The sequence below is a fragment of the Microtus oregoni genome, unplaced genomic scaffold, assembly GCF_018167655.1.
Source record: "Microtus oregoni isolate MIOR12 unplaced genomic scaffold, Mior012 000001F_ref0000356, whole genome shotgun sequence".
Taxonomy (NCBI): Eukaryota; Metazoa; Chordata; class Mammalia; order Rodentia; family Cricetidae; genus Microtus; species Microtus oregoni.
The window spans coordinates 41,945,986-42,018,074 of record NW_024543060.1 but is presented as its reverse complement, the minus strand read 5'-3'; positions in this window follow the sequence as shown (position 1 = coordinate 42,018,074).

Sequence of the window (72,089 nt, the reverse complement as noted above, 5' to 3'; positions counted from 1 at the left end):
CTGGAAGAAGGGGACAGGAAAAAAAGTAAAGGAAAAATTATCTCAGTTTTCTCATTTTTTTTCACATATATGCAGTACATTCACGCTGTGGACTATTTCTAATTTTTATATATAAAGACATTCTAAAAATAATATTATACCAAAAGTTAACATAGGATTTTATATTAGATCAGAAAAAAAATTATCACAAAACACGCTAGTATACTTGGGAAGGAGGCTTTTAGACAATGTTTACATTTTCAAATAAGTAGTGTTCTTGAAACAAAGACATCTGAAGCAGAAGACAGGCCGATTGAAATATTTATATCTCTCCATCACCCATTATTATCAACAGGGGTTTAGTTCAAGGTAGTTTTGTGGTAAACAGAAAGAAGATTTATGTCTCAGTTGAATGAACTGCTGCTCCTCACCTGGCAAAGCAGCGCACAGAGACACTGCTCAGAACGGCTGCATTTGTTACAAACATGATTCATGCTATCAAGCACAGAAATCACAAACAATGTGACTTTCACCTTGACAGGACATTAATCAAGAGATAAAACAATATTACAGCTAAGTCCAGTTAGGTAGGAATAGAATTGTAAAAGCGGCTTTCCATTAGGCAATTTCAGATCCAGCCTATACTGACCACAGAAACTGTGAAGTACATGGGAGGACATCACAAGTAATAATCTCAGGAAAAAGCATGATACAACTTTATAAAAAAAATTCAGAGTGATTTTGAGATTTTTCTGAGATAAACAGTATAGAACCAGGCCTGAATGTGATAGCTTTCATTGTTTGTAAATTATTACTGGTACAGTAAAGATAAGAATGACTTTCTTCCTTTACTGGAGCAAAACCAAGGTTTTCACTATAACCAAGCCTGAATGTGGTAGCTTTCATTGTTTGTAAATTATTACTGGTACAGTAAAGATAAGAATGACTTTCTTCCTTTACCAGAGTAAAGCCAAGGTTTTTATTATAACATCATACTGGTGCAAAACAAATTTTCTTTGACAATATCAGTGGGAGCTTTTTCTTCCTTGAAGTTGTTTATCACACAATAGGTCATATCTATATCTTCCTCATGGTAATTCCCTTTGAAATTCTTTATTTTATTAGGAATTTTTAATGTGATGACATTGGTTATGTGTGGGGTGGCTATAGAAATAAGGTATTTTTTTTTCAAAGTAGTCAGGGATAATTTTAAAGTGGCCTCCAGGGAGCAAAAGTATCTAAAGGAGAAAAACTAACATACTAAAATATAAATTAGAATAAATAAAAAACACTGGACAAAGGGAGGGAAAGAATAAATGAGTATTATGTCAAAATACAATATCATTGTTCTTTAAGATTAAATTCACAGTTCCTTTGTTATTTCAATATGTTTCACAACACACTATTTTCTTTTAGATTGTTTTCAGTTCTGCCAAAATAATCATGACTTAGGCTTTGGATGACTGACCCTGGTCTTCTGTAAGAGCCACATTCAATACAACCCTGAGATTCCATCTTACACCTGTAATAATGGTCAAGACAAAAAGCACTGATGAAAACTGGAGAGGATGTGGAGTAAAGAGAATATTTCACATTGCTGGTGGAAGTGAAAACTGGGACCTCCTCTTTAGATATCAGTATGGTGATTTTTCAGAAAATTAGGAAACAACCTTCCTCAAGACCCAGTAATACCACTTTTGGGAATATACCCAAAAGATGCTCAATTATACTATAAGAATATGTGGTCAGTTTTGTTCATAGCAGCATTGTTTGTCATAGGCAGAATCCAGAAACAACCTAAATGTCCCTCGACAGAAGAATGGATAAGGAAAATGTTGTATATTTACACAATGGAGTACTAAACAGCAGAAAAAAAAACATAACATTTTGAGATTTGCAGGCAAATGGATGGATATAGTGACATCATACTTTGTGAGGAAACTCAAACCCACAAAGACAAATATTATATGCACATACTCATAAGTGGCTTTTAGACAGGTCCTGCTGTGTATGTGTTGCTTTTATTGGTTAATGAATAAAGACACTGCTTTTGCCTATAGCAAGGCAGAAATTAGCTAGGCAGGGAATACTAAAGTGAATCCTGGGAGAAAGAAGGCAGAGTCAAAAAGAAGCCATGTAGCTCTGCCAGAGATAGATGCTGGATGAAACCTTGCCAGTATGCCATAGCCATGTGGCAATACACAGAATTATAGATATGTGTTAAATTAAGATGTCAGAATAAGCCAATAAGAAAAGCTAGAGCTAGTGGCCAAGCAGTGATTTAATTAATACAGTTTCCATGTGGTTATTTCAGGACTGAGAAGCAGGAAACAAACGACCTCATACAACACCTGCCATCACCAAGAACTTGCTGCTAGAACACCATTTAAGTATTTGGTGGCAGTGCCTCTTAATAGATCTGTGAGTTTTTGCAGTTAAGCTGAATCAGGAAGCCTGTGTTAAAGGAGTCTAGCCTCTGTTTGCATCTAACAAACAGGCCTACTAACAACAGTTACCAAGAAATGCAAATATAAATGATTTTTTTTTTTTTTCGAGACAGGGATTTTCCGTAGTTTTTGGTTCCTCTCCTGGAACTAGCTCTTCTAGACCAGGCTAGCCTCAAACTCCCAGAGATCCGCCTGCCTCTGCCTCCCGAGTGCTGGGATTAAAGGTGTGCACTGCCATTGCCCGGCCTTATAAATGACTTTTGATGGTCTTAGGCAACCCCTGTGCAAAGGTTTTCAGTATGAAAGGCCGTTATGACCCACAGGTTGATAACCTCTGCTCCAAGAGAATGGTGTAAGAATCAGCCCTACTAGGCCTTAGGTTTCTCATATGAAGAGTTTTTACAGTCTAAACTATCCTATAGGTTTAATATTAAGGTGTGCACTCTTTCTTGGCCCTGTCCCGGGTATCATATGTACACACTTATATGTTGTACTATTTGCTGATAGCAGCCAAATAGATGGTAGTAGCATCCATATGAATTAAATATCCACCATAAATGTTAGAACCAACCTACAGATATGGCTTGATAAAATATCTTAGTTTATTGTTTGCTTGTTTGGGTGCTTGGGGTTAGTTGCATATAACTTCCTTCTTTTGAAGTTCAGTTAAAGATTTATGCAAAGTATTTTTCATTTGTTCCTCTGTCACACTTTTTGCCTATAAGGCACAACAAATACAGATTAAAGCTCTTCATTTTTGAGAGACAGGCATACAAACAGACAGTAGATAGTGTGGGTATAGGCACAGATGTATACAATAGATGAACCATAGATAGTCCACAACCATAAACTAGAGATACATAAGAGAATCAAGAGAAAAATGGAGAACTAAAAATTGTGTTTGCTCTTGGTCAGTTTACTCTAAGAGGAAGTACTTTATTATCATTCCTGAAAACATTAAGTGTCGACAATAAAAGGATATTAGAAAATTGCTTATGGAGTTAAGAAAATAGGCAGAGAAATATCCACAGTGATTCTAATCAGAAGACATGAAGATAATTAGAATAGACAAAACCCAGGATTATAGATAATGTGTTATATAAGAAAAATTTAGTAATTCTACTTTTCTCCTTAATAAAATAATTGATCATTTTAAGCACCAGTTACTTTTGAATATCCCAGACCTTAGGCAGTTTTATTAATTCCATAATTTTAGTTTTGGGAGCCTAGCAAATAAGTATATTTATCTATAAACATAAAATGAAAAATAAAGTATCTTCAAATTATGGGAAATGAATACTGAGAAGACAAATATCAAGGGTATTCATGAACAAATCAAGTCTGTGAAAAGGTTAGATGCTTCAGGAAGTTAATTCCTTGAATAATAAGTGTTGCTGGTCTACTTCACTGAATTTTGAATTACCTAGCAGACACATTCAGGAGGGAGTTTTCTAATTGGAATAACTGAAATAGGAACTCTCATGCTAAATGGATGAAATACCATTCTATACACTGATGTTCCAAACTAGATACAATTAAATGAAACTGACCACCATATCAACCTTTCTATGTTTTGGATTGCAGATGCACTGTGACCAGCATCTTCTGCTCAACTCTTCCTGATTTTTTTTTACCATGGTAGAGTATATTACATTTTCAAGTAAAATAAATCCTGTCTTCTTGTGTTGCTTTTCTCAGGTTCTTCTTCTCTGTGATGAGAACAATACTCAAGGAATTTACATAACTGGTGCTCCCTTTTAAAATTGCAGGCACTTTTGGGGGCAGATAATATCTCATTTTTTTTCAATTTTATTTTTTATTTTTAAATAATATTTTCCATTCCCTTTCTTCCTCCAGTTACCACCAGCTTTCTACAAGCCACACATTCTACTCCTCATAGAGAGTAAGGCTTCCATGGGGAGCCAACAAAGGCTAGCACATCGCTTTGAGAACTGATGACTACCTTAACTGTCATCATAGAACCTCCATCCAGTTACTTATAGAATCAGATGCACAGATCCACAGTAAAGCATTGGATGGAGTTCCTAGAACCTTACTGAAGAGAGGAACAATAATATGAGCAAAGGGGTCAAGACCATGATGGGGATACCCATAAAAACAGCTGACCTAAGCTAGTGGAAGTTCACAGATCGTCTCTTCTTTGTTTTTTTTTTTTTTTTAACTTTTTTTTTAACTTTTTTTTTAATTGAGAAAAGAAAAAAAAAAAACAAATTTCCTCCTCCTCCCAGCCTCCCATTTCCCTCCCCCTCCTCCCACCCTTCTCCCCCTCCCCCCACTCCTCTCCCCCTCCCTCTCCAGCCCAAAGAGCAGTCAGATTTCCCTGCCCTGTGGTAAGTCCTAGGTCCTCCCCCCTCCGTGCATTTCTTGGAAGGTGAACATCCAAACTGGCTAGGCTCCCACAAAGCCAGCACATTACGTAGGTTCAAAACCCCGTGCCATTGTCCTTGGGTTCTCATCAGCCCTCATTGTTCGCCATGCTCAGAGAGTCCAGTTTTATCGCATGCTTTTTCAGTCACAGTTCAGCTGGCCTTGGTGAGCTCCCAATAGATCAGCTCCACTGTCTCAGTGGGTGGGTGCTCCCCTCGTGGTCCCGACTTCTTTGCTCATGTTCTCCCTCCTTCTGCTCCTCATCGGGACCTTGGGAGCTCAGTCAAGTGCTCCAGTGTGGGTCTCTGTCTCTGTCTCCATCCATCACCAGATGAAGGTTCTATGATGATTTGCAAGATATTCGTCAGTATTGCTCTAGGATAGGGTCATTTCAGGTTCCCCATCCTCAGCTGCCCAAGGAACTAACTGGGGACCTCGGCTTGGGTATCTGGGAGCCACTCTAGGTTCAAGTCTCTTGCCATTAGGAAGTTACTTAATACTTACATAACCTTAGGAGGGTTCTTAGTAAATTTTAGGAACTTCTTGAGGAGTGTGAGTCATTTACTTCTAGATATGCGTCATTTTTATATACTTTCTGAACTGTAAAGTGCTTCCCTCTAGAGTGGAATCATTTATTTTGGAGGAAATTGTTATACAACAACAAAAACTTAGAACACAAAATGGAGACTTGTGAACTGAAGCTTGCCTAATTAATGGATCAAGCACATTACACAAAAAACAAAAACAAACAAATCATCATGAGCCTGTGAACCTATGTCTCTCTGCTGAGACACTGAGAGGCAGCCCAGCTAATAATACATACTGTGCTTCCTAATCAGACAATTTTCAATTTGTTTGAATAAATTGGTTAAGTAAGCTTTATGTTAACTTGTACAAAAAGTTTCTTAAATTCCTAATCTAGTTCAAAACTTATGAAATATATGTAGCTCATTTTGACCCAAAACCAGTGGTCTCTGGGCTAATTGGCAACTGCCCCATGATCTATAATGCTGTTTATTATGTGTTACATTGTTTCACAGTCAAGTTATAAAGCAGTGGTGAAAAGTATGTTTATTCAACTGTTACAACTAAAATAAAAGGTATTTAACCCATAATATTGAAAAAAGACATGATTTGTGAATAATAATACACAACCAACTGTTAATAAAATAATGTGTGACTGAAATGTCTCAACAACCCATCACATAAATGTATTACAACCTATCTCAATTTTAAAAATTAAATTAAAAAGACTTCTATATGAGTCTATGATTTAGAGTTCGGCTAGAGGAGTTTGAATACCATCAGAGAGAAAGGCATGAATGAGAGCAGGAGTGAAAGCAAATTCAGTGTACAGAAATAGGAAGCCAGAGAATGAAAGACCCATGGGTGGAAAGTGGTATTGAAAATTCGTAGAAGAACAGTACTGTCTGATGCTAGAGATGAATTGACTGCCAGAACTGCTCATAGAGGTTTTTTTCTTTTAAAACAAGAGATAATTTAATGAGTTTACATTCTCCTTACCAAGTCAACTCTGTCAGCGTCTTTCTTAATGAACATGACTATGCACCCTAAATCTCTATCTTTATTTTTATAATTATTAACATAAAACTGATTCATAATGTATCTTTGATGTGTCAGATATATATGTGTGTGTGTGTGTGTGTGTGTGTGTGTGTGTGTGTCCCTCCCACCTAACCCTTATTCCACCTGAAGGCATTTTAGGGGGATTAAATAAAGTCTGGCATATCAAGGTGAAGCAAGACCAAGCCCCCTGCCCCCTGGATCTAGGCTGAGCAAGGCATCCAACCATAGGGAATGGGCTCCAAAAAGTAAGTTAATGCACTAGCGATAAGTCCTGGTCCTGCTGCCAGGGTCCCCCCCTCAACAGATCTAGCCAAATAGCTGACACTCACATTCAGAGGGATTAGTTCAATCTCATGCAGATTCCCAAGCTGTTAGCTATATATTAATAGATATCTAAATGAAATTACAGTAATATATAAAACGATAGAGGTTTCAATAATATATAATTTGTAATTTAATTATTTACTGCTAAAATTATGAAAAAACAAAACAATAAATTTCTAAAGTTTTGTTTATTTTTATGTGTGCTTTTGAAAAATATAATTTTTGATTTAAATACGTAAACTCATGTAGTTATTTAAAACAATACCAGTTGTCATAACTTTCCTAGAAATTCAATCAGAAAATTTCAAAAATTGAAGTGACTTTTTCTAATTCAATGCATATGTAAACTTCAGAATGTTTCATTGTTTGTTAAATAAAATATTACAAAGATTAATCTTACTTGAAAAAAATTATGAAAACTTGTCCAACTTAAAAAAGGTTCAAGAACACATGTAATCATTTCCACTGTAAGGTTTTACTAAGTGTAGGGTTGTTGCAGATTCTTGATTTACTCTAACGCAGCAAATACTTTAATAGTTTTTTTTTTTTTTTAATGGGGCTGCTGGGATCCCTTAAGTTGTTCTGGGTTATTGGAAACAAGAGTTGCAAAAGCCTGGAATAACAGATGGAACACAGTTGGCCAAGCCTTCTGCTGAAGCTAACACAGTTGCCAACATCCTTGAAAGTAAGTCTAGTTTGTGAGCAGTGTCGGGAAGAGCAAATGTTTGCTACTGAAACAAACATTTGAAATAAGGAAATACTCAAATTAAACATTTTCTTTCGCAAAAATAAATATTTTACTCCATGAATTCTTGATGAAATAAATATGCCATTTCAAAATTAAAGTACAACAGAATACTAATAGAGGCCTCCATAAAAGACTAAACATGGAGTTTCATTTTACAGTATGTACCTATATGAATTTTGCTATGACTCTTCACATGGTTGACATTGATAGTATAGTTTAACTGGGAAAATTAATTTAAAGAATTAATTATAATATTTGTGTTATATTATTTAACTCACTCAAATAAAATCAGGTGAATACTGCTACAGTATATTGTAATGTCCTAGTTTCCTTACATTTTACATTTACATAATATTTGGGTGATTGACTTTGTGCTCTATTAAAGTAACTCTTGCATAAGCTCTGTGTGATTCTCTTTTGAGGAGTGTAATTATTCGGAATTTTAAAGGTGTTTTTTTGAAGGGATTTTAAATCAATCTAGATTAATCTATGCACTAATTACAGATAGGCAAATTGAGTTCTAGAAAGGTTAAGCTGTTTTCTCAAATCATATATCAAATTAGTCACAAAGCCAAGATAAGACTCTCAGTCTCTTAATTATTGCCACAGTTTTTAAACTAAAACTGTAATTTCTTATTTAGACTGCTCCATGCCATTTTCTCTACAACATAAGAGTTTGGAGTAAAATGTTATAGGACAGAACATTAAAATTGATGTGTACAGTTGAAAGAGTGTTTTGTATGCTCATCTTTATTTTTAAGCTAATGGTAGAAAAATAAACTTAAATGTAACAGTGAAATAGCTTTTATTAAAGTTTAGCAGTCTTAAAGAAAGATAAAAATGTTTTGGTTTAATAAACATGTGTAAATATCTATCTTTCTTCACAAGCTCTTGTATATACAGCTCATTCAACTTGTAGCTACTGGCAGTAAAATTAATCATGGCAAAAATAGGACTTGGGTTTTCTTTTAGATGGTGAGGTAATCTCAGATCACATGGAGTTTAACTTTGAGACTTTCTGCATCATGACTGCTACAAGCTAACTTTATATTATGGTGTACATTTGTGGCCTTATGATACCACTGGCCTCTAGAAACACTGAAGACTATAATCACTCTTACAAGATATCTCTCAAAATTCTGCAATTCTTCACCAATTAGAACAGTGCTTTCGTTGGACAGATGGCTCAGTCGTGGACCTGAGTTCATTTTACCCATGTAAAAGCTGCTGGTACCCAACACTGAGGATTCAGAGACAGGCCAACCACGTGACCACACTAGCCAGACACTTTAGCTGAATCTCTTAAACTTAGGTTCCAGCGCCTCCCCTGACTCTGCAAATATGGTAGAGTGTGACTGTGGAAAGGTAAACTGCTATATGTGTCCTACTGGTCTGCACACACCTGTATGTGCACCTGCATACACCACCCACCCTCAGTCTCCGTATTCACTTCCCTCACACACACAAAAAAGTATCTTGGCTGCAATTTTTTTGGATTTTTTATTTTTTGGCACTGTAATGTGATTTTACCAAAATTAATGAGGTGAACTGAAATTCTTGATTTGGTGGGAATGATTTTTCTATATAACTTGAAGTTGTCCTACAGCAAGAGAACACATGTCCACGCTTGACAAAGACTTGTGCTTTGCCCTGTGCCCCATTATTCCATTTTGATTTTATTGTCTTTACTAACATAAGTTTAGTTGCAAACTGTCACAGTAAATATTATAGCTTATGAGATCTCTGGAAGAAGGTACAGTGAGTTATCCAACATGATTAAAATTTGGGATTCTGTGAACATAATTTCTATCCAAAGTAAAGGAGATCTGAAGTCATTCAAACTGCATGTATACTTAACAGAATTTTAGTTTTCATAAATTAAAAAAGTTCCTATAATAAAAAGGGACATAATATCAAATTAGAATAATTACATTGAATTTAGAAGATTGTTAGTTTCTAGACTACACCTCTGCTTAAGGGGAAAACAGAGACAAAGAAGCATGAAATGTAGTCGGCAAAAATTCTTTTAACTACATGGAGCTTCATTTTGAGAGGTTTGAGCTTCTGGTGTCAAGAAATACATAAATATAAGTGTGTACACACGAAAGAAAACATTAAGCGTTTAATAGCATTAAATGAAATCTCTAAGATGCATGCAATATTAAAGGACAGTAAATCCTCATGAAGTTGCATTTTAATGTTTCTACTATCAACTCCATGACCAAGTCATACATGGTTTTCCTTCATCCACTGTGCTGAGACTTAAACTGTGTGTGTCAGTGTTGGGAGTTAATTTCATACTCCTGAAATAATTTGAAATTATCTCATGTCAAACAGGCAACAGTATAAAATATTTTAATATATATTCACTGTCAGTGCAATATATTTGAACATTAGCAACAATGTAAAAATATACTAAACATTCTGAAATTTTCCATAAAGAAATTTCTTTAAAATATTTAATACGTATCACTGTATTTTGAAATAAATAACTCAAATTAGTTTGTTGAATTAAAGATCAAAACTTAATTTTTTAAGCTTTTGAATGTTTTATTGTTACTGTTTTTTTTTGTTTGTTTTACATCCTGACCGTCTTTTTTTCTCTCCCCTGTCCTCCTAGTTCTTTACACTCAATTCCGCCACCGCTTCCACTCCTCTGTTTGTCTTCAGCCCTAGAATACCAAGTTTCAGTGAGACTAGGCAGCTATGCTTCTATTAAGGACAGAGGAGGCAATTCAGTACCAGATGTGCTGGAGTAGGTGGCATAGAAATTGTGGGAGTGGCCATCCAATCACTGGCCTAGCTTGAGACATATACTGTAAGGGAGAGCTTACCCCTGAGGGCCAGGTCCAAGGGAGGAATAGGCCAAAGACTCAGGATAGAACCAAACACACACCATGAATTAATTATCCGCTTTGTTTTAAATTGAGTGATCCATTTATATCTATTCTCTTCTTTAAAACCAAAAATACACTTTTTACAAGTGCTGATATCTAAAAAAAAAGTATTATTTAAGGAAGAATATTCATCTTAAATTTTCCCAAATACATGAACAAACTGAAATTAAAACTAATGGCAACTGACATTTCAATGCAAAATGCAAAACTGACTTGTATAGTGATGTTAGAAGGCCCTTCTGAGTAATTTTCTTGTATTTGTTGTTTTACCACTTATGAAACTATACTTGCCTTGGTCTTTTATTGTCTTTCTTACTTTCTTCAAGTCAGATTCTGAAATGAAAAATTACCATGGAAACAAATGGGAAGTGACATAATACTTGAATGTTTATTCTTGAGACAAGAGCTATTATATAAAATGTGCCTCAAATTCTTTCAACAAACTTTAGTTTATTCTTTCTTTGTGCTATGCATGGCATGTATGTTGTGTAATATGATTATGTGTCCACATACATTTGTTAAAACACACATGCAGTTCAGTGTAGGAGATTAACATCTCTATTACTCTTAGTGTTGTTTTTGTGTTTATAGCAGAAAGTAGAAGAGGGATTAATTTACTGGCATCACATCAGGTAGAGAGAAAAATAGCTCCAATGACAACCATAAGGCTCTCTTTATGGTCCTGACATAAGATAATTTTGAGTAGTGGACCAATGACGTAATGTCTGGTCCCTGACTGAACCAGATCTCTAAACCAGCCATTGATTTCTTGGGACTTTTTTGTCTCTATTTCCAAAGTATGGGATTTAGGAACCAGTGGTCATTTCATGCTTTTATATGGATGTTAGAATATCAGCTTAGGTCCTCTTGCTTTTCAAGAAAGAGATTTATTCATTGAACATTCCAATTAATCTGTTGTGTTTATTCTTGAAGTTGACATTGTGTATTTGTCCAATCCTCTTACTCTAATTGCGCAACGGCTTCATTAGGTTGAAATCTCCCTGACTACAGTGACGTAAAGAATTAATTAATAGTGGATCACGTGAAAGCTAGCATGTGAAAGTAGTTGTTGAGCTTGTTGAGAAGGATTCCAGAAGGAGGTTGAGAGGATAGAGAGAAAGAAATTGATGATGAAAGTAACTATAATTTGTCAAACAATTAGACATTTTAATGAATGAATTCACAAATATAAGTGAAGTACCTATGTTCATTTTCTAGAATACATTAAATGGTGCATTTTTCTCCAAAATACTTGTTTTGAAGTTAATATGCTGTTTATTTTACTTTTAATATTTTGTCTTGAGAATAAATTTGAGTATTGGTTTGCTGTTCTGCTAATTTGTCCCTCTTCTCCAGTCCTTACCACTTCTAAAATTCATATTTTCTAATCTTTAATCGTGATTGTGATACATATGCCTATAAATACATTCTGTTTATATCATTTCTTCTTGCTCATATTTTTAAAAATATTTTATCTTTGCAGAACACATTATGTTCAAGTTACAAATAGTGGTATGTATGATGTAAACCCCACATTTAGAATTTCTTCATATTAAGAGAATAGCTTTTATGAAAATCAAAGGCAATTTCTCTTGATTAACAATGAACTATCTATTCTAAATGTGTTTTCCCATGGGAAAACATGGATAATTGGCTCTGAACTGATGTGAACTTTCAGATGAAGTATTTTAGAGGAAATTTAGTTCTCTGCAAAGAATTATATGATCTCAATTGATATATATTGCAATTTGAAGATTGTTGTAACATTCAGTTTCCCTATTTTTAGCAGCAATATCTTGGACCTCAATGAAAAGAATTGTTGAATACAGATTTACATGAAACTGGATTTAGTAAATTAACCCCATAAAATCAAATTTTGAAACAAGATGATGAAGTAGCCCTGCAGAACCATCTTGTTTTTGGCTTTGTGTACCAATCTGCATTATGAATGCATAAAATTAATAAGCACTATTAATAGTGGTTATTTACAAGTTTAATTCCAATACTAAATGTTAATACATGTCCTATAAGTTTGCTATTTTGTTGAGTGTTCTTAAATCACAATGTTTGAGTACATTGTGAACTTTAATCAAAAGTATACAAAGCAAGTAAATGTACATATACAAAGAAACTTTTATTTCTAGAAATTTTCTGTATTTTAAGATATGATATTAAACATGTTTACATATGCAATTTTCATGCAAAAAGTGTTTGATATCATATCACACTCATCTATAACATTTTATAATCATATATCTATAATCTATAATACTATAATTATATATAATTATAAAATAGAAAATCTATAATATCCACCTGTTTTTGTAAAATTAATAACATGCTTGTACTTTATATCACTAAATTTGAAGAGTCAGTCTGAAACCCTAAATATTTCTGTAATATATTAAATTTTACTCATCAAGAAAATTACTATTGTTTTATAAAACTGATAATCCATACTATATTATTGTAATTGGCTAGTGTTACTACTAAATATAAATGAAAGGAAATATCAGTTTTCATGTTCAGATTATGATAACCATATGCATCAGACAAATGGTGATCACTGCATCCCTTCCCTGTTCTTAGGTTCCCACAATCTTTTCACTCCCTCTTATCTTTGGACATCAGGAACAGTGATTTCTATATCCTGTTTGGAGCAAAGCTCTCTATAGTCAGTTTCTTTGAGCACTTTGATCTGTGGTGTGTCCCTCTTTTGACCATCACTTAATGCTAAAATGTTTTCTCTGACCAAAGGGGACAGCTGACTAGTCTATAATCATAAACATAAATATTTATAAGTCAATTTAACTAATATTTGTTTGACAAAAAATATAATCAGAAAAAGAATTCACTATAAGGCTTGTGACTTCCAGAGCCTTAGGGTTTTGAATACTGTTCAAAATGTCAGGCATGGATTCTTTCTCACGGAGTGTGCTTTAGATGTAACTCGGATAACTAGTGACCTCCAGAACACTCATGCTGATATGGACTAGTGGTCATAGCTTTCCAGAAAGTTTAGTTTCTGTAGCACGCAAGTTCTATCATTAGGTTTTTACTAATGATTTTTTTTTCTGCATAATAGCCCACACAGCACCTTTACTGCCAGTGAGTAATCGTCAACAGGAAGTTCCCATGTCAATTTCAGTTGGGTTTCCCTTTATCATATAGTAAGTATAAATGTGTCTTTTCTTCAGCAGTGTGCTCTTAGTACCAAGTTTATGGAGTACCTCAAGCAATGGTAATAGTTGTAAAGTCGTAGAAAAGTGAGATCTTTAAACATAAATACTAATTTTAAAAGTTTCAAAACAAAATGGTGCCACATTGATATGCATTTATGTATAGCACAATTTTGAAGAGAGGAAGTTTAAAAGGTAGAATTAGTGACTGTACACTTCTTTGCCATACTTTGGTTTAATTATTACCCAAATATAATTTTCTTTGTTGATTAACAAGTAAGTTTTGTCATTGGAAAACATAGCACATTTTTGTATTTTTCTCAAATCAAACCTAATTTGTATATAAAACTTAGATAAATGTCTATAAAATCTATTCAAGTTAATCAACTAACAAAGAAGAAAATAGCATTTTGATTCAAGATTTCCGATCATTATCACACTGTTTTGTGTTTCTAGATAATGCTATTATCCATAAAATAAATGGGGAGTTGGTCATCATATAGAAACTTGTAAAATAAAGAGCGAGACAGGAAAGAATGTGTGTGTGGAGGTCCATTATCCCAGCACTCCTGCATTTGCAAACCTATTATCACTGGAAGCCACTAACTCTCTATAGGGTTGTGGCCTATAAACCAAGTAGATAGAAACTTTAAGAACAAGGAAGATATGGCCCATAAAACATGTTTAAAGGTATATATATATATATATATATATATATATATATATATATATATATATAAAGGTATGTATAAGAGGAAAATGAAAGAAATTTGGAATATCACTCAAAAATCCGATGAAAATATGCTGGCACTCTATCATAAATTGTGCATAGGCACATATATACAAATACCAAACATACTATCATCACAATTTGTTTTCAAGGATAATTCACTGAAAACAATAATTAATAAGTACTCTAAATTGTTATAATAATACGTTGATTTCTTTCTGTCATGACATTCCTCTTTTTAATAAACCTCTATAAATTTATTTTAGTTAATTATTTTAATTTTTTTAGAAAATAATATTATTTTTATGTGCATTAGAGTTTTTCCTGCAAGTATGTCATATCCCCTTGAACTGGAGTTACAGACTGTTTTGACCTACCGTGTCACTGCTGGGAACTGAACCCAGGTCTTTTGGAAGAGCAGCCTGTGCTCTTAACCACAGAGTCACCTCTCCAGCTCAAGATTTGTATTTATCACACTTGAGTTTTATTTGTTGGGGATTAATATGGTATTATGGTAAGAAGATCTGACTTTAGATAGTATGCAATTTAGGATTGGATTTTTGTGGTGGAGAAGATGTCACATTTGTTCTATCTTTCACACTCATGTAAAATACAGTTTTTTTTTAATTGTACTTTGCAATGATCATCAGAGAACCATTTCATTTACCAAAGGTAGTCAATACATGCTTGCAAATTACAATTGTTTCTAAAGCTATTTAAAGTAAAAATAGAACATAAACTCTAGTCAGTGTTGTGCCTTTGAAATGTAAGATAGCTTAAATAGCTTACACAATAGGAAATGTGGACTTGATAAACCTACTCGTGGATCAGTAGGTTCTAAGTAACACACATGGACATGAATCAGATATGTTCCATTGAACTATCTAGACGGCAATGACAATAAGACTCTGGACTTTTAAAAAGTGCTTGAATGTTTGCTCCATGAGGAAACATACTAGTTTGGGTAGATGGATGTGCTTTGCACAATGTTAGCAATTATTTTAACCGATCACTAAAATGAAACGAAATAGATGCATACAAATGTAATAAATGAAATCAAACATCATGTTACTACATTAATATTCCTGGATTTCTTTTTTTTTCCTGGATTTCTTTTTATGAGAAAATTAAAATGAATGGCCTGGCGGTGGTGGCGCACGCCTTTAATCCCAGCACTTGGGAGGCAAAGGCAGGCGGATCTCTGTGAGTTCGAGGCCAGCCTGGTCTACAAGAGCTAGTTCCAGGACAGGAACCAAAAAGCTATGGAGAAACTCTGTCTCGAAAAATCCAAAAAAAGAAAAAATAATAAAATGAATTGTAGTGGTAGGAGCGGCGGGCTATGTCCCTGGCACCTGGCCACCCCCACAGTTAGCTTTACCTGAAATAATTACACGGACACTGTATTCTTTTAAACACTGCTTGGCCCTTTAGCTCTAGCCTTTACTGGCTAATTCTGATATCCCGATCAACCCATCTCTAATAATCTGTGAGCAACGGACTTAGTGAGCACCAGTCTTACCGGGAAGATTCTAGCCTACGTCCAACCTGGGTCAGAGCTTCATCGCTTGCATCTTCCCAGGAGTAGGGAGCATGGTGTCTCTCTGAGGCGTCTGCCCCTGAGAGGAGAGCTGTGGAGTCTGAGCTCACTTCCTCTTCCTCCCAGCATTCTGTTCTGTTTACTCCTCCCACCTATGTTCTAAGCTATGATTCCAAGCAGTTTTTTTTATTAACCAATGAAATCAACAGATTGATATATGACACTCCCACATCAATGAATGTTACAATCAAACTACAATGTATAAATCAAATCAGTACATACATCATGACCTCTCCATGTGGACATTGAGTCCTAACTGCCCAGACAGTAAACCTCCACTCCTCTTCTTTAAACTTACATAAACGTGGGTGACAGAAGATAGTTACTTAAATTACAATATAGTTGAGGGCTATGCTGTGACTAAGAACTCTCAACATTCCATGTTCAATTTATGTTATTAAATAGACATTCTTTGTATTCAAAGATAGCAGGAAAAACAATAGCTTTGGTATCTGTATTTTCTTTGTGATTCTAGTCTCTAAAGTATGCCAAAATCAGTTTTAAAGTCTCAAAAGTAGCAGCTGCCAACTATCACAAATGTAAAATAATATGCATGCAAGTATACTGGAAAAATACTCACCATTTCATACACTGTGGTTTAACCTCAGAGTCATGGGTTATGTATGTTTAATAAAAACTATTAGCATAGAAATATTAAAGCCACTTATATTAAGATTGTGACATTCTGCTTTGTTATCAGTAGCATCGTCATTACAGGGCATGGTTATCATGCAAGCCTGATAATATTTGACTGGAGGTAAAGTCCGTTAAAGTATCTCTCTATATGGATGTTTATACAAACACACATTGACATGTAATATGTAATTAAGTTTATGTGAAATGCATATCAGTGAGTTTTAAAACATTCATTTTACAACAAACAGACACTATTTTTAACTGTTCTTATCTCTGCAGTGGTTGGAACTCTAAAACAGAAGTTACTTCATAGATAATTTTGACTGTGAAAATTTTTACATCCTGATACTCTAAACTATAAAACTTCAGTGGGAACAAATTTCTTAAGAATGCAGCTGGGCAGGAAATATGAGATAGTAGTGAAAGGATTTTATCTTCCTGATGACTGAGATAGCATTGCTCTAATAGAGTCACAGTGTTTCATCAGCCTTTTGCCAAAAATAAGTCAGCATTTCTTCAGGAAACGGAAATCAGAGAAGTGGGATTTGATAGAGATCTCAATACTATAATAGGTTCCAGAAAAGATGAATTCTATTTCCATAATATGAGGATTTGTGGAATTGTGGAATGGAAAATGTAGCTTAGAAACCTGCTCTCTAGCATGTAGTAAATGAATTCATTTAATGAACTCATAAGGTTTTTTTCCAAGAAACATAAATTTTTGCCATTTTAGGCAATCATTTAGCTATTTAAATAACCTATTCAATACAAAATTCAACCATTAATCTGTAAGTTTTAAAATTAATCATATGTATTTCAACAAAACAGGTTATGAATTAAATTTTTTAATTTACAATAAAATTCTTAAAAAATAAAATGATTGTGTTTTAATTGTGTGTGATGATTTTTGAAATATGTATACTAGTTTAAGTTTTAAGTGAACTTGTTACATCTGACATATTATACACTATTTTAAAGTAATTAAACAAAAGAGTGTGCTACAATTTACAAATGTTAAATAGGTCTCCTAGGTAAGTTTAACAGATTTGTGAAAATAATAAAATCAAATAAATATCTATTTTTGTATATGTCTGTGTGTATAGTGTACAACCGTGTCTGTATGTATTTGGATGTACATGACTATACCTGTGTGTTCTCATGCATATAGGGGGTCCAAGACTGATGTTAGTACTCTTTCTCTATTCCTCCCCAACTTATATACTGAAAATGAATCCCTTGCTGAACCTAGAACTACTTGATTCAGATAGTTTATCCAGCTAGTGCATTCAGGGACATTCTAACTTCATGTATCCTCTCTCTGAGTTATTGGAAAAACAGTTGGGCTGCCACACTCATACAACACTGACGTAAGTTCGGGGTGTTTGAACAATAGTCTTCATGATTCCTACTTGTGTGACCAGTCAGCTGACAACTTTGTCATATCCATTTCTCTTCTTCTGTTTTGAAAAAAAAATAAAATGTTTATTTTTATTTATTTATTTTTCCATTAAAATATTTACACTTCCTCCCCTCCTCCCATTCCCCTCCCACTCTCCCACTCCCCCTCTTCCAGCCTCCTCCCTCCTTAAGAGAGGGCAGGGAACCCTGCCCTGTGGGAAGTCCAAGGCTCTCCTTCCTACATCCAGGCCTGGGAAGCTTTGCATCCAAATAGACTAGGGTCCCAAAAAGTCAGTACATGCAGTAGAAAAAAGTCCCAGTGCCTTTATCAATGGCTTCTCAGTCAGCCCCCATTGTCAGCCACATTCAGAGTCCGGTTTGATAGCATGCTCATTCAGTCCTGGTCCAGCTGGATTTGGTGAGCTCCCATTAGAACCAAGCATACTGTCTCTTCAAATGTTTATTTGTAATGCTCATGATATTTCACCAGAATGTATGTCAGCATCCCAGTTAAATGTCTGTTGTCCTCAAAGGCAAGAAGAGGACATCAGATACATTGCAAGAGGAGTTAACACACAAATGAAAGCTGCCAAGTGATTGCTGAGAATCGAACCGTCCTCCAATCAGCAGCCATCTTCCCATTTTCTCTTCTGACTTTATCATTTTAAAATAGTTGCTATTGACTTTTTGAACTTGGTTCACACCTTTAATCCTAACACTTGGGAGGCAGAGGCAGGCAGATCATTGTGAGTTTGAGTCCAGCCTGGTTTACAATAGCTAACTCCAGGACAGGCTTCAAACTACAGAGAAATCCTATCTCAGAAAACCAAAAAAGAAAAAAAAAAAAAAAAGTGAACTCAGTACCCTTTTTTAAATGTAAATATCCATTACTAGCTTTATATCATGGGACTTTTCATATAAATGTGATTTATGGATTTTTTTAGTTCCAATTTTCTAGGTCCTTAGATAGAATTATTAGCAACTAATTAAAATCAAAGTTAAAAGTATAAATATTTCTGTAACCTGACTTATTCATCACCTGTAGTTGGTCTCTTATAAGATAAATAAAGTACACAATTTTACATCCAGTTCTTACATTTTTAGACTCTCCATATTATCCGTTTACTAGGCCTTTGAAATGAAAGTAGCATCTTCCAGTTTTCTACATTGATTTGCATGCAATACTCTCATTTCCTTCAGACAAAAAACCCAAAGTAGAGAAAAAAACTTACACCAATTTGGCAGTACTAACTGGGTCAAAGATTTTCATTATTAGGTAATAATTTTCCTGACTCTGAAAAATATTATTCATTGTATTTAACATGTTATTGAAAACACAGTATTGGGAAAGTAAAAAAGAAAAAACATATTGATTAAACAATTCATCTAGTGGGAAGCCAGTTGACAATAGAGTATGACTTTAATTCTGTAGCGGCATCTCTGTTGCTACATTCTTCCAAATTAAGAACAGTAGAATTTTCACTCACAATTTTTAATAATATTACCACATCCTGTCAGTATTAAGGTGTCTTTACATTTACTAAATGAATTTAGAAACTACATTATTTTCTAAAATTGTTGTCACCTGGATGAACTTGGTGACATATATTAGTTGTTTTATTTACTTTTTTTGACAAAATGAAATACACCTTAGATTTTCCTTCTCAGTAGAGAATTGATTCAATCAGTTTCATCTTCTGTTGAGAAATTATGTAGTATCTACACATGGCCATTTAAAACACGGACAATTGTCTGTTTTCATTTTTTATAAACATGATTTTTCCATGTAATTAAGATAAGTCATCCTCTAAACAATAAGGATTATCTAAATTTTTCAAAAGTCAAGATTGATGAGAAATTTACAGTGCCATACACATTCAACACAATTTATAATCATTACTATATTTTATAATTTTAGTTTGCAAAAGTCTTGTCCATGAATATAAAACCAGAATATTGCAGAAAACCCACTGGAAACACTTTTTAACTATATTTTATTTTATTTTTGCTTCTAAAAGGCAAAATATTTTCAAGACACACTAAAACCAAACTGAATGCCTGTCTAAAAAAATCATTATCATTGTTACTTTAAGGAGACTAAGGACTGCTAGTATTAGCCACCAAATCAGAGATCTTAGTAAACTTTGCCCTTAGACTGAGATATTAAGGATGACACCATAGAAAACAATGCATTTTTATATTTTTAGCATGAACTTTTGGGTGACAAAATGCAGTTTTACTTCTTTATGTTAAAATGTTTATAGCCCATTGGTGTGGGAAGTCCTTCTGTATATGTGTTGCTTTTATTGGTAAATGAATAAAGAAACTTCTTTGGCCTGTGATAGGATAGAGTGGAGCTAGGTGGGAAAACTAAACTGATTACTGGGAGAAAGAAGGCCGAGTTGTAAGAGGTCATATAGCTGCCACCAGGAACAGATGCCTCTGCTGGAACCATCTGGAACTTTGCTGGTAGGCCATGATCTCGTGGTGATGTACAGACTAGTGGATATGGGCTAGATTGGGATATAAGAGCTAGCTAACAATAGCTTTAGTGATTGGCCAAGCAGTAATTTAAATAACATAGTTTCTGTGTCATTATTTTGTGGCTGACCAGCCGGAAATGAAATAACAGCCTTTCCACTTACATTCCACTTGTATTGATACAGTTGTCTGCTACTGTTTTCTTTTATTCTATATTCTATATTTCTTTCTTTATTACATCAGTACCTTGTTCTCATTTAAATATTTTTGTCAAATGTTTTGTATAAAAATCCCACTATAGAATTTCATTTTTAATCATCCCAAGTTTTACTTTATTAATCATAAACTTCCTTTTTATAAATGTTATTTTTCTACTTTTTGTGCTGGCATCTTATGAGGTAATGGGCCTTGGAAATTTATCCATTATCCTTCATTCAATAAATGTCCCATTTTCATCTTCAAAGAGACATAATGGCAATAATTACAGTACTGCTTTCACTCAGAAATTTTAAGATGTTTCCAAGTCATTGAGTACAATGTGATGTTCAATTGGGAATTCTTAAGGCATTTCATTTGCATTACAATGTTTTGAAAATTAACTTTTTCTTCTTTGAAGCATCTGTGGAATAGTATTATAATGAAATGTCTTTTGGGTCTTTGTAGTTATCATCCATTACAGAGGATGAGCTCCCATGCAGAACAGACAAGTTTTTTCAGTCTTCCTACAATATCTTCAATAAATCATTTTTTTATCCTCTGAATTCTCCAATTTGCTGTGTATATTTTTGATTAGAAGGTCTATAGCTTCTTGTAACCTAGATCACTTTCCAAAAGGATAGTTCCCATTTATACAAATAAACTTATTTCCTATATTTATGATTACACTAGATGATAACTTTCTATTTTAAAATGTATACATTGTTATTATATATCAAAGTGCCACTATATGTATTTTCTCTTAAAAGATAAATGCAAAGACTGTGCTTTTTCTTTTGAATTCTCAAAACTCTATGTAGTTTATCATGTACATTACTGGGTGGTGAGAATTGAAAAGTCTTTTGTCTGTTTCTAAGTATATATTTGTTTATGCAATAGATTTCATAAGTATGAATATAGGTGGTAAAGCTATCAAAATCTAGAGCCTGTATTAACTTGATTCCTGGATTTACCTAGTGTTATCAACTGACTGAATCTCCTTAAGGGGGTACTCAAAGGGCTACTATTCAAAGAATATATCATATCTAATGCTTATCATCTTCATTTTCTACAATTTTTATTATAATGTAACAGATATTCCAATAGTTCAAATTAAATGAGTGTAATCTCACTGGAGATCTATTACATTTATGTGAGTTTAGGCAAAGTTTTTACATTGTTCATGTATTTTTATAGATTTTTATGGTTGCTTATATATTTACTCCACCCTCATTCTTCAACCATTCCTAAATTCTAAAAAAAAAAAAAATCTTGTTTTTCGGACACATTGTAAATATTGTTTTTAACCTACTTTTGCCTATTTAAGAAAGATGGGATTTTAGAAGGACTGTTTAATAAGAAATCTCATTTCCTCTGTGTAATACCATTAAGTGAACAAGCTTTACACATGGGTAAAGTAGTAGGAATAAACCACACCTATCTCTCTGGGTGTGGCTTACTGTTGAAAGGATGACAACACATTCTATAGATAACATTTTTATGCAGTTTTGAAATAAACTACTGTTTGTAAATCATCTCCAAGGTTACTATTACCAGATTCTACTATAAAGCTTCATACTCAGAAGTGTTAGGTCAGTTATGACCTTGTTAGTGATTAGCTGCATTGATTAATCAGGTCATAGAGGAGAACTGTTCTAAAATTACAGTTTATTTCAATCTAAAATATTTATTAAAATTTTCAGTTTGTGATACGTAAAGTTCAGTTTCATTGGAATTCTTAAGAACTTTGGCTTTGTCTTAACTATGACATATATGGATGTACACATACATATATATATATATAATACATGTGTATGTAAACATATATGTGTATATATATATAACTCATGTGTCCTGCATAGTACATAAGTATACATTATTTTATTATGTACAAATGTTGTGGGAAACAGGTTAGAAAGCAGTCTAAACTTATTAATCCTTCTTTACTGTTATACACTTGTACGTCTGGTATTTAGGTCCAAAATTATTCTAACGAATTGTATGCATGACATATATCTGTGCATTTTGAATTATTTCTACACAATATGGTAAATAATTCTGGCTGTGTTTGTAGGTTTTATAACAGTAAATGGATCAGAGTAAGCAGAAGATTTATCTAATTAAGGCAGGTCCATCAAATTCTAGTAGCATCAACCTCTGTGACATGTTAGTTATGAAAATCATTCTATCAATGGTATATCAGATGCATACATTCTTTAATTCTTTTATTTATTTAAATGTACAATTTAAAACTATTTACTAATTTTACAAAGACTGCAAACATTGATGTTTTTCAAAATTGAAAAGTATCTTTTTGATAAAATAAAAGAATTACATAAAGAAATAATAATTTAACACCAATAAAAATCACCAAATGATAAGTTTCATATGATCAAATCAGTTCACATTGAAATAACATCTTTGGTAACACACAAATTAAAATATTGCAGTTGTTATTCAAAATAAAAGTACTACCTCACACATGAGGAAAATAAATGGCTATTTACAAGACAGTCATATAGAATGCTACAATGTAGCTACTGAAGATTTTTTTATTTTATTATTTTATATTTCAGCATCTTGCAGAGGATTACAACAATATTTCATACTAGACACTTTTTTTGAAAGGTTTACACACAGTATTCATGAATAAAATAATTTTGGCTTTGACATTTTACTTTAATAGTTAAGGATATTTAAATTACTGATGTATATTTTTCTTAACAATTTATTGATGTTTCCTGCATAGACAATGATTAAAAGCAGTTCATACCATCAAAGCTTTGGTATTTGTTTTGTTGAAAGTGGAGAGATAGTGTAATGAAATAAAGAAAAGAGAGATGCTTACAATGAATGTGAATGAAAGTCATCTGTCTTCTTTGGAAATGGCACGCTAATCATCCAACCATCTCTTCCTTTGACATTCAGAGTCCTCATTGTGAGCTTGTTGATGAATGCTTTGTTCAGGAGGAACACTTTAAGCTACTAAAAGTCATGGCATCTGCCAGGGTTATGCTTATATTCCCAGACATAAAACCTCCTCTGTTGTATGCCTGACAAAGCAGCACGGGTCTCCTGTTTCAATAGAAAGCCTTTTATAAAGAGCTTAAACTTCAAGTCTCTTTGCCAAACACTGTTCCCATTCCTAAACAAATTTAAACAGATATTTGACATTCAAGTTCATGTCCAACATATTTAGCAGATATTGACTGGGAAAATCTGTGCCAAGTATTTAATTATTAAGAAATATTTTGATAAGAAGCAGGAAGCTGACAATTTACCAGTGACATTGTAACTAAAATGACTAACAGTCTGACAAGCACAATGTGTTTTGACATGATTTTGATTACTTTCTACTCTTCCTTTTCCTTTTTCTTTTCCTTTTTTTTTTTTTTGGCTTACCAATAAACACACTGACTTTATGTTCTATGACATCACCTTTGAGACAACCTTATATCTATCTGCAGATTCCCTTAAGATTAATGTGGACTTATCTAATTTTTTATAACATTCTCAAATATTTGTGTTAACCACATCCATTTTACTCCTCAGAGTCTAGTGAAATTGCTCTTGTAAATTTGACCTTGCCCTTCTCTGGGGAAAATGAAGAGGTCTGTATGTTCTGAAACACTGATGGGCACTTTTTGGCTAGAACATTTACTCTATTTTTCCCTTTATTCTTTCATGTGTTTTTATCTTAAGAGAGGCTTATAGTGATGTTTTAGTCACTTCATGAAAATTGTCTGGCAAAATGCTTGGTACATACTGAAACTTCAGTAATATTTAGCAGAGGTGCTGAGAATGAGTTGTCACAGATCATTCTTGGGTTTTTATCTGATTTACCTGACAGTAGAGCATGGAACTTTGACATGAGATGCTGCTCATGCTATCTGCTATACAAATAGGTAATTATTGCTGGGCCAAGACCATTAGCACCATCTCAGACTGTTTGTTAGGTAGTAATCTTAAATGTGTGTGTTTAGAGAAGATGCCAAGTGAATAATGTACTCACAAGTACTGCCAATAAAAAAACAACTGCTTTAGATACAACAGGAGACAGTGTCTCCACCAGAAATAAACCTCTGTTTATTACACTAAGATTCTTCCATGAAAGGAAAACTGCAATTCAGTACTCTGTATTCAACTGTTAAAGGGCTGCTGGACAAGAAACAGGCAGCTTGTACCTCTGCCACTGCTGTATCCATGTGGACTAATTATCTGTACTTGCTAACTGGACAGCTCCCTAGGGTCAAGTCAGACTTTTTTTGCAAAAAACTTCATAAGAGAATGTATGCTTTCACTCTGTTGACTTCTCCAACTAGTGTTATACTGATATGGTGGGTACTGCAGGCACCTTACGATTATCCCCAAGATGAAGACCTAATTTCTTCAGCCACTGCATTCTTCCACCAAAAACAACATCTTAAGATATGTATTTCCCTTGAAGTAGTCTAAATAAAAAATGTAACAAACCCAAAGAGAAAAATTTACTATTTTTAATTTAATGTCTTTAATTTCTGGTCCCTGGTTAATTAGTTTGTAATAATTCTTTGTGTAGACATGAAATGCCTGTCTCAGACATGCCTATGTAAACAGTTGCCATGGTAACTTGAACTGTTGGATGAGCTAGCAGCATATACACAAAATACCATTTTTAAAAACCTGAGCTAAAATAAGCAAATAAAGTATAACTTAACTAATTTGAGTATTTTCAGTTTTTCTAATCATGAACTGAGTGGACCTATTCTTTCAATAAAGAAAACCTGCTAAATGGTGGGTAACGGGAAGCATGTATTAAGCGTATTTTTAAGTATTATGAGGGTTTGCACATCATGAGTAACTAAAGAGGATACTGGTATTCATTGAAAGCCAGCTTTGCTGTGGAGTGCTCTCACACTATGTTTTCATGGGGTACACAACAGAAACAAAAAACAATTGAGTAGCTCTTTGCTCCTAGGAACGGAGAAATAGAACAGTAAGAAATTTAAAGCTGGAAAAGAAAGACCCTGGTGCTAAACTGCTAATTGTCACACTGAAATCCCTGTGTTTTGAATTTCTTTAATACAGAAAACATAGATCACTTTAAATCCCTTTTTGTTGTGTACATCCGAGAAAGTATGAGAGGAGAGGAGAGAAAAGAGGAAAGAGGAAGGGAGGAGAGATTGAGATAAAGAGACAGAGATAATGGTGGGACACAGAGACAGACAGACAGACAGACAGACAGATAGAGAGAGAGAGGTGGACTAAAGAGGGAGGGAAAAAAGTCTAAATAAATATTTAAGTCTGTTTCTTTTATATCCTGTACTTTCCAAAAGAATATAAAGTTTTTTGGAACAGTTATGAGAAAAAATGTAATAAAGAATTGAAGGCAAATGTACAAATGAGATTTTGAATGTCCTAAAGAATTTCTATTACTGATAATTAGCTAACTTGTACAAGGATGTTTGACATATCTAAGACATAGATCAGACACTGATTCTGTAGAGAGAGCTGTATTAAAACAAGCCAGTGACCACAAAGCCATTTTAGCAAGCTACTGAAAATTGTGTCAACTGATCTCATTGCCTCTAGCTAATTAAGAACAGGCAGATGGCATAGGACTGCATGTCTATTAGCCCATCTCTGTAACTTCATAAAGCTGTACTTGAACTGATATACTGCTTTCCTCACAGTTATTACATATACATGCAGAGAGCATTGTTTTCTCTCTCCTCTTGTTGACCATATTTATCCCACGTGTATTTTTACTACCATTTCCATTATACTTCAAACTATGAGCAGAGTTATCATTCATGTTGTCTTAAAAATTTGTATTTTTAAAGTTTGATTTTCATGAAGAACAATAAAAGATAACTCATCTTCATTGATTTTTTATTCTGTATAAGACTATAAATAGATTTTTATTAATATCTTTTAATAGAGTATGATGACATTATGTTCCAGTATGGTAACAGAGATCAAGAATCAGAAAGTGAGAACATTAAGGAAGCCAGTTATGGACTTCATGTTCACTACGGAATAAGAGCACCTGTGCTGACTGAGATTTTCTCTCCTGCCCTGTCCCCATAGTCATTAATTCCCAAAGAAACCACACAGAGGTCTAAATTAGTTTTAAACTGATTGGACTAGTATCCCAGGCTTCTTATTAACTCTTGTAACTTACATAGCCCATTATTCTTGTCTATATTAGCCACATGGCTCAGTACTTTATTTGGCGAGGCAGTCACATCTTGCTTCTTCTGTGGCTGGGTCAGGACTGCAGAATAGGACTTCCTTCCCCCCAGAATTCTCCTGTTTTCTATTCATTCCTCATCAAACAATTGACTAAGAAATAGAGTATTAGGTTGCTGCTTACTTTTGCTTTTGGAGATGAAATTTTAATAACAATAGCACTCCCTTCCATATGTTTGCTACACATTCTCTCATATAGACCTCCCCACTCTAATTCAAATTCATGGCCCTCTTTTTTTCATTGTTATTACATGCAATCTGTATATTCATATATGCATAATATACATACATATATGTATATATATGCTAAAATATTACCTCTTTATTCCATATAATGTTACTTGTGTGTAGACTTTTAGGGCTAATTCTTGGAGCCTGACAGCATATTGATATTCCTTTCCCTGAGGTGGACCAATATTTCTGATTGGGTGTAGGAAGTCTTTCTGTATATGTGTTGTTTTCATTTGTTAATGAATGAAGAAGCTCCCTTGGCCTGTAATATGGCAGAGTAGAGCTAGGCAGGGAAAACTAAACTGAATGCCAGGAGAAAGAAGGCAGAGTTGTGAGATGCCATGGAGCAACCAGAGGGGAAAGACCAGAGCTACCAGCTGGAATCTTGCCAGTAGGCCACAAGCCCTGTGGTAAAATATAAAATAATGGAGATAGATTAGTTAGGGTGTAAGAGATAGACAATAAGTAACTAGAGCTAAAGGCAAAGCAATGATTTAAATAATATAGTTATTGTGTGATTATTTCAGGACTGAGCAGCCAAGAACAAACAAACAGTCTTTCCTACTACATCTGATCTCATTTGCCACAGTTCTACATATAGAGTCAAGGCATCATGGATTTTTTTCCATCTAGTTTAAAAGTCCACTGATAACATCATTGTTCAAGTCTTGCGGGGCAGTCATGTTGGCGAGACATTATCAGTAACTTGTTTTATTACTAGGAGACACCTCTCATGGTGAACTCCCAATCCTATTATACTTAAAATCTTTCCTGACCCTACTTCCACTGTATTCTGTGATCCTGATGTGATTTGTAGAAGTGTCTACTAGGCCAAGGTAGGTTTTTCACCTTCTTTCTTGAGTTAAATATTTTGTCATCTATAATCTAAATATTATTGAAAGCAAATATCAGTCTAATTTATTCTTTGCACATTTGGAAGCAATTGCTAGTGTCTTAAAAGAACATAAATAAATATTTTTTCTTAAAAGTCCAGTTATGAATTTTTTCAAAGTCTGACTTTAGTACATGCCCTTCCTTTGAGCTCCCTTTTTACAAATACAGCAAAAATATATTTTTCATGACACATGCATTCTACCAAGAATAGTGACAATGGTGGCTTTCACTAAAGTGTTCTAAACAACAGAAGAATGAAGTATCTTTGTATTTGGCTATTGAATAAGAAATTAAAGGATACATTACTTTTAAAGTTTTAGTAGAAATCTATCAGAATCATGTTATTTTTTGAATTATAACGGAAGATACAAATGTAATACTTAAGAAGATTGAATCCAGATACAGCATCTATATTAAAACACAGAAAGACATTTATATCAATATTCCTTTTCCAAGGTAAGGGAAGCTATGCTCTACTGAAGCTGAGAAAGAAATATACAAGAAATGATTGAATCATTATGACACAAGTACGCACAATAGGAAAATAAATGGGGACAAGTTACATTCATATAGAAAATGAGCATCTTTCTGAGAAGCAATAAATATAGCTGGGAAAACACATATTCTATTGCTCTTTTTAGGCATTATCTAAAAATATATGAGACAACATATTAATTTTGGAAAAATAATCTAAAATTAATAAAGCCATTATGAGATTAAGAATATATCAGGAAAGAGCGATTTAGTGAATTTACTAATATTAAGTTTAGCAAATTATTTTATGGAAAATGTCATTGATTAGTAGTAAGTTTTGTGTATCATGATTTTGTAATTTTTATTGAAAAGATACTATTTCTATGTATGAGTTACATTTAGCCTTGTATTTTGATGTCCAGTAAATCCACTGTATTAATAGGTTTCCTCTTCTTAATTTTTTTCTTCCCATGTAGCTCATGAACTTCAGTGATCATTTCACAATATTCCAAGTTTTGTTTTAAGGATATGATGTAGTTGGTATGACATAGCATTTGCCTTTCAAAGTGTATTGTTCTTTTAGCTTACTAATGGGTGTTTAATATTCATACATATCTCTCTGTTGTTGTTTCCCTCAATTGATATGGTTTACACTCGATTTTTAATCTTTTTAGATTCCCATTAATGGAAAACTCAGGTGTAGTAATATTGGCAGCGGGGCTATGTCCCCAGCACCCTGGCTGCCTGGCTAGCTTATGCCTGAAATAACAACCACAAACTGTATTCATTTAATCAATGCTTGGCCCATTTCTATCTAGCCTCTTCTAGGCTAATTCTCACATATTAATTTAGCCCATTTCTAATCATCTGTGTAGCGCCCCTAGGTGCGCTAACCGGGAAGATTCTAGCCTATGTCCATCCTGGGTCAGAGCTTCATCGCCTGGGAGCTGGGAGCATGGTGTCTCTCTGAGGCGTCTGCTCCCAAGAGGAGAGCTGTGGAGTCTGAGCTCACTTCCTCTTCCTCCCAGGATTCTGATATGTTTACTCCTCCCAACTATCTTCTAACCAATGAGGGCCAAGCAGTTTCTTTTTATTTAACCAATGACCTTCCTCCATCTTTCCCCCTTTTTCGGCTTAAACAAACAAACAAACAAACAAACAAAAAAAGGCTTTAACGTTAACATAGCAAAATTACATATAACAAAAAGTTATCAAGTAAAAGTTACAATAATCTTTATCATAACTAAGGAAAACGATAACTATAACTAACTATTCTTAACTCCATCAAAGACTCCAGAAAGATACAATACTACCTAAACAAACAAGAAAAAAGCAACTTTTAAAACTCTAGAAATGACAGAGACATCTCGCTGCCTGGACAGTCACCCAAAGTTCCTCAGTACCATTGGGGCATCCATCTTCAGCCTTCAGGCCCCTGGTATCCAGCAGACATTTCCATAAAGCAGGAAAATTCAAAGTCAGTTCAGTCACTATCTGTTGTGTCCTGCAGAATGTCTCGCAGACTCTTTCATGAATCAGGAACCCCGAAAGATCATCTCAGCTTAGGCAAGTTCAGTAGTCCTCTCTCTGTGGGTTCTCTGTGTCCAGTTTATGCAATAGTCCAGCCAAGAGCAGTTTCTTGCCCAAATGGCTATCAAACTCCATTACGAGCCTCTTCGATGCCCATCTTCCTCTTGAAATAGATTGGTGCTGCCAGGAGCAGATTGTCTCATTGTCATGAAAAGTCCTAAGTTATTAAAACATTTAAAATGCCATATTCTATAATCTTTGAAAAATATGAAGAACGACTATCTAAAATATATCTACGCACATCTAGAAAATTTTAACTAATATGACTATAAACTTGACTATTATTTATGATTATCCATCAACAACCTATATCTCCTAATTATACATTACATTTTAATAATGAACTACACAATCACAATACCTTAATAAAGATCAGAAATACATATACATATAACAAAATTGACTGTAAATTTCTATCAATAAAGCATAATCTATACTAAAGCAAGTTATTCATACCTATATCATATCCCCGTTTAAATGTAAAAGAACATTTATAAACCATATTTGGGAACATGGGTGCAGTTTTTTCTCTCCAAACTGCTTCCTGCTGAATGGGGGCGTCGTTAATTAGGTCTTTCATGGTATAACCTGTGTGCTAGTTTCATCTCAGTTGGCAGTTGAGCGAAGCAATTTTCTGAAGGTGTTCACACCACCCCTTCAGGAGGGTGTGGTCTATCATACCATATCGGGATTAATGCAATCCACAAGGTCTGATCCTCTCTGAAAACAAAAGAAGAATCTCTTTTCCAAAGTATCACATCCTTAGATCCAAATTCAAAATATCTATGTTGGATTAGTTCAGCAGCATTTATAAACAAGTATCTTTTAGTAGCTTTTGCTCTTTCCTCAGCATTCAAACAATTCAAAGAGAGCATAATAGCATACAGTATCAAAAGTCTCTGTGTATTTTCCATCTTCGTGCTGCTTTATTTTAATCTCTATTTCATTTCTTTTTACTTCTATTTTATATTCTCTGTATATCTTTCACCTGGAATAACTCTGTGGACCAGGCTATCCTTGAACTCTCAGAGATCCGCCTGACTCTGCCTCTCAGGCATTCGGGATTAAAGGCATAAGCTACTACACTTTGAACTCACAGAGATCTGTTTGTCTCTGCTTTCTAGACACTGGGATTAAAGGTGTGTGCTACCACACCTTGAAATCACAGAGGTCAATCTCCCTCTGCCTTCCAAGTGTTGGGATTAAAGGTGTGTACTACCACACACAACAACTCTCTTCTTTTCTTTTTTTTTTTTTTGTTTAAGAACTTCAACTTTTAGCTTGCACATATTTTTAACACACAGTAAACCATTTAGAAATTTTGTCTTTGAATATCTCATTACTATATATCTCTCTTTTTCTGACCACAAGAGCCTTTAAATTACTGAGCAATATGGGTGGGATTAAAGCCGTGGCTTTGATGGCTGGATCCAGCCCATTCCTTAGCTTTCCAGCCTCATGGCTGAGGTACTGGCTGTAGCCATGTTTACTGCCAGAACTCTATGGCATTTCAAGGTCCTTGCCATCAAGCGAGCTTCAGCAGCCTGTGCTTGCAAACCGCAAGAACCACCTGCGTAAAAGAGTCAGAGTTTGCCCTGGCAGGACAGCCCAGAAAGCTGGCATTTTTAAACGGCGCAGCTTTTTTCCTGCTACGGCTGAAAACCTGAAATGCATGCGGTCAGCTTTTCATCAACACTGTGTAAGTGTTTCATGGCAGGACCTCTTAAAAGAGCTGCAAGCTTTGCAGCTAAAGCTGAGTCAGGAAGCCTCTCTTAGATGAGAGTGCTTGCTTGCCTCTAACAAGCAGAGCAGACCCGAGAACACAGCGAGTCTAGTTGCCATCAAACAAATCAAAGCACTTTACTCCAAAGGCTCTATTCAAAAGCTCTGTCTCCCGCAGGAGCCAGACAGAGATTGCAATGGCGGCACAGCCCCAGGAAGTCGCACTTTAAAATGACACAGCGTTTTTTCTGCTGCTGTTGCCGAATCAGGAAATCTCTCTACAGCACGCCACCAACAAACAGCAAAAATCTGTGTTAAACTCTCTCTCCCTTATTTTTAAGCCTTCTCAGGTTTTTTAAGTGGGTTTAGTCCATCATGTCAGGTGCCATTTGTAGTAAATATGGGCGGCGGGGCTGTGTCCCCAGCACTCTGGCTGCCTGGCTAGCTTATGCCCCGAAATAACAACACACAAACTGTATTCATTTAATCACTGCTTGGCCCATTTCTATCTAGCCTCTTCTAGGCTAATTCTCACATATTAATTTAGCCCATTTCTAATCATCTATGTAGCGCCCTTAGGTGCGCTTACCGGGAAGATTCTAGCCTATATCCATCTTGGGTTGGAGCTTCATGGCGTGCATCTGCCTGGGAGCTGGGAGCATGGCGTCTCTCTGAGGCCTCTGCTCCTGAGAGGAGAGCTGTGGAGTCTGAGCTCACTTCCACTTCCTCTCAGCGTTCTGCTCTGTTTACTCCTCCCAACTATCTTCTAACCAATGAGGGCCAAGCAGTTTCTTTTTATTTAACAAATGACCTTCCTCCATCACTCAGGTTTCGTGATGGATGCATATGATGTTTACGTTGTAAAGAAATACACCTGCACATGCTTGAGCACATTTAGGAACACATGTATGCATATAGATATGTCTGTTTACTGTTTTAAGGCTGAGAATGTCTCCAAAGAAATTGAAATCAGTGAAGTAAAAGAATGTTATTTTTTTTAAAAAAAAAAAGTTTGCTTATTTGTCCATTTTCTAAATGTAATAGAGGTGGGGAACAGAGGAAATGGTAGAGAAGTAAATATGGGATAGGTAAGTAACACTAAATATTTTCAAAAATACATGGGTATCTACTCTTACAGAGACTTCCCAATACATATATATGTGTATACAGATACATAAAAGGAGTAAACATTGAGTTATCCTATAAGAGGACATGTTCCTACTAGACACTACAAGCTCACAAATAAAAAAGTCAATTTTTATGAATGAGTTTCTTCTTTAGGAGTTTTGACTAGTGAGAACTCATAGACACCCATAAACACTTTATTGTTATTATTATTATTATTATTATTATTGTGATAATGATGCCTCTTTCAAGATTAACATAAAACTTGATAGTAAGGTCCTATATATGAAGACAATCACCTCCTTGAGACACATATTATAAGGAAATTAAACTGCTATAAACCTGGACTTTCACACATACCTGATTACTCTGTAATACGGAAGGGTGTTCTGAGTGCTCCCAGGGGATAAATGAAGCAATCATTGCACACAGCTATAAATCCATGTCATGAAGCCCAACAGCACATGTCCAGTGTTGCCATACAGCAGGAAATAATGGAGCATAACCAATCTTCTTCTCATTAGATTTATGTTCTGTAGTTTAAAATACATACCTGACACCATTATTTGGCCAAGAAACTATGAATAAACAGGTAATAAGCCTTGCAGGATACTCTGTTGTTACTGTGCCACTAAATGGAGACAGTATTTATGGTGATTTGAGTAAGATATTCCTTATATTCTTGTGTATTTGAATATTTTGCACCCAGTTGACAGTCAGTTTGGGATGCTTGGGAAGAGTTGCCTTGCTGGAGGAGGTTGTAATCGGAAGCCAACTTTGAGGATTGAAAAGCCATGCGATATTTCCAGTCTATTTTCTACTCTTTTGGAATTTGAAATATGAGCTCTCAGTGACTGTCCAAGTTTTCTTGTGTGGGAGCTGCGGTCAAGCTGTCCATGCTAATGTTGATTATAACCCAGTGGTATTATAAGTTGAGACAAACATTTAGTCCAATTAGCTGCCTTGGTCATGGTGTTTTATCATAGCAGTGGAAAAGTTTTTAATGATTTGTTGTAATACCTATCAATGCAAATTTCAATTTTTACCCGAGAAGCTTCTATTTGTAGTAGATGGTTATTATCACAGAGGCTCACAATTTTCCGGTGTGCAAAAAATAAAAATGTTCAACCCTAACCTCTAGGCACACAGACTTGGGGATCATTATGTATGAGGAACAGAAAGGGGGTCCAACACAGATGTGGTGGGTGAGAACAGATGTGCAATGGCTCCAGCACTATACTCCTAAGACCTCCAAGGGTCTTACTGTTCCTACATTTCAAAGTTTGAATAATTCCTTGATTTTTCATACATTGCTGGGTTTCACAGTGACAAAATCCATTGATTGGTCCTTTCATTATAAGACACTTTTTAAAGGAAGGTTTTTCCATTTTTTGCAATCGATTATAAAAAAGCAATCAATTAAATCATGATAGACATGTTTACTAGCTAGTTGTGGCAATCGATTATATAAAAGCAATCAATTAAATCATGATAGACATGTTTACTAGCTAGTTGTGGAAACTATTCATTTTAAGAAGTTAAAACAATTATGCCAAAACAAATCATAAAAGAAAATACTCAAGATACAAAGATATAAGGAGGGACATCAGTAACTCTCACTCCTAAAAGATGATGAAGCTGGAGTGTGTAGCAAGTATATATTGTATCATTAGAAGTTCTGTTAAACCGGAAAAACTAATACACAAACATGTAAAAATATCCATTAAAATGGAGGACATAGGATATTCACTAATTACAATTGCAAAGTTTGACAGCATCTGGCTTGAATTACATAAGTACACATAAGAAACACATACATTTTAACTGAGTGAGGATAGAAAATAAACATAAAATATCAATAGAGAATAACTGTATAATCCATGGTTATTCATGGATACTTAAATGTACTCAAAATAGTATTGTTTACTTTTTTTAGATCATATTTATAAGATAGTTAAGTTATTAGAAATTCAGCTCTGTAAAAAAACAAAAACAAAGAACTTTTTCCTAAACACTAGTGAGATGACAATGTATCTATTTTACAAAGCAAGCCAAGACTATAGATTTTAGTTTGCTGCTAAACGAATTAAATGTCAGATTTCTTTTCACATTTCCTCTATTATATGTAGTTGTCTTAGATATAAAATATAATCAACTTTACACTAAAATCCATTAAATTTCAATTTCCCAAGAAGTTTCATTTATGAAACTGATTAAGTGAATTTTGAACTAAAATGAAATTCTAGTAATAATATAAAATCTTAAGCAATCTTATAATATTATAATTCATGGTTTAAAACATTGGAGCATAATTTACTTTTAATAAAGTACTTTCCTAAATCTCAATTTTAGAACATTTTTTATTTAAGAATTTATATGAGGCTCATCACCAGATTAAAGGCTTAAACTTCTATAGTGAAGGGAACTGTGTATATGTGTTTGCATGTGCAAGCCTGTGTCTACATGGTTGCACTTCTGTCTGTCAATGTGTGTAGATGTTTAAGAAGATATATAAGTCTATTCAAAACTAAGTTTTCACATATATATATATGTGTGTGTATGTGTGTTTGTGTGTGTGTGATATAGGAAAGTTAACACTTATTTATTTATATCTGGTAAATTTCCAAATAAAGAAGGACCATTAAAGAAATCCCACATTAGCTCAGTATTAAGAATAATAGAGGGTTATTTATTTAGGGGTAGACTCACAAATCACAATCTTCTGCTGGAACAGAGAACATCAACCGAATCCCACAGCCAGAAAAGAGAGACTGGAGAGTGCTTTACATCAACATGAATAGTATAAGAGGCCATAACCAAGTGGGCGGTTAACTTAACGGCTACTGGTGGGAGGAATTCCTATAACAAACATAGATCATGAAAATTAAAGAAAACTGTTTATCTTCTCTTTCTTTTTGCTGTAAAATAAAAAAAGCAGTTTTAAATTAACTTTTAGTTTTCTATCAACATAAACAGAAGGTTCATAACTGTTTCTATGTCAATAACTATGCTGTGGAAAAATGCTTTTGTATTCTGTAAAGATTTGTCATTTGTGATGGTTTACTGAAATGCTGATTGTCCAGTAGCCATGCAGGAAGTATAGGTAGAGCAACCAGACAAGGAGAATTCTGGGAAAAAGAAAGGCTCGGTCTGCAGTTAACAACCAGATTCAAAGGAAGCAAGACAAGAATGCTGCCCTGATACACATGCCTGATGCCAAGGCATGTGGCTAAACATAGAAAATAATTATGGGTTCATTTAGTTGTATAAGCTAGTTAATAATATGCCTGAGGAATAGGTCAAACAGTTTGTAATTAATATAAGCCTCTGTGTGTTTCTTCGGGACTGAATGGCTGCAGGACTGGGAGAAACAAAAACTACTATGTACAAATACTTCTGTCTATAGTTGATACTTATTCCCCAAGACTTGATAATATAGCTGACATTGTTACTTAAAATTTTAGCTTGTGGATTAGTATTTAACTTTATAAAAGTTTGGAAATAAACCAGAAAGATTGCTCATTCAGAAATTGTTAGCTAGGCAAGCATAGTGACCCGAGTTTATCACCTAGATTCCACATTTAAAACTTAGGTATGCAAGATATTCATCAGTATGGCTATAGGATAGAGTCATTTCAGGTTCCCTATCCTCAGCTGCTCCAGGAACTAACTGGGGACATCGCCCTGGGCACCTGGGATCCCCTCTAAGACCAAGTCTCTTGCCAACCCTAAGATGGCTCCCTTAATTAAAATATGTGTTTCCCTGCTCCCCTATCCAACCTTCCTTTATCCCAATCACCCCGTTTCCCCAAGTTCCCCCCATCCTCCCCTTCTCACTTTTCTCTCCCCATCTCTCCTTACCCCCCTCCCACCCCACCCCCAAGATCCTTCATCTGGCGATGGATGGAGATAGAGACAGAGACCCACACTGGAGCACCGGACTGAGCTCCCAATGTCCCAATGAGGAGCAGAAGGAGGGAGAACATGAGCAAGGAAGTCAGGACCACGAGGGGTGCACCCACCCACGGAGACAGTGGGGCTGATCTATTGGGAGCTCACCAAGGCCAGCTGGACTGTGACTGAAAAAGCATGGGATAAAACCGGACTCTCTGAATATGGCGGAAAATGAGGGCTGCTGAGAAGCCAAGGACAATGGCACTGGGTTTTGATCCTACTTCATGTTCTGGCTTTGTGGGAGCCTAGCCAGTTTGGATGTTCACCTTCCTAGACCAGGATGGAGTGGGGAGGACTTTGGACTTTCCACAGGGCAGGGAACCCTGACTGCTCTTCAGACTGGAGAGGGAGGGGGAGAGGAGTGGGAGGAGTGGGAGGGAAATGGGAGGTTGGGAGCAGGCAGAATTTTTTTTTTCAATACAAAAAAACAAAAGAAAAACAAAACCTTAGGTATGTGGGTGCACCCCTCGTCGTCCTGAGTTCCTTGCTTGTGCTCTCTCTCCATCTACTCCTGATTTGGACCTTGAGATTTCAGTCCGATGCTCCAATGTGGGTCTCTGTCTCTGTCTCCTTTCATCACCTGATGAAGGTTAATATTCAGGAGGATGCCTATATGTTTTTCTTTGGGTTCACCTTCTTATTTAGCTTCTCTAGGATCACGAATTATAGGCTCAATGTCCTTTATTTATGGCTAGAAACCAAATATGAGTGAGTACATCCCATGATCCTCTTTTTGGGTCTGGCTTACCTCACTCAGGATAGTGTTTTCTATTTTTGTCCATTTGTATGCAAAATTCAAGAAGCCATTGTTTTTTACTGCTGAGTAGTATTCTAATATGTATATATTCCATACTATCTTCATCCATAAAAAAATAAATAAAACTTAGGTATGCTGTCATTCACTTATTCTCTCTGCACACTATTCTTCTGAGGCTAAGCTTATTACATTCAAAGGTTTGATTTTAATTGGATGCAACAAACCTCCATCTTGCCAAAGTCTAAACCCCAGGATGATTGGATGCTCTTTGTGTTCGCCCGAATACACAGCTGTCCTCTTTGCAAAACAAAACAGTCATTGAAGCATTTCAGATAAGCTTTTGGAAGTGCTGAACCTATTAAGCCAATTCCTTTAATATCAATAATTGCTTTTATATAAATGGAAACTTATAAATATTAGTAACAAAGAACACAAGATGTTTCCACAACTTCAAGTAAGTTAGATTTTCGGAAGGTCAATATTTTTTCTTGTGAAATTTACTTTATTCTTACTGGAATCTAATTATTCACTGTGCATTATCTCTTCCTAAAACACTAATATTTAATTTCTGCATGGAAAACATTCTCTTATCAGTTTTTATCAAGGCTTATAGTTTTAAACAGAATAATTTTATGAAGTGTGTCATAATGTTAAACAGCAGTTTACAATACTTTAATGGTGACAGAATTTCAAACTCTGATTAAAATATTTAATAATCATGGTGATTTTAATGGACTATCCCCACAGTGTTGAACAATTAGTGTTGAAAAATTTAGGTTCTATGTTTTTGCTTGCAATAAGAATGTCCCTGGAATTGGGCTAAGGGGATTAAAAGATCCATGTCATGCCAAGTTTACTTTCTCTGCCTTCAGATTATGATTCATGATGTGAGAGCTGAGCTTTATGCTTATGCCACCATGCCTGATTATTGTTGCCATGTAGCCCTGCTATAAAAGACTTATTCTTCTGGAACCATCAGCACAAACAAACCGTTTCCCCCCTACACATTTGCCATAATATTTTACCACAGCAATAGAAAAATGTTAGTATAGCAACCAAGATCACACTATCAGAAGTATCTCTTTGAAATTTGATACAATATATACCAAAGCACATATTGAAGAGAAGATCTTTTTGTTCATAGTTTAATACAATAACAATTCTTAGCAAAATCACAGCTTAAAAATGCAGACAAATGTTCTATCTGTAATAATTAACAACATGTCAATGATCACAATCAAATAAATTAAACTAAAACAATGATATTATTTATTTATGGATCTGTAGATAAGCTGCAGACAAGTCCAAGCAATCTTCTGTTAAGATTTATTAAGCCCTATAATGTTGGAGGAACTGCTTGTTCATCCCTGCCACCCAGAACCAAAATAATGGCACAGAAACTGTATTAATTAAATCACTGCTGGCCAATTAGTTCTAGCTTCTTATTGGCTAATTCTTACACCTTACTTTAACCCATTTCCATTCATCTGTGCATCACCATGTGATCATGGCCTACCCGTAAAATTTCAGCATATCCCTCTCTATCAGCAGATCCATGGCATCTCTCTGACTCTGCTTTTTTCCTCCCAGAATTCAGTTCCATCTTTATCTGCCTACCTAAGTTCTGCCCTATCAGGCCAAGGCAGTTTCTTTATTCATTAACCAATACAAGCAATACAGAGAAGGGACTCCTACATCATTTCCCCTTATCTGTTTAAAAAAGGGGAAGGCTTTAATATAAAATTGCATATTACAAAACAGTTATCAAGCAAGAATTGCAACTACAACATTTATATCTACTATCTTTTATCATAACTACGGAAAACTATAACTATCTATCTATTCTTCAACTCCATCAAAGACTCCAGAAGGATATAATATTACCTAAGTAACAGGAAATGCATTATACACAACTTCCAAAACTCTAGAATCGACAAAGATATCTCACTGGCTGTACAGTCACTCAAATTTCTTCTGCACCCATCTTTAGCCTACAGGCTAAGGTATTCAGCAGACTTTTCTATGAAACAGGAAATTTCAAAGACAATTCAGCCACTTTCTTCTGTATCCTGTAGAATGTCTCACAGACTCTTTCATGAAGCTGGAACCCCAAAGGATCTTCTCACCTTTAGGCAAGTTCAGCAGTCATTGCTCTGTGAGTCCTGCATGTCCAGTTAAGCAGTCCAGGCAATTTATTTGGGACTTAATGATTACGGGAACCAGGCAGGACAGAAACCCAGACAACACTATAATTTTATTATAAATTTCTATGCCATGTATGATTGATATTACTTGGAGGCCTGCTCTTTTGTGAAGAGGAAAAGAGGCGGAAAGGAGAAGAAAAAGGACTCCTATGAGAAAAGGGCGAGGAAACTAGGTACATGCAATCTGTGAGAGAATAAGTAAAAAATCATGAAACAGATATAATGTACAAAGCTATACATTTATTTCACAAATCTAATATGCAAAAAATTATGATTTTAGATAAAGACCAGATAGAATAATCTGGTGCCAACACAATTATTCAAAACCAACACTGTCCAGCCATAGATAGCTACTGTTCCCATCACTAAATCATTATAATCATGCTAAATCAAAATTGGTCCTATTGAATATTTTAGTAGTACTTTATTATATTCATTCTTTCCTGAAGTAGATATACTTGAAATACAATATAAGATAATTAAATATTTAATGTCAATGGTTGAAAAACTAAGTAGGTAGATTACTATAAATCTGAAAAAGAGCAATTTCTTTTCCTCATTTATGGCATCTAGACTCATTTTCTTCATTGTAATGGACCTACTATACAAAAACATAAAGAAATCATGCTGCAATATGTCATACATATAAAAAGTGTCTTAGGGTTTACTGTTGCTGTGAAGAGGTACCATGATGGTGGCCACTCTTAAAAAGAAAATGTTTCATTGTGGTGGCTTTCTTACAGTTCAAGGTTTAGTCCATCATGGAGGGGAGCATGGCACCATGAAGACAAGCGTGGTGCTGGAGAAATAGCCAAGGGTCCTATGTCTGACAGGCAATCGGAAATTGACTGCCTGCCACACCAAGCTGCCACGCACTACGTCCCCGTGTCTGCGCTCTGTGCACTGGCACCCAGTTCGCTAGCTTTGGGCAATGGAGCTGGAGGTTAAAATACACAGACTCACACAGACAGAGAGACAGCGACACAGGTCATCCTTGAATTCCCCAAAAATGCCCCCTTTATTGTGTTCAGGGGCAGATTATATAGAGATAGCCACGCCCCAGCCAAACCCACCAGAAACCACTCTCCTGCCATCAGGAACTCCTGAAGGTCTCATGCTCAGAGCAGCTGTAGGCACTCAGATCGGAGAATTACGAGAAATTCAGGATCTGGGGTCTCGCTGCTCCCAACCCCAAACAAAGCTTGAGAAAAGGTCAAATCCAGCATCCATATTGACACACTTCCAACTGATGGCATGGTGTGCCCTCCAACGTCAAGATCTGATTAAAGGCACATCTTATCCAGTCTCCTCCAACAAGAATACAATTCCTTCAACAAGCCACATCTCCTAATATCTTCATTCACTATGAATTTACGGGGGGGGGGGTATATTCAAAGTATCACAATAAGAAAAACTCCTAATTAAATAATAAACATATAAGACCACAACAGGATGATTTACATAATATGTAAGTTTATTTTCGCAAATGATTAATACTTATTGATAAAAATCCAGGGGCTACTGAAACAAACTATAATTAATATTTCATTATTCAAATAATTTAGAAGTCCTGAGTTAAATATATATATATATATATATATATGATACCTATATTTATATATTTTAGTAGTATATGAAATAATACAGTTAAGATCCTTGGTATTTTGCTGCAAAAATATTTCAAGGAAATACTTCAAATTGAACAATGACAGTATATGTAATAATATATAATGACACATATACCATGCCTCACTGTAGCAGAACAAATACTCTCTAAAACTTCATGGCAAATATAACGGACAGAATATGAACTTTACAAAAGCAAACTCTAAAGTTTTACTTTGGCTTAAAGAATAACCACCAAATACACAGCTATCCCTTTGAGTATAATATGGAAAATAAGAAATATTAAATTATATGACAGTCGAAGAACTTATGACACTTTCATGACTAAAATCAATAAGATCTTTAAATTCTAATTTCAGAGTAGTATTTTATGATCTATAGAGCTGCCATGTGGAATACATGCTCAGATAAATTAAGATAGGAAGGTGTACCTTAATATTCTACGACTAAAGTATTGTCATAGATAATACACAAAGTGGTAAGAAATTCAATACCTAAGTAAATTGACCCAATTTCAGATTCACAAAGCACTCAGATCAAACAAAACCTGGAAAGTAAAGACATAAACAAGCTCTTCAAGTTTTATCTTTTTCATTAATTCTAGGTGATGAGTATGGTTGATGAACACATGCTGGCAAGACCAAAAATGATGTAAGTCACACACTATTCTATATAATACATGATTTTAGGATGCGTGCTTCCTTTAGGGGAAATGTGTATAATGTTAAACATATTTCAAACATTTGCTTAGAGTTGATAGCAACACTATTAAAACAAAAGTTTAGATATGGATAGGTAATATATTTATTCATATATGAATAGATAACATTATAAACAAAACCACAGCAGTACTGTTCCTATACAATTCAACGACAGTACAATACATATTTGTTGGGAGCAGTGAGCCCCCAGATCCTGAATTTCTTGTAATTCCCCGATCTGAGTGCCTGCAGCTGCTCTGAGCATGAGACCTTCAGGAGTTCCTGATGGCAGGAGAGTGGTTTCTGGTGGGTTTGGCTGGGGCGTGGCTATCTCTATATAATCTGCCCCTGAACACAATAAAGGGACATTTTTTGGGGAATTCATGAATGACCTGTGTCGCTGTCTCTCTGTCTGTGTGTGTCTGTGTATTTTAACCTCCAGCCCCCTTGCCCGAAGCTCACGAACTGGGTGCCAGCACACAGAGCACAGACACGGGGGCGCGGTGCGCGGCACATATTTGCTTCCTTGTTTCTGTTAGTTTACTGATATTTCTTTAATAGGTTATCTTGGGGTTTTGGAAGGTAGTTTTCTTGGCATATGCTGGTCTCTGATCTAATATTCATGTCATTCAAAACCTCTGTCTTAATAGGACAAGATCTTCTTATGGCAGAAGACTCAAATGTAAGAGGAGAAAGGCCAAACTTCACATATTTTCTTATCTGCTCATTCTTTTTGCCAAGGTAAACTTTATGACTCGGAAAAACTATGTTTCTCCACAGCTGAATGTAAATAGAACACATCTGGCCAATTACATATTGAAAATTAGACACATATATTAGTGTGGACTTAGTTCTTATTTATAGGGAAGAACAATTGGTTAAATAATATTCATATGTAAGTAATGAACAAATGTGCATGGGTTGGAAAAGAGGAGTAGGAAACAAATTTATTTTACTTGAGAAAATGTTGAAATGAAGCAAATTCTATATAGCAAGCTAACAAGATAGACTGATAACGAATTGACAGAAATCAAGAGTTAGATTTGTTGATGGTTTTAGGTAGGTTAACACTAACCTAGGAGTGTCAACAGGGCCAAGTTCAGGACTTAATATCGTGAGGGTTGCATATATAACCACAAAAGTGGGATTTAAAGTTTCAGTTTTAGAATTTTATCTGCAAATAGAATGTAAAAGGAACCCATGTTTGAAGACTGAAAAGCAGTATGAGGATGTTTTTTAATAGTTTGTCTTAATGTTTCTATAGATTAGTGTAAGTTGCTAACATCAGAGTAGAAAATGAAGATTGCCAGCTAATAAAACATGACTCCAATGATGTAATATTCAGAGATAGCTTTTGTCTTGACAAACATTGTGAGCAGAGTTCTATTCCTTTCATGTTTAAAACACAAAAGATCCCCAAGTTATTTTCTAGTCTCCTCTCATAGCTTCAGAACACATAATAAGAATTCACTTGAAAATAATAAAGGGAATTTCATGAACATTCTAAGTGCAAAACCAAATATTGCTACATAAGTACATGCTTCCACAAATTGTAGAAGCATTATCTTTAAAAACAACAGGCATAACTTGATAAAATTATTAACTTAAAAAGAGATTTACATCTATTGTGACTGTGGCCACTATAGTTGGTCTTTATTGACATTAGCTCTGAAATCTCTCTCCCATTATTTCAGTTAACCATAAGAGTAGCGACTTATCTGCTAAAGCAGTCTCCAATAATGGCTGCTTTCTGTTCATTGCTCAATTCCTAATACGCTTTCTGAGTTCAGGAGCACAGAAACCATTTATTTCTATTTTAAAGATTTAAAAAAGAGTAACAGTCCAACAATTCAGACAAAGTTTATTCTGTAAAATTATTACTCACAAACACACTAAATAAAAATACAAAGCCAAGGATTATTATTCAAAATATTGTGTGGGTTAAAGGTGTATTCAGAAAAGAAAAGATTGCCACCTCTTCAATATTCTCAAGATAGAGAATCCTGTCTCTTTCACTTCACAATTCATCAAAATTTTCTACAAAGAGCAAGAAGATAACCATTACATTATTGAAAGTAGTCTCCTTAAATTATATACTTTAAAACCAATTTCCACAGCCCAAGACAAATATGAATGACTGGTGTTATAGAGACGAGATGGAGACAGAAGGATTGTTAGGTGAGGCCAGTTTGGATTAAAATCACCTTGGACTATATGATGCAACACGATATTATAAAAATGATCAAAAATATTTAAATAAATCTACACATGACTAACTTTAGTCATTCATGAAATAAATGGAAATAAATTACTAAAAACATATAATGTTTAAAAAAGATGCCTTTTTGACTAAAACTTGTGGTTCTCCTTAAAGAAAAAAAAAGGAAAGATCATGAAAGATGATCATTTGTCTAACATTAAATTGTATGTGTTCTAAATTTTATAATGTGCAAAAGATATTTTTCTCAGATGAAATTCTTGGGTTAGCAAATGTATTATATTATTCATAGTGCCAATTATATAAGTAGCTTTCAAATGAAAGACAAATGTGACTGAAAAAAAGAGAAAAATCTTGTAAGCTTGATCTTAGAGAAAATCTTTCATGTGATTAGGAGGGATATGTGCTAATTCATAGGGATGCCTGTAAGTGCATATTAGTCTTTCTCGGAAAGCATGACATTTGTGTGTTTTTTCCCCCTTTTTACATAGCAAACTTAGCAAGATCCTCATGAATTGTTTACTTTGTAAAGTCTTTTCCTTTTTACTTCATTTACATTCACTTTGAACAGAAATAATTCAATCTAGTTTCCAGCCTTAGTTGTGGCTGTACAAACAGAACTGCAAAGAAACTCATGGATTTCAGTATATCACCTGACAATTTACCAAGGGCAGTTTTCTTAGTTCTTTTGTTTTTGTTTTGTTAAGGCACCTTTGTTAAGGGAGTTTATGAAAAATAGTATTTGGCTTGGGCTTATGGTTTCAGAGGATTAGTGCACATAATGGTTGAACAAAGCTATGTGGCCAAGAACAGCTGAGAGCTTACATTTTGATCCATAAGCAGGAACCGGAACAAGAGATAGAGATAGATAGATAGATAGATAGATAGATAGATAGATAGATAGATAGGATTTAGGTACATTCTATTAACATTGGTTAATAAATAGCTGCTTTGGCCAAGGAGAGGGCTAAATATAACTAGGCAGAAAAACTAAATTGAATGCAGAGAGAAAGAAAGCAGAGTCAGGGAGATGCCATGTTGCTACCCAAGAAGCAAGATGTGAGGCAAAAAAACCTACGAGCCTTGTTGTAAGATATAAAATAATCAAATGGGCAAACTTAAGATCTATGAGTTAGTTAATAAGAAGCTGAGCTAATGAATAATATTAATATTAGTGTAATTAATATTAAGCCTCAGAGTGGTTATTTGATAAGCAGCTTTGGGGACAGATAGGCAGAGAAAAACTGGTCCAGGAGGACCAGCAGGATGGAGGTTATATGTAGCTACAGAGATAGACAGACAGACATATAGATAAATGACAGACAGATAGACAAACAGTCAGACAGAGGGATGATAGATAGATGATAGATAGTAGATGGATGGATAGATAGATACATACATACATACATAATTACATACATTCATACATACATACATTGATGCATAGATAGAAACAGAAAGGAGTGAAGTTCTGGGAATGGTATGAGTATTTCATAAGCTAACAACCACTTCCTATTGACTCAGTCCCTTCAACAAATCTACACCTCCTAATTTTTTACACATAGTTCTACCAATTTGGGCTAAGTGTTAAAACATATGAGCCTAAGGATGACATTCTCATTCAAATTTCCACACCTGCTAAATAGTGAAACATGGAGTAATGAAGGATGCCAGAGTTGATGGCAGTAAGAAAACTTGGCCAAGATACTTAATTCCAAAGTTTCTGTGCCTTCAGTTTACTTCTTAGCTACCCTGAGAAGGATCATCGTATACTTGGAAGCTGCCTGTTTATGTACCTACTGAATACATGTTACCTATACATGTACCTATGCATGGTGTTATAACCCATACAACCTTGTTCCTACCTTGTTTGTTATTTCTTTTGGAGGACTTAAGTATTTTCAGACTGTAAAAATATAATTAATAATGTTTGATAATGTTATAGTCAACTGTAGTTAAGGCCTGAGATTATAATGAATGCTACAATTCTTGAATCATAATTAAAAATTAAAGACACTGAACTGTTAGCTTTGGTAATCAACTTGATACAATGTGCAGTTATTAGGAAAACTGAAACCTCAACTGAAGTCCTAGCTCCATAGATTGTCCTGTGGTTGCATCTATAAGGTATAGTTTTCATTGTTCACTGGGGAGGGAGGTTCATGCTGCTATCTAACAATTCTAGGCATTTCTCTGTTGTATACAAAAGAAAGCTGAAGAAGGCAGAGAGTGAGCAAGTAAGCAGTATTCCTCTCTGTTTCTGCTTCTATTTCTTCCTCAATTTCTTGCTTTAACATTCCCCAGCTTTTGACATGGAAGTCTAAACTAATACACTTTGTTGTCACCTAATTTTCCTTTAATAATTGTGTTCACCTGGCTTCCTTTTGAGCCACCAACCAGCTCCCAAATCATGACACTGAAACTTTTTATTACTTATAAATGCTCAGTCTTATCTTTGCTCTTGTTTTAATCTGCTTCTCTTTATCTATGTTTTACTTCAGGGCTTTTTACCTTTCTTTTATTCTGTATATCTTATATTTATGGTTGCTCTGTGGCTGATTGGCTGACCGCTGGTGGCTGCCTGGCTTCTGCGCCTGGGTATCACCCTCTCCTTCTCCCTTTTTCTCTTTTCTCTATCTGTTCTTGTTCCTTGAGACAGGATTTCTCCTCCTACTTATTTCCTCTGCCTTCCAGCCCCACCTTTCCCTCAACTACCTACCTATGGGGCTTTCAGATTTTTATTAGAGCAATCAACAGCCTTAGACAGGCAAGATGAAACAGCAGCACCTTTTTACATAATTAAACAAAGGCAAAATAAACAAATTTGACACATCTTTGCAGAGTTAAAATAATATTCCATAGCAATGGTGTGTTGGGAGCAGTGAGACCCCAGATTCTGAATTTCTTGTAATCCCCTGATCTGAGTGTCTACAGCTGCTCTGAGCATGAGACCTTCAGGAGTTCCTGATGGCAGAAGAGTGGTTTCTGGTGGGTTTGGCTGGGCGTGGCTATCTTTATATAACCTGCCCCTGAACACAATAAAGGGGGCATTCTTGGGGAATTCAAGGATGACCCGTGTCACTGTCTCTCTGTCTGTGTGTGTCTGTGTATTTTAACCTCCAGCCCCTTGCCCGAAACTCGCTAACTGGGTGATAGCGCACCAAGCTCAGACGCGGGGGCGCGCTGCACGGCAATGGTGCTTATCACATCATCAGAACAGAAGCTAAAAACACTTGTGGAAAGAGGTTTATTACTAGTTTCCCATTGTAGTTGTCATCATATGGTATAGTTTAAGATGTGGATAGAATAGGTCATTTAAGTAATTTTTCATAGGTTTAATGGATCACCAAGGCTTAGAAATTGCTTGATTCTTCTAGAAGGTCTTCTCAATCCATTTCAGTAATACCTTACAGAATCATTATGATTTCCTATCAACTGCTCTATATTAATGGGGTTAGAAAGATTAACTGCAACAGACTTATTTTCAGTTTGAAAAATCTCTCTACAAAATACCTTAGAGTAAAAGGATATTTCAAACGAGATTTTTTTTTGAACTTTTTTTTTTATTTCTGAAATATTATTACATATATGTTTTACTTTGGGACTTAAAAAGATATTGTTGGATTCTAATTATTATGTGTGCAATAAAACATAAAGCAAAAACAAAATAAATATTTTACAAAATACAAAAAATGAAATTTAAACTTTGTTCTTCTTTACAAAATTTGGAATATATTTTAATAAACCATGTATAGACAAAATATAAAATGCTAATCTACTGCTAAGAATTTCTCCTTATTTTCTTCTTGTTGAGTTGAACTTGAGTACACATAAAGAGCTGTGTGTAAACATTGAGGATGAGTGACACCACGCACAAAGAATGACCACGGTGTGCTGGGAATTGTAGTTTACAGTCATCACTGCTGGGTAGAGCTCTCTTTTTTTTCCCTCCCCTGGAAGCTTGCGTAGGACCCTCTGGGGCTATTGATGGTGATTCCTCAACAGGAAAATTTCAGGTCAAATCATTAAGATACATGATGGTCCATGATCTTTTAGCTTAGCAGAAAACTTTATAAATTTATAAAAATTATTTTCTATTCATTTCTGTCATGAAGAAAAATTAATATTTTTGAAGCAAGAGATAAGAAAAATTATTAAATTTCAACTGTCATTAATAAATTATAAATATTAGAAAGTTTATAAATTACATAAATAAAAAATAAATTTATGTAAAATAAATATACAGAAGGAAATGTAATTAAAAGAATCTAATGCTAGGAAAATGTTAATAGTTAAAAACATATACAGGTCAATATATTAATTTATTTTTAGTCATTTTAATTTTGGTGTTGATTATATGTTCACATTTTATCTGAATGTGTTTCTCTGCTTGGACTCAATCATGCTGCTGATTATCCTCATTTTAGAACTCAGTAGTGCTCTTTGGAATCCGGAAGCCAGGTTCCCATACTAAAAATTACAGAAAGCCTATAATTATGGGATGACGGGAATAAGGGAAATAATATATCACAGAGTTAATTGCTGGCTTGAAAATCATAATTTCCATGATGTTGCTCATGGTATTTTATGTGTTACCTTCTACTATATTTTATTGCATTATATCCTATCTATTTTATATTTTCTTAGAAACTTGGGGAGAACAGGAGTGGTGAAAGTACTTGCAGTTTTAATAACCCGAGTTTGCCTCATAGCACTTTCTTGATGTCACACAAACTTTTGTAATGATGGTTTGAGGGCTCTGACCCTATTTCCAGGCCTCCAAAGGAGCGCTATGTGTGTAGTACAAGCACATACATACATACAAACAATCATACTCTTATAAAAAATTTAAAACACTTTAAAAACAGGAAATATCTGTGGTTTGCACCATCTTTGTTTAATAATAGCTTAATGTGAAAACTGAAAATAAATGAATTTGTTTTTACTGCCATTAAAATTGTGCCCACGTTCAAAGTAATGTATCTTTTTGTCAACATCATAAAAGCTATAGAAAGGTGAAGCTCAAATGTGCCCATTTTCTTTCTATTCCTCAATGTGGAGTTTGAATTAACTCTGACAGCATTGTTCTCTTACACATTTATAGTCTGGGTGTTCCCACACTTTCATTCCCTAAATTGCACATTTATGCATTGCCACATATTCTTACAAAGTGTATTAAACTGTGCTTGGAGTAAAGCATTGTTATTTTGCTATAAAGAAGGATTTCTTATTCCCAAAGACATTCCGTTGCAAGTGGGAATCTAAGTTTGAACAAAATGTTATTTAAACTCCAAATGTTCCTGTTTCATTAAAAGAAACAATTCCATTTCAAGGCTGATGAAAAGTGCTATCCAATCAGAACCAACAGACAGTGTGCCACAGCGAGAGCAATTAAAGTCTGAGATTTCATGATTCTTCACACTACCATTATGCCCCACTCTGTAATTTCACTTCAAAGCAAATACATTTGCCAGGACCATTCCAAGTCACTCAGAAACCAGATGCTATGTACCACATAACCAAGAGCCACACTGAATCCACATTCTAATGACCCTTAGATGGTTCTAATTTTAGTAAGAAAGAGAAGAAGGCCCTAGAATCACATCTCTGAAAAAAAAAAGTTAGTTTTGGAGATATAGTCATTTTGTAGACGATAACGATATAATCAGATTCTGAAATCTTTAGGATAACTTCTTGTTGATCCTGATGATTTCACAGATGAGTAGCAAGCAGTAAGTGGGTTTTTATGATCAAGGAAGGAACAAGGAATAGATAAAATTTTGTACATGGCTACTATTTTTAAAATAATTAACCAAGAAATATTATCTTTGATAACCTAATACAATACATAAACAAAATTATATTAGTCAAAATTAAGAAATATTGTTACCATACAAGATAAATTTTCAGACCATAAATTCTGTTATCTATTTTAAGATTTCTCAAAAAATTTACTAGATAAAAGGACAGTATATTATTTAACCTAATTTTCATATTTTTTACTCAAATGCTACCTCAAATGAACTAATTTTTAAAAAGAAATATCTCACATTATGAGGTACAGGAATTGTATGTATTTATAATGGATAAATACATATATTTTTGAAGAGGCATTGGAAAACTAAAATTACAACACAATTAACTTTCTTTACAGTGTTAATTCATGAGAAAAATCACTATCCAGCCCCTCTTGTCAAATGATTACTGAATCATAGGTACATTTTTCTATTCACTACTGCTGGCTGATTTTGGAGCCTGGCAATAGAAATCTGCTCTGCTTTGTGAAGTTCCCATGATGTTATAATTGGTTCTTTTGTTTTTATACACTCTCTAAACTTTTGAGAAAAACAATAATTAAAGTAAACAAGTGTGTTTGGTGGTTACCTCAAGGCATTTCTCTGACAAGCCAAATAATAAGACTTGTCAGCACTAAATGAGTTTAGTTTCCACAGGGTTTTAATTGTAGTAAAAACATTTTTTTCCAGCACTAGTCTAAAGAAAATTCAATAATATCATCAATCGCAATTCAATCTAGTTGAATATAAAGGACTATTATTTTCATTAGAAAAAAATCTCTAAACTGAATTCACAAATACTTAGTTTTCTTGGGATTACACAAATCCCAAATATTAGGTTTAAAAAGTCAACATATTGATAAGACAGCTATACTTTGACATTTTGCTGATAATTGTAAAATAGTTTTTTATTGTCAATTTTAATTGCTTCTCTAATTCCTATAGAGTAAATAAAATCATTATGAAACATCTATGGAAGTGGTAGGTGCTGGACCAGTTTCAAAGTTTTACTGGAAGACAATTTTCATTAGACAATCTAAAATAAGAAAAAAATAAAAGCTGCACTTGTATTCTGCCACTTTTATAAAAGAATTATCATATCTAAAATTTTCTTGTGGAATATTAGGATCTCTTGCAGATGGGATTATGTAACTAGCATGTACTAGCAATAAGTATACATTGTGGTTCTTCCTCCTACATTCCTGTTCACGGTATTTCATTTCCATATCTCATTACTATAGCAAAGAATTAAAAATGTATTGGCTAAGATTATGAAAACTGAACACCATTATCATGTTTTTATTTTAGTGGAAATGACTTAAAGTTTTACAAATTTATACAGTGTGGAATATATGTTTGACATAAACAGTCTTTGCTGATGTCTTAATTCTGTTCCTAGTCTCTTTAAGCATTTTATATCATTTAGTGAGCCTAAGAACCTCTCCTCATATTAGGAATGGACAAGACAACCCCACATGAGGATGAGGCTCCCAAAAAGCAACGAAAGTTTAGAGACAGCTTCTGCTCCCAATGATAGGCATCCTACAAGAAGACCAAGCTACATATTGTCACATATATGTAGAGGGCCTATTTTGGTCCCATGCTTGCTCCCAGGCTGTCAATCAGATGCTAATAGCTCCTATCATCCTTACTTTGTAGATTCTGTGAGTTTTCATGTGATGTCCTTGACCCCTCTGGTTCCTACAATCCTTTCTCTCCATTTTAAGCAGAATTCCCTGAGCTTGGCCTAATGTTTGGCAGTGAGTATGTGCATCTGAATTTTCTCCAATGACAAATGGACTAGGCACCGGCCTTTACAGGGCCATCCTTGTAGATTCCTGGAAGTTTCCACTGTATCAGGTTTCTACTAGACCCTGGGGAGATCCCCCCCCCTCCCCCCCGCAGTTATTTCTTTTGGTACTCGCTCCCTTCACATCTCCCTGGACATGACACCTCATGTTTCCTTACATACCTGTCCCCAGTCCATGCACGGAATCACTATTTCCTCTTCCCCAGGAAATCCACCCCCCACCCCTGAACAGTCCTAGTTATCTAACATCTCTGGGTCTGTGGACTGTAGCAGGGTTTTCCTTTACTTTATAGCTAATGTCCACCTATGCGTGAGGAAATAGTATGTTTGTCTTTCTGAGTCCAGATTACCTCACCCAGGATGACTGGAAAAAAATAGTTGTAATGATAGATTGCAGGCCCAGAAGTAGATGACCAAAAGAGAAAAGAAACTCAGTGGGATTTTTGGAGGTTTTTGTTTTATAATTCTATGTCAGGGCATTTCAAGAAAACAAGAAAAAACAACAACAACAAAACAAATAATAAAAACAAAGACCAAAAACCAAACAAACAAAAAAGAAAGCATCATTTCTAATTTTTATTTTCTTTTATTTTACTTATATTTTTCCATTTAACTTGCACAGGCCTTCCTATACACATGATTGTATCTGGGTGACTGTTTCCATGGGAGTGCTAAGTGTGTGAATAAGTGGGTCTGTTTCTTATACCTGTCCTTGGGCTTTTTTTTCCTTTTCTGTGTTGTTTTCCGCAATTCTAACGGATTAGTTTTTGTTTATTGTGTTCAATTTTGCTATAAAAAAAAACCAAACCAACCAACAAAACAAACAAACAAAAAACCCACTCAAATCTATTCTGGGAAGACAGAAAAGGTAGCTGAAAAACAAAATTCCACCAATCTGAAGCTTCAGTTTATAACACTACAGATATGTTTCATGAGTACGGGCGTGTATGTGTGTGTGTGTGTGTGTGTGTGTGTGTGTATGTTTCTTTGGATATATGCATGTGCGCAGGTGTGTAGGCTACTTGTGTGTATGTATGCTTAGGTAGGCAACAGTATTTGTACATTGCTGGTAAGTAGAAATAGGCCAATGTACTTATCAAACACTTAACGATCAAGCCACCTCTCCCAACTTCATATTTAAATACATTTGAAATGAGGTCAACTTCATTAAGAAAGCTAATGACTTTTTTCTACATAAAACCTTCTGCATGAGGAAGAATATATGATTTTATTAAAACATTTGTTGATGTTCATTATAACTCAATGGTTTAAATTATCCTTATCATATAGTTTATACTATTCCTACTCTAATTATGACAAAGTAAGGTTATTTTCTTATTTTTGAAATTATTTCTTATACAGTGCAAAACACTTGTCACAGTACAGAACTTGTGGCACCATAGGATTTGGACTCATTGTCATTTCTGCTAGTGCAAGCATTTGACAGTTTTTGCTGCAGTTTCTTGCTACATTACACATCAGGGATTTTTCTTTTCCACTGAGTATAATTCACTCTTCACCAGCTTTATTTTTTTTCTTCACTGAAATATTTCTGTTGCAGTTTGTGTTACTGTTTAATCGTATAATTATAATGTTGAAACATCTTGTCAAAATGTGCTTGTACTGAAATTTTGTTTTTGTGCCTAATTGCAAAAGTGTTTTAATTACATAGGAATCAAAGCACACACTGCAAGTCATAATGGCAGCTTTCTCGCTTTGTGGTGTTGCATTGTTTTTGGATCCTTCTTCCAAAAGGGTAATTCATTATCTCTTCTGTAAATTCTGTCAGAAATTGTCTCTCTCTGGCTAGGACTAAGATTTTATCTTTATATATTTGATTTTAAAATATTACCTGATGAAATGTCTAGCAGGAAATTTCGAACATATGAACAAAGAAGATGTTGATTATATGAATTCTGTTTGACCAAAATTATTCTATATGAGTATAGCACAAAAATTTAATTGTCTTTTTACTATTTCATCCTTTAAACACTCATTGTTTACATATGTATAACATATGTGAAACGTGTCATTTCTTTGAAATTTTGATATGTGTGTGTGTGTGTGTGTGTGTGTATTAGGGTTTCCATTGTCATGAAGAGACACCATGATCAAAGTAACTCTTATAAAGGAAAGCATTTGATTGTTGTGACTTGCTATCAATTTCAGAGATTCAGTTCATTATCATTCTGACGAAGAGCTTGGCAGCATGCAAGCAGACATGGTGCTGTAGGAATAGCTCAGAGTCCTACATCTTGAAGACAACAGAAAGTCTAATGACTCATTAAACAGTATCCTGAGCACATGAGAAACCTCAAAGTCCAGCTCCACAGTGACAAACTTCCTTCAAGAAGGCCACACCCACTTTAAAAAGCCATTCATCCTATGAGTGCCACTCCCTATAAACTTATGGGGCCCGATTACCTTCACACTACCGATATATGCATATGTGTACATGTGTTTGCATATATGCACACACAAAAAAAAATATACGTGAAATTTTTCTTACAACTCATGAATAATTTCCCATTTACTGAAAAATGTCTCTTAAATTTGCTAAGGATTTTCCACATGGATTATTTATTTTCTAAGCTTTTTTAAATCAGCGAAAACCTTTTTTCACTGTGTTCTTTTGTGACTGCATACTAAGCCAAAGTTTTCTTTCTAATATTGCATGTTCTGGTCTGCAATTCACACATGGTTCTATTTTAGTGATACAATTATACAGATGTTCCCTGGACCACAAGCTTTTATGTGAAGATTAAGTATGTGTGTGTGCTCAATGGCAGCTCCGGTGCTCTTATCTGCTATTTCCAACATATGGCTCACATTGATGTCATTTCCACTTGCTTTTAGCGAAATATGCATTAGCTTCTTCTCATGCTGATATATTTTATTTTAACTTTTTTTGTACAGTGGAGGCGACACATTGAAGTAAGTCTGAAATATAATGTCATAAAAACTGATGAGCTTTGATCTTTCAACAGGAAGTAGCTCTTTTAAATAATTTCAGATAGTTTACCTGGAAAAACATCATGATAAGAGCACAGTGCTATGGAGAATATCATACCTACAAACCACTGACTGTTAGGTTATAGTCTTTTATGGTATTACTCTTTTCACTTTACCTGATTTTAAGTTAAGTCTCCCTCCCAACTCTTCTCTTTCCATGCAAACACTACATGCAATGTTTGTCACTCTGGCATTAAAATCTCTAGTAGCATTGATTGTGTTTGTTTGTTTCTGTTGTTAATAATTGTAAAAGTATCTTATTGTTACAGTTCTTTGTTAAGGGAATAATAAAAAATAAATTATTTTTATAAACCAAAATTTAAATCTTAAATTTTAAATTGATTAAAATTTTAAAAATTTTAAATAGATTTTTACAATTATGAAAAACAAATACAAAATGGTATCTTACTATTCAGCATTTTTGTTTTGTTATGGTTGAAAAATGATATTTTAGAAATGGAACACTTCTCTAATGATTCCTTAAGATTATATAAAACATAAAATATATACTAAAAATCTGATTTTGCCTTTAACATGGGATTAAAGAAAAGTATATCCTGATGTCAACATTTAAAACTCATATTATATATATTCTAATATATCTCATAATATTTTCATATTTTGGAGAACAATTCACACACACACACATACACACACACACACACACATATATATATATATATATATATATATATGTGCATATGTCATATGCTAAAAATAACTTTTGTTTTTGTGTCTATATAAAGGATGCTCTGCAGTGAAGTTCATGCCCATAATGAAAGTAGGAAAATGTTAGACCATAGCTCCTATTATTACTCAAAAATAAGTATAATGAATCACACTGTTAAGATAATTTCAAGTAGATTAATTGCACATTACTGTTAAGTTTTGACAACAATTTCAAGGTCTTCATTTTTAAATGTAATCACTGAGTTTACTTTCTGAGTCGGTCTAACTGTCATTTTCAGTAGTATCAGGAATACTTTGAAAAATCAGTTTATTTTTATCAAATTCATAATTTTTCATAGAATTCTTTTTTAAGATACTAATTTCTATATAAAGCCTGAGATGTGAGCAATATAAAAGCTCAAATGTTCTGGGAAAAACATTTGTGCTAAATTGTCATCTGAAATGTCAACGTTTATGAATTCATCACCAAGTATTTTTGATGATGTTTGTCTTCATTTATGTGCATGAATATGTGTGTGTGTACATGTGTGTCTGTGTTCCTTATCTGTATGTGAACTGCTTGTGTGGAATACCGGTGGAAGCCAAAGAGAGCATCAGATCCTCTGGAACTGGTACATCTGGGGGCTGTTTACTGCTGGACATGGTTTCTGGGATATGATTGCCTTCCAGTCGGGGGAACAGCCAGCTTTAACTACCGACTGCCTCTCCAACACATATACTTTTTTAATGCCATGGAAATTTTATCCATGGATTCCTCCTGAGTCCTAGTGGACATGGGAAACTATATGAATATGGATGTTTGCAAATCTCTACTGAAATACAGTCCTGTTTCTCAACCACAAGACTGTCTTTTGATCACCCAGGAAAAAGTTACATTAGCCCATTAGAACTGTGCATGATAAAATGTTAGCTCTGTCAAAATGATTTGCAATATTCTACATATACTACATAATGAAGTATAAAAACATAGATTCTATTTCAGTAAGTTAGTGTGGGGGAAATGCATTTTGCAAAGTTCTATAATTAAGGTTGCAAAATAATCTGTGCTAGAATACCTTCTGCTTATGAAGAAGTATTATCATGGCTGAAAAACAAAATTCCATAGTGTTTGTATATGAAATTTCTCATCTTGCCTTTTATTTTTAGATGACTAGCTGCCGCACACCGCCCTCCCCTCCCCGCTCTATGAGCTACAATACAGTTAGCGAGCTTCGGGCAAGGGGCTGGAGGTTGAGGAACACACTCAGAGACAGACAGACACACGGACCTCCAATACTGGTACAAAGCCCTCTTTAATTGCACCAAGGAGGCTTAAATACCCTGCAGTCAATGGCCAACAGGTGAAAATCCCATCCTCTGATCCTCCAGGCAAGGCACAGCTTTTAGTAACTCCAATTAGAAGGCTCTGGCAGGGAAGAACAGCTGAAGGCCAGTGCTCCAATTGGTCCCAACAAATAGATTGGTTCTGTTAGTAAACCATTGTTAATAGCACTGTAAGAAAGATCTTTTTAAAATATCAATGAAAATGAAACTTATTCCCAGAGTGGTGAGTTAGAAAGCAACACAACATAACTACTGTTGAAAGAAAGGTTTTCTTTTCTTTTCTTTTCTTTTCTTTTCTTTTCTTTTTGTTTTTAAGGGAACTTAGAGGCTCTTGTATTAGTAGCATACTGTGACCTAAAGTATGTGAAAAAGCTGGCTAAGTGAATAATGTTAACAGATAATCTCACACACTTTAATAATGATAGGTAAATATTATTTTGAAGTTTGAGATTCAATTCTCCACATACTGGAAAGACAGTAGGGATGCATAAACAGAAAGGAAGAAGGGAGGCAACGGGTAAAAACATGGCATCAATGGTAGGGTTATACATATTTTTTTTTGCCAAAATAATCTATCAAGTTTCTATTTAATGAAGCCCAAGAGTATTACATAAAGGGAGGTTGATAAACTTACATATTAAGTACAATAATTTGTCACATGTGAAGAGGAGAGTCTCATAAAATTGAGTTAGTTCAATCTCAGTTATGGCATGATAAACACAGTGGGACAAGGGAGGGAAGGCATAAGTGAGCAGGAAAATGAGGGTTTGGAAAAATTCATTAACTCTTACAATCAAATTTAAATAAATTTCAGATTTGCAAAGAACTATATCAAAACATCCTTTCCACACCGAGTAATGCTTATGCACTTATACCATGACTTAGGTGACAGATTTGGTTCCCTTTGATTCAGAACATTATACAGTGAAGACACTTAAATATCATCACCATAATATTTAGAATTAAATTTGAAATGAACATAGCCAACATATATCCTATAAAACTTCCACTATTAAAGAAAGTCATGTAGATACTTAATAAGTACCAGGTAAATTTATGTTCTGTCATATTTAATACAGCAAAATGCATCAGAGTAGTAGAGCTGGCATGATTATATTACATGATTAGCATGATGAGACAGCTTAATATTCCAAGTGTCATATTATGTATATAAATAGTATTTTCCTATAGGGTAGTAGAAGTAGCATGACACTAGAATTATGGCCATTTGTGATGAATACAGTCTAAGAACTAATAGCAGTGCAGTAACCACTGCATCAGTGAAGACTTTAGAAATGATTTTCCTCTTGGCTAGAGTCATCCATGGCTTGTGATAAATGATTGGTTTAATTCAGGAATATTCAATCAATCTGTGGAGAGGGAAAAAGACATTTCATTATCCCGTTAACTTTGAAATATCGAAGGAGGATGATAAATAGTGAAGATAGTAATATGACCACTGAATTGCATCCCATGAATTATGTTTTTCATCACTGAAATGCAAATCCTGGTGGAATATTGTCCATTGGAAGGATTGAAACAAAAAATAAAAGGAACAAACAAAATCATTTTTATATCTTTAATGTATCCATAATGTTTGAAATTAATTTAGAGACTTTTTCCAATTAGTCTTGTAATCATTCACTGTGATATTTGCATGCATGAACATGAGGCTTGCAATTGTCATGACTGCAATAATCTTGTAAATACAAAAAAAGCTTAATCTACACATGAATAAAAACAGAAACAGCTCTACAATTCTCATTTTTATCAGTTTGCCTGCAATGCAGTTACTGGCCTCCTTACTAAGGCAGACAGTAATAGAATACAACTACAGGTACTAAAAGATTGCATATAGCTGGAGGTACCGTGTATTTTCAGGATGTAATATGCACAGTCCTCAGAAATGCTCAAAAACAGGAATGGGATCAAATCAGGTTTTTTCTCGCTGCAAGGAAAAGTACCATAAATCATAAAAAAGAAACTTGTTACACTAAAGTTGTCAGGCAAATGTATAGTATTTGAAAAGTAAACAGCCAATTGCAACAAACACAAGTACATGAGAAATACTATGTTATTAGAGGTATAGGAAATATCTTCTCAGTGCTGCAGTGTTCTGAAGAATTCATTCCAATCTTATTAGATTGATAATAATTAAAAAAAATGTTTTATAGAAGTAGAGATTTCAAAATACCTTGCTTTATGCCAAAATCCCTGATATTCAGCATTTTTCGTTACAAATGTGTTTGGAGGATCTTGTTTCTGAGAGTAAGCGTTCATATAAAGGCAATAGCTTCATGTTCTCAGAAATTTAGAAAAGTATAGAAAGATACACTTACATATCATAAATAGTATGCCATATTTCTTTACTTTAGAGAGGTGTGCTTCATAATCTCATTGGACTGATACTCTAAATAGGGAGAGAAGAAGTACAATTGTTACTTCCAGAAACCACCCACCTAATCTCAGTTCAACCACACTTTGACACACCAGCTTTTAACAGTGTGGCTGCATGGCTAATTGGGAAGTGAAAGTCAGAGCGAAACACTATTGTAGGAATGTATGTATGTGACACCTTTAATCCAAGCACCTGGGAGGCAGAGGCAGGCAGATCTCCATAAGTTCAAGGCCAGCCTTGTCTACAGAGCAACTTCCAGTACATGCTCCAAAGCTGCACAGAGAAATGTGTCTTGAAAAGCTAAATACATAAATAAAGTATGTGACTTCAATCACAACTTTCAGGAACACAAAGGCTTAAAATTTAGTGCTGTTAAAATGTCTTAGAGAAAAAAATTTCTTGCCTAGTAAATATAGTAATGTGACATGTGACTTCTATTTTCAAGGCTTATACTAAAATTGGAGAAGTAATGTATAAACATCATACACACATGTCAGGTGCACACACATGAACATCAAACATACATACACACATGAACAAATCACAAACACATGACTCTCACACATATACAGCGTGAGTATATATATATATATAATATATATATATAACTTCAAATATATATATATATATATATATATAATTGAAGTTATTACTGACAATTGATGGTTTCTGGGGAAGTAGAGTATTCAGCTCTAGCTCTCTGAGAGGGTCTTTCATTCTTTAACATTCTGGCAGCACTAAGTGGACTCAGTGGGTTTTAAAAATATCATATGAATTTGGGAGGAAAAGTGAAAGGAGTTTTACTACTAGTTATTCAACTTATCGTACAAACCCGAGAGAAGGGCAGTCAACTTTTTATGTTATTTATACAAAAAAATGTACTATTAGTGATGCAATATTAGTAAAGAAATAAACATATTGTTATGTCTCCTTGCTGCAAGTACTCCGAACCCAGGAACATGCAAGATACACAGATAAACAAATGGTATCTATTCAAATAGATTATAAAATGAGACATAATTAGCCAGGCAATAATGGCACACACATTTAATCACAGCACTCAGGAGGCAGTGGCAGGCAGAGCTCCGTGAGTTCGAGGCCAACCTGGTCTATAAGAGCTAGTTACAAGACAATTAGGCTGATTAATACAGAAAAACCCTGTCTCAAAAAAAAAAAAAATAGCAAGGCCCAACAGAATGCTTGCCTAGTAAATTAATACTAATTAATCATGATATTGCATGATTCATAAAGTGTCTCCTGTCTATCTTCCAAATTCAATCCCCAGAACTACAAAATTTAGTGATATAAGCCAGTAATCCTAGTACTAGAGAAGTTGGGAAAGCAGAAACAAAAGTTCAAGAATGGTATCAGGCAGTGAGTTGGATGTCACGCTAGAATGCATGAGTCTCTATCTAAACAGATAATCGGATCTCAAATGAATATATAGTTAAAAAATATAGAGGGACTAGAAATACATTCTTAAAATCTAAGATTCAGGTTATTATACATAATAAGCTGAGAAAAAGTTCAAAACCAAATCTAGACCACTAAGACCTAGAAGGTTATCTTTATTTTATGTAGGCTTATTTTAGAAAAAATGGTTGGGAATCTTTTGACTTCTGAAGTAAGAAGCCTGGCTTTATTTTATAACTAAACATTATTAAAAGAATGTTACACTGTAGTGGTAGAATAAGGAATGTGGCCTATGACTTTGATTTATAACCAAGGAGAACAGAACACACAATCTTTCCTACTAAATTTTAATAAAGACCCATAAACCTGAGATCTGCCAGCAACAAAAATTAACCCCCCCTATTAAAAATGTTTTAAAAGTACTGCTTAATGGGCAGCAAATGGTGTAAATTATTTTTTCTTTCAAAAGATCAAAAGACACTCTTGAATTCATGATACACATTGTAGCTATTTTTCATAAGCCCTATGAAGGTGAAATAAAACAACTATGTTTTGGGTAACCTAATCAGAAAAAAAAACCAAAATGTTATAATTTTTAGGATATACATTTTCATGTGGCATAAGAATGCAATGCTAACATGGCAAACATTTCATATTGTCAGTAATTCAGTTTCAAGACATCATTTTATTCATAAAATACCCCAGAACAGAAACCCATGCCTTTCTGTAGGCTATCAAAGCAGTAAAATACTAGATAAATTTTGGATTTCTTAGCATTAAGTGGTTCTTATTTTGATGTTTGACATTCTAGGCAATATATGAGCATCATTAGTTAATAACAAGAAATAAATATTTATTTTTACATTTTTTAGATTAGCATATTTGTGAATGTTTCAGTACACAGATATCTTTCATCTTTCAACTGTGATTTGTGGATATAGAGAAGAGACTGCCCCTTTATCATATTGCTAATGTGATGCTTTATAAATCCCCATAATGGAAAGCAGAAAGGCGATTTTCCCAAATAAAATTCTAAGACAAAAGCTTTTGGAATAGATCAGGAAGAAAGGAGAAAGGGTCAACGGAGAGAGTGCTAGGGAATGGAAGAGAGGGAAAAGGAGATGGAGATGGTTACAGTATCCTAACCTAAAATAAATTCCAAAGAAAAGAAAGCTCACTCGTGTGTATTTATCTATTTGATCGTGCGTGTCTGTGTGTGTTGCATGTACATGCATTTGCACATGTCTGTATGTGTCATATGCATGTTTGTGCACATGTGCATATGCAACAAAAGTTCAACATGCACTGACATCTCCTTACAGCTGACCAGAAAGTCCTGGATATCTTGTGATTTTGTGAGTGTTGTTGTGACTGAAGCAGGTGACCCCATGCCCTGCATTCCATGTGGGTACTGGGGGTTCTGGCTCTATTTTCAAGCTTGGACAGCCAGTTACTTAGCCACCCAGCCATCTCTCCGGACTCAAATTAGGTTTTGCTACTGATGTAATGATTTGACTGGACAGTTTGATAATTAAGGGTATTAGGAAATAAAGTTGGCGGCATGAGCATGTGGGTTTTAGAGACAAAACTATTTATTAGGGTTAGAAAACTAAAGGAGGTAATGGGTATTTGTCTTCCTTGGAGGAAATTTGAAGCTGGAGGACAGAAAATTATCTTTCTGATGATAAACAAGCTTTCCCATACAATGAAAATATCTAAACTTATTCAGGTCTTATGTAACAAAACATACATGAGTCAATAATATAATGAAGATGAAAATTAGTGAAAATCTAAGAGTAGAGAAACTAAATGAAAATAAAATAATAAATGGAGAGAACAATATCTTATTTTTAACAGCATTTTTGTTTCAAAATTGATTATGTTTTTAACAAAAAGATAAATATACTTTAAAATGCAATGAAATCTGTAACGGTTTCTCTCTCATGAAAGTCATAATTCCAAATACATTATTTTTGTATCATTATTAATAATATAGTAAAGACAATGTGTTAATAGACTAACAATACAAAGAAATGTAAATGATATTTGTCTTTAGTAGTAACCATTGAGAGCAGTGGCAGCAGTGGTCACAGACTGCTGGGGAAGCAGCAGTATCAAGTACCATTGTTATCCAAGTTCACAGTGTGTTATTTTAAACTGTGACAGCAGGGATTGCTACACCCCGCAAAGCAGCATACAGAAACAAAAATTCTTCACCTTCAAGGCAAATCATAATGTCATAGAACCCGTCTTCCTGCAGCAATTCATAAAACTAATACAGAAATGCTTCTGGCTTCCTCAGTTTCCTCTCTTGCAAACCCTCAATCAACTTGCTTCTAGCCACATTCAGAGGAACAAAAGGTCAGAGAGAAAAAAAAAATGCAACACAGACAGGAAAAGACCCTCATCATCTTTTGGCTTCTTCAATTTTGTGAACATCTCCTTACACAAACCTATTTTACTTTTAACAATTACATTTCTCCATGGTTGACTGTTCTTTTTCGAAGCCAAGCATAAAAACAGGAGCTCCTTCTCAGTCTTTGAACTTTCATTTCAGGAAGGTCTCGTATCATATAAGAATTGAATTAATACACTTAATATTATTACTATTGCTATTATTATTTTATTATCTCATGCTAGCTTCTTTCATTATATATCATGATCCATAATTCTTATGAAGGGTGTAGAAATTGTTGAAACTTTTTGTTACTAAACTGAAAAGTTCAAAATTCATATTTATTTATTTGTACAAAAGGCAATAATAATCAAATTAGGTTTTCTTCGTTTTGCTATTTTTATTTCATTTTACAAGTTTTTTTAATTTTTCAATTTATTCTTTGACAGGTTTATGTGTGTATATAAGACATGGTGAATCTTCTTCACTACCCTGTTTTTTATTAAACCCTCAAGAAAATGTTGATCCTCCAACTCTCTTCTGGTTCCCCTCCTACAATCATGTTTTATTGTTTGCTTTTGTTTTATGAGCCAAGGAGTTAAATAAATGATTGTAGGCTGTGACTGGTGCAAGAATAATTCAAGAGTGAGGTAATGATTCAAAAACTTTATTTTTAGATGTAGTCCTGAAATGTTTCTGAGTTATTAGAAATAAAAATAAAAAAAAAAATGTTGGATGTGTGGAAACATACTGCCGTTATTTTTAATTTTGTGTGTTCTTTAATGATGAGGTATACCCTTGTGCAATAATGTATTTGTATTTTCAATTCATTTTTCTCTTTGTTTATTAACTGGAATTGTTTTTATTTAATCCTGAGAATATGTTAACATAAAATGATCACCATTGTAAAGTTGCAAATTTTAACTAACATCATAATACAAAACCTTGTCCTTTGCTGTATCAGATTAAAAATGTATATTCTATCAATAATTGAAATGAAAAATTTCCTTTCTTATATTTTTAAAACAATCTTCTTTTACATACAAATCCCAATGCTCTCTTCTTTTTGTCTTTCCACCACCCCTCCCCTCTCTCCACCCCATCCTCCATTTGCTCCTCAGAAAGTGGGAGGCGTCCCATGGGAGTAAACAAAGTCTGTCACAACACTTGAGGCAGGACTAAGGATCTTCTTCTCTATGTATAGGCTGAGCAAGGTATCACTCCATAGGGAATGGATACCAAAGAGTCAGTAAATACACTGGGGATAAATACTGGTTCCATCGCTAGTGGGCCAAAAACTGCCCATGCCACACAACTGTCATCCACAATCAGAGGGTCTAGTTTGGTCTTATGGTTCCCTAGCTGTCAGTCAGGGATCAGTGAGCTCCCACTTGCTAGAGTCAGCTGTTTCTGTAGGTATCACCATCATGTCTTGGCCACTTTGCTCATATCACTCCACCCTCTCTATGACTAGACTTCAGGAGTACTGTTCAGTGTTTAGCTGTGGATTTCTGCATCTGCTTTTGTCAGTTACTGGATGAAGGTTCTATGATGACAATTAATGTAGTCATCAGTCTGACAACAGGAGAGGGGCAGTTTAGGTACCCTCTTCAATACTGTTTAGATTCTAATTGGGGTCATCCTTGTGGTTTCCTGGGAGATTAACCAGTGTTTGGTTTCTCACTAACCCCAAAGGGCTTCCTCTTTTAGAGTATCTCTTTCCTTGCTCTCACTCTCTGTACTATACCCAGTTTGATCTTCTCAATTCCTCATATTTTCTCCATGAAATTATATATCTTTTGACTTATTATCATTTGATTTAAATTTACTTCCTTTTTCAACATTCATGATAGTAATTCAAATTAGTATGAGGTTAGAAATAGAAACAGTCATAAAGGTCTCCCAACAACAACAACAAGCCCAGGACCAGATGATTTCAACACAGAATTTTACAAGATTTTCAAAGAAGAATTAATACCAATACTCTTCAAATTATTCTACACAATAGAAACAGAAAAAAACATTGCCAAACTATTTTTATGAGGCTACAATTACCCTGATAACCAAACCACAGAAAGACATTACTAAGTAAGAGAATTACAGACCAGTCTCACTCATGAACATTGATATATTCAAAATTCAAAAAAGATTTTATTGAACTGAACAATGTACAGGATTAGATACACTACAAACTAAAGAATCACTTTCCAAATTTATAGCATGCAATGAAGAACTAAACATGATATTGATAACCAAAAGTTTTATCAAAATGATATTTATAAATAATGACATAAAGAAAACCAAGAAATTTGTATTAATCTATTTGAAAATTTATCGAACATAAAATAAAATTTATTTGGTTACTTTATGACTATACGTCCAGGGATTATTTCTAGAGCCTCAAATTGGTTCTTTGAAAACCTACTCATGGAATTTTTTCCTCTTTTTTTGTGGTTATGTTTACCTAATATCAATATCAATACATAATATACGGAATGTTTTTAAGAAGTATATGAACAAAAGACTGAAGATAATAATTTACATACATTTGGCAAATATATATATATATATATATATATCACAATGTAAATTTTTGATTGTTTATTTACTAATAATTTTAAAATATATACTTAAGATGAACCAAGGCATGCATTTAATGATAATGATTTTATTTCCCATAAAAAGAAATTTAAAAATATTATTACAACCATAGAAGGCTTGAGTATAATGGGTAATCGCTGTAATCCCAACACAAATGAGGTTTAGATAGAAGATGGTGGTGCACGCCTTTAATCCCAGCACTCGGGAGGCAGAGGCAGGTGGATCTCTGTGAGTTTGAGACCAGCCTGGTCTAAAGAGCTAGTTCCAGGACAGGCTCCAAAGCCACAGAGAAACCCTGTCTCGATAAAAACCAAAAAAAAAAAAAAAAAAAAAAAAAAGATAGAAGATTATGGGAAAATCACAGCCAAGCATGCATAATTTAGTGAATTTCAGACCATCTAGTTTTAAACAAGTTTTAAACACTGAGACCCTGTGTCAAAAAAAAATAATAATAATAAGGCAGTCCTAACAAATAAAATACAGTTAAACTAGAAAGTTTATCTGAGCGGTTGACAATGCTGATGAATTGGTAGGGGAATGGGAGTCACTGAAACCAGAACAAAGTCTCTTCAATTCTATAAAAATTGTACTTTCTACGGGTACGCATTATTCTGTAATACCCAGCACGGTAGAAAATTCAACACTAAGACTTTTTGTACATCATGTTTACATTAAAATAATCAGCTTCACATGTGAACCATGAAGTTGAAATGTGTGTTAGAGGTACTGTTGTAATTTGATGGAGAGCAGTAGCTTTCTTCTCTATTTGGCTTTATAAGTAAAATACTGACAATATTTGAAATAGAGTTTCAAAGGTTGTGTGAAAGAGAAAAGAAACATTACCATTCTAACTTGAAAGTAATTTGAGTTATGTTTGAATTCAAAGTTAAGATACATGAAAATGTCAATAGAAAAGGAAGTTGAAATATTGTCATGGAAAAGAGATCCTATAGTTGTTGGGTGATATACGATTAATATTCAGGCATAAAACATGCCTGTATGCATATATGCATGCATTATTTTTGCTTTATTTCAACAACTAGGGCATTATTATCCTGTCATTGTTAGCAGAGTTTTCCTCTTTCATGTTTTCTTTACCTACAGAAACAGAAAGTCACTGAAAGGAAAGTTTAGGCTTCTACTGATGCCCTTGTGTATATGAAACACTTAAATCTTTTTCCATTTTTTTTGATCACTTTAAAATTATCTTTTTTTATTCCATAACATAAAACATGAGAAACTACTTCCAGCTTCTGTGATTACTTCTTTAGTTCGTTCTTTGTTTCTGTGATAAAAATAGCTTCACAACAACAAATTAGTTCCGAATTTCTATGACAGTCCACCATTGTGGGAAACTCAAGGTTGCAGGAGTTCGGAGCAGCTACAAATCACCCCTTCTCAAAAAAAAAAAAAAAATGAACTCATGCATATGTGCTGCTACTACACAGATCTCTTTCTGTAACCTCATAGAATTAGGAATTGTTTACATGAAGATTGATGCCCTTTACACTGAGAATGTATTTTCACTTCAAAAACACAATAAAAAATTCTCTAAAAGACATGGCCACCGACTTAATTAGTCTAGGTGACATTTAACACCTACCATCATGGTACCTCTGTTTATATTATTGACTATTTATGTATAGCTATATCCTTATGCTGTGTTAATGTCTCCAAGGAAAGTTTCATGGGAAAATCTCCCCTGATTTGTAGTTGAATTTAGGAATATGTCCACTTTCAGATTGCTGTTGTTTCTGGGTTTTTTTTTATCTAGCCTTAAATTAACTCAACTTTATCTTCTATATCTTACCATCACCCCTACCTTTCAAACTTATCTGAATTTCAATCTCAAGTCTGATAGAAAAATACACATTTATACAACATATTAATAATATTTAAAATAAAAATATTTGTCATGTGAATATTATAGAACTAATATTGTGAATGTCTTAATATGATCTATATATTATTTATAAGATATTGTATATAGCAATATATCTCATTTTATTTCTGAAAATGTTTACTTATTAATTTATTATTTCATTAACTTATTTTCTACATTAACTCAATAGTTAGCTAAATAATAGCTGGAAAATTTTACTATTTAAGCTAATTCATATTACACCTGTTTTATAAAAATCATCAATGGAAAATATGCAACATATTTTAAGGCAGGAAAATTATTCCTGCATAAACTATAAATTTAAATGGAACCATAAATATCCAATGTTCTACATATGAATTCTTGAGAATTTTATAATAAATTATACTGAAAGAGATAGCCTGTGCCTCCTGATGGGAAACGTTTTCTCTAAAAAAGGATTGTATATTACTTTCCTTAGCTAAGTAACAACAACATTTCTACCGACTTGCACTAGCATCTTTCTATGAACTCACTAATCTTATTACTGTTACCATTTACTTGGAAACATAAATGTTATCAATATATCAGTTCTCAGTAAAAACTTCTAAATTAGATTATTTTTGATGTTTAGAATATGTCTAGGATATATGCAATGTTTCTGCTAAGGTTTCTGTTCAGAAATTAGCAGTTACTAAACTATATAAAAAGGACAAATAGCAAAAAGAATGACAGTTAAACATTTTTCCCTTGTTGATCAGCAAGTAAGAAAAATAATAACTTTTTACTATTAATGTGTTTGTGGGGATGGAAACAAGCAAACTTTGACATTACAAAACCTACTTATTTGTGAACTACAGTAATATGTATGTGGGCTGTGAAAGTTGTTACTGACATTTTGTCTGTGGCCATTTTTTGTACAGAAATCTAATTCCATTAATTTTCTCCCCCAAATTTTGCTCTTAAAGACACATATTTTTATGTCTTAATCATCCTAACAATAAACTCAGATGTTTTAATTCTGCTAGACTGTTGTCAGTAATTCAATCATCTCAGCATGCTATGGGGAAATACAAATGCTTGGATTAAATACTGGTTTACAATATTTTATGGAAAATTTGTCTTATGTTTTTTATATATCATCTATCAATTTACATCTATCTATCATCTCTCTATCTCTCTATGTATTATCTATTTAACAAAGATGTATTTATATCAGGAAATTTTCTGTATGATTTTTAGTTTATGTGAGTACTATCAGAACTTTAAATGTTATGGTTTATTCTCGTGAAATTATGACTTCAACTACCTTCTCAGTGATTCAGGGAGATTATTTGTCATAAGATTTCAAACTTGTTGATGTTCAATATGTAATAATATAAGCAAGCATAATTAGTATTATGCTAAATGTTGTTTACCACTCTGTATTGAAGAACTCTTAAAGCTTTGGGAGATACAACATGAGCATCCATAGTATTCTGAGTGAGATCAGCAAGAATACTTGTCAGTGGCCTCTGGGAAACTGAGGGAATATCAGAAGTGGAGGATTACTTAACGCAGAATAAGTTATGTTCGGTAAAGAAAATGTTGCTACTAAAGCCAGAATAATCAGTGTCCTGTCACTCAGTTTGGTTGGTACATTTGATTGAAGCTGACTCTTGGGTACTTCATGCTGTTTTCCTGTAGTCTTAGCAATTTTCAGATAATTGCTTCCTGTACCATTATGTCAGACACTAAAGATAGACCAAAAGCCTTAAAATTAAAATAAAAACATCTGTTGCATGAAGAAATCTCCTTTTTTGCCATCTCAAATGTTAGGTTGACAATAAAAATATAAAATCAAAAATGAAAACTGTAGAAATTGATTTCTTTTTCTCAAATAAGAGCACTAAACATTTATTACTTGAATGAAATAGATAGTTGCAAATTAAATTATTCAATGTATTATAAAAACATAAGTCACTTGGTCAATACTTTAGACAAAAATGGATAATTGAAGCTTATACTCTATAGCATAAGTATCAGAATCTGAAGATAACTAATTATGTGTAAATAAATCTACCTGCCAGCTATCTAACTTCCAGTACCTCTGAGAAATGGGATGTCACATAAAAGGTCTCCTAGAAAGGAATAAAAATATGATGAAGCATTGTTATATTTCTTGACCTAGAAATCCAACATGCGTGTTGAAATTTGGTTTCGAAATGCAACATGCAAATGCAATAAAGCAGGCAGTCAATCTGCTGTGTTTTATCTTTTATTTTTCCCTCTACTTTACCTCCACCCCACCCCACCACTTCCCATTTCTTTTCTTGATCTTATATAACATGGAACATTCTTGGAAGCTAGAAGACCACTTGCCAAAGTTGGTTCTTTCCTTCCATCATGTGCTTCCTGAAAATTGCATTCATTGGAGGTACTAGTTTGGAGCACATATCGGCACCTACTGAGATACCCTAACATATCTTCCATGTTTATGGGAACTAAGTTAAAACAATTCATCTTAATATACAAGTTTAAATTTTACCTATTATTTCTACATGGAAGTTGTCATGTGACACCATTTTTGTAGTTACAACCAATTTTTCAAAGCTCAGAATTATAAGATAAAGAAATCATTAATGCAAGTTAATTTACTTTTCTTACTATTTTAGCTTTCTCGTATAAATGGCATCATGCATTATGTATGTTCTTCTATGATTGGTTTATTTCACTTAGCATAATGTCTTTTAGGTTATTCTGCCCTTTAATAAATATCCTGTATTTGAATCATTTCAGGATGCCGTATTCATGTTCTATTTGGTAGATGTGTATTAAATTGCATGAATAATTTCAAATTTTCATCCTAATTTTAGTGGAAGTAGCTCTTTTTTTAAATCCTTGTAGCCTGCAGTATCTAATGGACAGAGATTCAACAAAATGAGATTGTTGAAAGTGCAAAGGATTGTTTTCTTTCTTCTTTCTCTCTCTCCAAATATATGTGTGTGCATACATATGCTAATTTTTAAAAGAAATTCATAAATATTTTTAAATACTATAATTAAGCTATTACACCTTTCTCCTTCCTCATTCCTACCCCTATTCTCGGCCTTGTACTTTTTCAGTTTTCTGACCTTCTTCTTTGGGCTCTTTTCAATGATTATGCCAAAATAGAATCCACTGAGTCTGCATAATGAAACTTTCATGTATATGTTTTCAGAGTTTCCATACTGAACTGCAGAACCGGTTGGTGAGCTATGCCAAGGGGAAGACTTTTTCTCCTACTCTCAGCAATCCCTAGTTGCCTGTAGCTCTTTGTCTAGGGTTGAAGCTCCCTGTGCGCCCCTTTACCTTTCATGTTCAAAGGTCTACATCATTAGTTTTAGCTTTGTGGGCAAAATTATAAGAAAGTTCAGCTCTCCAACAGCATCTGACCAAGATATTGTAGTCATGTTCTTTTCTTTGAAGAGTTGTCTGTAGCATGGAAATCCAGGCCTTCAGTCACCACCCTGGTCGATGTTCATGTGGATAAAACTGACTTTTCAGCTCCTCTTTAATCTTATAATGGCTCAGAATTTCCAACTGAATTCTGTTTTTATGCTTTTCACTGGATAAGAAATCCACCCTGGTTCTCTTACTTTATTAACCTATTTGGCAGGGAAGAACAAAGTGGTAAAAATAATAAGGCCGAATCTCTATTGCTTTATATAATGGCACCATTCCCCTCCAGTGTCTGTGATTTCAGTACCCACAGAGATGAAAACACTTATAGTTTATATTTAGCATCGTACACATTTAAAGTACAGTATTATTCATATTTGATATTTTAATTTCTTAAAACATATATAAGTTCAAATTGTATATAAATAATGAAAGAATATAATCGCTAAAAGAAAATTTAAAATATATAATTATGATAGAATTCCAGCCTTCAAGCTACATTTTCTTTTTAGTGATTTTTTTTCTCCATTACACACATCTCAGATTCACAATTGAGTCGCATCTCCTGGCCTTTTGCTTCATTATTTTATGGTCTCTTTTCTGTTCCTTTTTATTAAAGCTGCAGAGTTCTGTTTGGAGCCCCCCTGCATGGCACTGCTGCAGGGATTTAAACTTTAGCAAGTTCAAAGCAAACAAGGATTAGACGTAGAAGCCTTGGATTTATATAGAGTCCTTTGAAGAGCTCAAAGACTGAAAACCTTGTATTGCCAGGGTTAAGGTTACAAAAGGTGGAACACAATCTCTGTACCCTTGTCGGCTCTTGTCTTCTATATGCTTTCAAAATCACATACCAGAAAATGGTAGGGAACTCTCAAGCTTCCACCAGGAATAATTTCATAGACAAAATAACTATGAACAGTAATAAGTGCAGAGGGTGGTGGAAAGTTAGGGGTAACAAGAAGAGGTAGTGATTTATTGAGGCATGGGTATGCTTTATTGATCAATCATCCCAAAAAGCAAGAGAAGGAAACCATCCTACCAGAGGCTTTCGAGCGTTA